The following is a 72,089-nucleotide window of genomic DNA, read 5'->3' on the forward strand; positions in this document are numbered from 1 at the left end:
TATTGAAGTCAATGGGAGCTTTGCCACTGACTTTAATGGGACCAGGATTTCACTCATGTTGTGCAGCATGTGAAGTTATGGACTTAGTGCTCCTCATTCTCCCAGTTGTTTCAGTCTCAAAGAGTCATTTTGTTCATTTAGGGCCAAAATCATAAAGGTAAAGGCTTGAGATCTTATCTGCAAAACTGTGTGTGCGTTTGTGTGTGCAATTACTGCAATTATGAACACAAATTGTATGTTTGAAATAGTTTTGAGTTTTTTTGTTGTTGTTTTGTGCGTTTCATTTTCACGCCTTTACACTTTCTGGTTTTAGCCATAAATGGCAACGCCAAAATACCACGTGAAATCTATCTATCCCTCCAGGTTCATCTGTGGCACCCATAGCTATCTGAGTACCTCAGAAACATTAATGTATTCATCCTCTCAACACTCTGTGAGATGGGAACGTATTATTATCCCCATTTTGGGGGGTGGGCGAGCAAGAGGGAACTGAGGCATGGAGAGACTAAATGCAGTCACCCAATAAGTCTGTGTGGAAGAGCTGAGACCTAAACCCAGGACTTCTGAATCTTAGTCCAGTACCTTAATCAGAAAAAATACTAAAAGTACTAAACTACTAAATCACATGGAAGTACTAAAAATGTCATAACAAAGCTTGATCTATCATTTCCAGCCAAACTTTTCTGACTAATTTCACATGGATACATTTTGCATTTGAACTTTTGGCTCGACCATGTGACCTGTGTTCACTGCAGAGTCCACTAATTTAAATGAGCATCCATGACTGTGCAAGGATTCGCGCATTTGTATGACCCCCATTATTAAGGTTGCCCAACATTTCCATAATGAGGCCCTGTTTTAAGTTGCTTCTCGCTTTGCCAAACTTTAACTATTTATGAGCTGAAATTTTCAATGCTGGCTGTATGCCTCACGCTGATTTTTTTTCTGGAAAATTTCACCAAAATGGTTCAGTCATTTCTGAGAATGGGAAAAATAAGTTGCTTCTAATGTTAAAAAATTCTGGTGGCTTTTTCTGTGAAAAGGTCTAGCACCTCCATACTTTGGAGCAGGGACTTAAAATTTGGGAGGGGTTGGCATTTGTGTCAGGGATGTGCCCTTTGCCATTTTCGTGAAACTCCACCAAAATCTGGCCAAAATAATAATCCTTTGAATAATTCCAGTTGGCACATCCTCAATAGAGACTTCTTAGAGTTCAACTCAGCATGCCCCAGTCCAGGGCTGAGCTGGACTTTCCCTGCAATTCCTTCTCTGGGCTGCTGTGTACAGCTAGCTGAAGGGGGGAAGAAGAAAACTGTGAGTTTGTGTGTGGGGAGACTAGGGCTGGCTGGGCAAGCAATATGGGTCTAGAAACCAGTTAGGAAAGGGGATGGAGATAGATGGGAGACAAGATAGATCTGATGAGAAGCTGGGTGCAGAAGGAGCACTTGGACTGGGTGGGCAAAGAGACTGGGACAAGGAACTGCGTGTGGGGGCTATGGATTGGACAAGCAGACTGGGGATGGAGACTGGGACTGGGCACCAGTGGAATTAGGGAATTTGAACAGAAAGCAACCCATCTGGAGTCCAGGAAGGGGAAGGAGAACGAAAGATTAGATGAGGAGCCATGAGGGATGGAACTGGGACTGGCTGAGCAAGAGTGGAAGGGAACTGGGAGTTGGAAGGAGACTGGGACTAGAACGATGAATATGGAAGGCTAGGACTGGCTGGACAAAGAGATTAGAACTTGGATGAGAAGCCAGCAGCGCATAGACTGGGACTGGATAGGTGAGGAGCATGGAACTGGGCCAGGGTGCCAGGGGTGGGAAAGAGACAGGTTTGAAAGGTCAGGACAGAAGGGATCAAGCTTGGGGGGGGGATCAGGCAGAAGTGTCTCTAACCAGTACAGAACACTCCCCTACAAAGCCTGGAATGTAACTCGAGATTCCCAGGTATGTGATCATGTAATTAAAGGCTATTATAATGCATATTTAGAAGCAGGCTGAATTAAAGTTGTGAGAGCAACCTTACTTCTGGCATTTCCTAACTTCTGACTGCTTGACTTTGCAACCTTAATACTGTTTTTTTTTTCAAAATGTGTCTAAGTGTGTGTGTCTAAGTTACACATACAGTAAACTGTTCCCTTGCTATAGCTGTGTGCACTGCACACAACTTTACAATGGATTTGCTTGGTTCTAGGCAATGTCTTTACCTCTGAAACAAACATCTGTTTAATACTGAACTACTGCTCTCCTTTTCAGCTATAGAAAATGTAATTCAGTGAGTCCAAGGCTAGTTCCACAAGTCCAATACTATGTGTTTATGACAAATTCCAATAATAGTCTAAATCAAAAATAATAAAATGTTAATTTGATTCAATGCCATAGTCCCTCCATGATCAGCTAAGCTGACTCAAAGGTATATCATCCATCAAGCAAGCTCTCGCTCTACATTTTTAACGTGCAGACCAACGTCTCTTTTTCTGCTGAATTCTTGCCTTTTCAAATTACTGGTTAATACTGTAGTAGCAAAGATAAACTTCATAAAATAGATTAAATACTAAAATGTAATTATGTTTTAAATTAAATGTAAATGTTTAAATACATAAAAACTTTGTAAATGTGTTTTTGCATTTTGTTCTGAAACCTCCTATATATATATGTACGGAGCAACTGACCACACATAAAACTGTCTTGCGAATTTCAAAGTAATAGTTTGTGTAATTATATTGAATCAGAAGGGTCCTGATACTTTGTTCGTCGCTGGGAAAAAAGCATATGTAATACTGAAATGAAATGCTATTACAGTCTCACTTACTCATTCTTGGAATTGACTTAGTGATTACTTCAACATCGACATCAGTGAAAAACATTTGACATCTGGCCTAGAAAATCAGACAGCAGACCACAGAGACTTTGATTAAAAAACTTCATGTAATTTTCTCCAATCAGTAAGTTGGCCTATTCTTTATCAGAATGAAGGTTTCTCTCATCACCTGCAAATTTCTAGGAAGGCCTTTAAAAAAAAAAAAAAGCTCTGCAGCTTTCAGATATGTATCTCCCTTCCCCTCCTATAAGAAATTCAACCAAATAACCGATTAGTTTTACTGATTATTTGATTTCTTTTGTTAGTAAAGAGCCTGCAGTTTTCTTTTCTCACTTATTTTAATTTAATCTTTTACCTGAGTTGGCTATTTTATCCTTCTCTATGTAATGATTTTGCAATGCTCCTGTACAAGACACACACTCACTTGCCGTGAACAGTGAGACTGCAAAATGTACACGTTTTTTCACACCCACTGCATGTCACTGATCTCAAGTTAAAAATAATGTAGGCCCCTTAAGTTCTGTATTTGTATATCCTCCTCTAGAGCTCAGCCACTCTACAATGGAAAAGAATAAACCTTCAACACAATATTACAACAAAGATTCTGAAATGAACTGCACTGTAGTACCATCATGAATTAAAATCTCAGGTTCAGAATACAGCTCATGGTACAATAGAGCAGGGCATCAATGAACTCATGCAAGAAACACTGCAGTAATGAGCCATCACACTGCCTTTCCTCTTTGAAGCAAATTCATATGATGAAACTTGATAATTAACTTATGTCCAACAAACTAATTTCAATATATCTGTTTTCAGGTCAGAGAAAGTTGCTGAAGCCATTGCAAATACTTCTTTCCCATCTTCGTCTTCTGTGACAAGGACAAAGTCCCTGCTAATATAATGTCACAGTAAATTTGCTTATCTCTTACAAACAATGAGGTATGCTGTAAAATATGTTAGTACTATTAAAACATTCATAATCAAATCCTAATAAAATTACAAAGTTGGAATGAAAGGAAACTACAGTGTAACCTTAAATCATGTCACAATGTTGCCCTCAGAAGGGCTAATGCATAAAAAAAGATATGCTTTATGTATACATTCTTTTTTGCTGGCTTACGTTTAGAAAGGAGAGGGAAGAATCTGGTACACCAGAAATAGAAAGGAAGTCTACATTTTCCATATAAACTGACAAACAGTGAGGGTTAGTCTCAAGTGTAAGGATATGGTACACTTCAAAGGTGCTTGGGTCACGGTCAGTCCAGAATGTTTCACTGGGGAAGGGGATGACTTGTCTTGCTTCTCTTGATACTGCTGCATTTTGATAGCGGCACCCATGATGGTTTCTTCTTTATGATGCAGCATTTGTGTTACACAACAAGCAAAGTAACATTGTTACTACTACACGAAGCACTTATAATATAAATAATAATGATAATAAAACATTGCCTTTCAAGTTACAGTTCTACTGTGTCACAACAAATTGACCACATAATCATGGTATACTTCTTGGGGCAGAGATTATGTCTTTCTGTAGACAGCACCTATCACATTGTGGGTACTGCCAGAATACAAACAGTACATACTAATTGCTTTATTCTTTATATCTCACCTTTGAAGATAACTCTAATAATTCTAAAATAAATAATCAATTGCAAAAAGGGCATTGCCACTTAACTATGAATTATCATAGTATAACTATAAGAAACATATTGTTATGATGAAGGTTGGGTAAAATTTTGTTGAAGCTGGTGGGCGTGACATATGCTCTTCATTCAGGATAAATGTAAAAAGCAGTTAAGCTCTTTTTTGGAGTCAGACAACTGAAACAATAGCAGCCACCACCCAAAATACAGGCCATATACAAGGATGGTCAGAAGCTGAGCTACGTAGGCAAACGCAGAGGGCTGTGTATTGTTTGGTGAAGCTGTATGAGTGTGTGTATGTCTTCTACCAGAAGCACCCAGAAGTAGTCAGAGACCAGGTAGGGAAAGGAGCAAAAAAGACAAGTAGACAAGAGAAGCACTTGCAGCATGACCCTGAGAGAAAGCCAAGAGAATGGGCAGAATGCTGGTCGGAAAGAGGCTTCGACCTGTGCATAAAGAAACTGTCTCCTGTTGTTTGATTACTACTGTGTTCAGGGAAATAGGACTTTGTGTACATTCTTTGTAAATAAATAGGACCTGATATCATCAATTTCTCCTACTGGAAAACAACCTGCAAGACCCCAAATATTGGCTAAATGTTTGGATCAAAAGGGGTAACAATATATCTTATATATAATATAGTCTTACATACATAACATTCTGGTTATCCTTTCCCCCCCCCCCCTTGATTATATTTTTAAGCAATATGAGCAATTCATTCTACTACCCCAATTTGACTTTGGCACTTAAACTCTATATACCTGCTCAAACTCCAAAAGCTCCCCAAAAGCTTTGAATTTTCTACTAGTATGTTGTGAACCACTACCTGAAAACACTTGATTCAAATATGTTTTGTGGAGATAGTGATTCTTTATAGTAACTATTTCATGTAATGTATCTTGTAGAAGCCTCAGCTCAAAATATCTTGAATAAAAGTCAATTAATACTAAATATTCTTTGTCTTCAAGAGACAAGGTGGGTGAGGTAATATCTTTTATTGGACCAACTTCTCTTGGTGAAAGAGACAAGCTTTCAAGCTACACAGAGCTGTTCTTCAGGTCTGTCTTCAAAGTAAGATGCATCTATTTGCCAAGTTCTACCTGGTAATGGCCCTTAATGCAATATTGATAAATATATTTGGCATGCTAAAATTTTTCTAACCATATCAACAAGTTGTGTATTAAAACGGGCCAGTAAGGAGCTCTTCCTATACATAATTCTACATGCAAATGCATGATATAAATAAATGACATAGCATTTCTTTCCTCATTATTTTTTTCTCCTTAAATAATTACATCATTAATACTAACTCATCACAAACAGACCAGCGATGTGACTTCACTATTTATCTCATTGACTTGAGCATCTGTTGTTCTGCATGGTCTTGAAAGAAAAAGCACCATACTGTAAAATTTTATGTAAAGCATAAACAGTTAACTGGCTTGTTTTAAACAAAATAGAAGCTTTGGTTAAATATTTCTTTAGCTTCTCCATCAAAACAAGATTAACTCCTCTCATGAAAAAGTCATCCTCCCACTTTCCCTTCTTTGTGTCTTCTATGCTTACTTTTTAAGATGGTTTGTTTTTGGATCGAGGTCTTTTTTATGACTTTAAAACATCCAGTCTTAAATTTGGTAAAGTCAGTGTCCTAATACAGTGACAGTACCCATGGCATTTCCCCATCTTCTCTTCATTTCTTTCCATAACACTTAGGAAGTCTGCAGTCTATGGCTGCAGCTCTATTTACTATGAAAATTCTGTACTTACAGTTTGAAAATGTGAATGTGCACAAAAGAACGTGGGTTTTACACTTATCTCCAATACTTCATCACCGTATTAATCTTTGCTACTTACATGTAACTGGCATAAAGGCATAAACTGGTATAAACTGAGCCTAGATGGATTGCATATATAGATACAATGGCTCATTATTTGCTGACCATAAGAGCAACATAAACATGGAGTTTGAGAGAAGAGTTCAGTCGAATCAGGAATTTACAAAATATATCTTTGTCTGTGGACTCTGTACAGTCACCAAGAAGCCTGGATTCAGGATTATAGCTGTACAGTTATTCTAGTTTTTGTGTTCACTAAAGATATTCAACTTCTTCCTGTTGATGGAAAAGTTTAACTCAGATCTTCTGGTTTTTTTCAGGGCATCATTACAGGAGCAGAGTGAAGGTTGTTCGGGTGCCTCAACTGTGCCTTGCCATACTTTCAAATGTTTGGGATTTTTTTAAATGCAGCCTTAACTCTAGTTTCTAATGACTGTTTTGCTTACAACTACAATGTTCTTGTAATTTTTTCCCTTTAATTTACTTCTATGTATTCTAAACCTTAACTCATGTACAACAAAAAATTGTAAATTTGGAAGTAGATTCCCTTTTTTGCATTTTTGAAATGTTTTGATGTGCACTGGGGGGGGGGCAGGGAGAGGGACTTCTAGAGGACATTAGGAATACTAAGAAACAGGAACAGCAACTCAGAAGCTTCTTATGGGTCTTGGTTCCCAGCTCCCAAGCCAGTGTAAATGCATGTAACTTATACTTTCTTCCTTCCCCATCAGTTACATCAATTACTCCAACTTCTCGGCAGGAAGAAAGGCCTTATCTATCACAAGCCAATAACTTTGGGCTCATAACTCATAATTTTCTCTCTCCATCACTTGGGCAAAATACATCTGTGTCATCTTTGAAGCTGAGGTTCAAGACAATTATGTATTTTTTTCAATTGTTGTTGGTGTTGCAAGCACTATTATAGTGGTGTTGCAAGCTGCATTATACTGGCTCCCATGCTGCAATGTGTTTGACATGATGCCTCATTTTGTAAAACTATGTTTTAGTTTTCATTTATTAAAACATGCAGAGCTTTTGGGAAGGCTATACATTAAAAGTTATTATTAGTAGTGCAACACTCCCTTTCCTCCCTGCGTTACTCGGGAGCAGGCAACACTCACCTGTGTGCCTGGGTGTGTGATGTTGTTGACATTCAAGGAGATCCTGAGTACCCCAGTGGTGATGTTGGATAAGTGGGAATCCTCTATCCACCCCTCTGCTGCAATCCCTTTACTCCTAAAGGAATTTAAAGTTGGCGGTGCCTCCACCTGGCTGGCCCCTGTACACACTCAATGGTGCCCTTGGGAACCTCTAGGAATAAACACCTTCAAATAGTACTAATACTAATAATAACCTGTGGCATGGGTCTAACTCAAATACCAATTATAAATAATATACATCCAATATACTTAAATTAGAGCGAACACTCCTTTACTTAACAACTTAAAGAAACAGGATATAGCAGACTAAGATTAAATGTCACTACTAATTTAAATCCACAGGGGCAGTCAAATAAAATCAATTAACAAATATAATATACAGTAATAAATGAAACATATGTAACTAGCATTTACATTGCCACCATTTACCCAACCCCAAAATGTACACTCCTCTGGATTTCAGAGTCCTAGACACTTGCTTGTGTGGGCGCGCTTGAAGATCTGCAGCTGGAGACAGCACGCTGTTGGTTCTGTGTATCAGTCCAGCCAAGGCAACAAGCTGCACAACCGCTCTGACAATTGGAGCTGGCCCCACCAAATGCCAGCAGCTCTGGGTCCTGGTTTGGTGGGAAGATCACTGTGCCTCTCCTCAGACTCAGTCTCTCTGCTGTGCCCCTTCCCTTGCAAGTACTTTCCGAAACAAGAGTGAGGGTTACTCACAGTTCCTTCACTGCAGGCCCACCTCAGTCAGCTCTAGGCACAGCAATAGTCTCTGCCCCGGCTCCAGTGAAGCCACCAACAGCCTCTGAGGCCCCCTGCTTGATCAAAGCCCTTGCAAGCTCTCAGCAGCAATCTCACTCCTTTTCCCAAAATGGAGTTCACCACTGCCTTCCCTGCACTGCCTGGCAGAGAAAGTCTCTCACTCTTTCCCCAAGGCATTTTGGGAGTTGTAGTCTCTAAGGCTAGATTGCAGCACACAAAATCCTCCCCTCGAACACTCCCAATGGAGTTCAGAGGCCCCTCTAATAAAGGGTGCGTACACTAGTATTACTATTTTTTTCTTTATCAAGATGATACCTGAGCAAACTTTCTCTGTAAAAACAATATTATATGATACTGTGACGGGTTGGATCACAGAAACCCCCTTGGGAACTGCCAACTGATGTGCCAAGACTACTTCTGCTCCTGCTTTCCTGCCCTCGCAGCTTACCACTCCAGCACCCTGTCCTGTTGAGCCAGACATGCCAGTCTGCTCCAACACAGACCCAGGGTCTGAACCACATGCCCCAAAGCTGCAGACTTAACTGAAAGCAACTTACAGACGTGTTCCTGTCTTTAACACTCAGATGCCCAACTCCCAATGGGGTCCAAACCCCAAATAAATCTGTTTTACCCTGTATAAAGCTTATACAGGGTAAACTCATAAATTGTTTGCCCTCTATACACTGATAGAGAGATATGCACAGATGTTTGCCCCCCCCCAGGTATTAATACATACTCTGGGTTAATTAATAAGTAAAAAGTGATTTTATTAAATACAGAAAGTAGGATTTAAGTGGTTCCAAGTAGTAACAGACAGAACAAAGTGAATTACCAAGTAAAATAAAATAAAACACGCAAGTCTATGTCTAAGAAAACTAAATACAGATAAAACCTCACCCTTAGAAGAATTCCAGTAAGCTTCCTTTTACAGACTAGTCTCCTTCTAGTCTGGGTCCAGCAATCACTCACACCCCCTGTAGTTACTGTCCTTTGTTCCAGTTTCTTGCAGGTATCCTTGGGGGTGGAGAGGCTATCTCTTTAGCCAGCTGAAGACAAAATGGAGGGGTCTTCCACAGGCTTAAATAGACTCTCTCTTGTGGGGGGAGACCCCCTCCTCTCTCCTATGCAAAGTCCAGCTCCAAGATGGAGTTTTGGAGTCACATGGGCAAGTCACATGTCCATGCATGACTGAGTTTCTTACCAGCCAAGCCACATTCCTGGGAAAGCTCCGATGTGGATTGGCGTCTTCGAGTTCATTGTTGGTTTAAGTGGTTCTTGATTGGGCATTTAATTCGCACATTCCTTTCTCAATAGAAATCAAGCAAGTATACAGCCAATATTCCTAACTTCAAGTACAAAAATGATACATGCATACAAATAGGAGGAATGTATTCAGTAGATCATAACCTTTACATAGATATGTTACAGGGCATATGTAGCATAAAATATATTCTAGTTACCGTATATCATATATATATTCATAAGCATATTCCCATGAAGACTTATGGGGTACAGCGTCACAACTTCACTGGAATATCTCACCCTTGATTTGTTTGCTTTGACCTACAGGTAGGGTGACCAGATCACAACACTAAAATATCGGGACACATTGGGGTGCCATCAGCCCCGCCCACAGTCCACTCCCACTTCTCCCAGGCTCTGCCCCCACTCTGCCCCAGGTCCCGCCCCCCCACGCCCTTCCTCATCCCCCCACCCACCCGTCGCTCGCTCGCCTCTTCACCCTCCCCGCCTGCCACTCGCCTCTTCACCCCCCCCGCCCGCCACTCACCCCTACGGCGCTGACTTCCCCTCTGCTGGGTGGGTGCTCACCCACTCCCTGCCTCCTCCCGCCCAAGCATCCACCCTTACTCCGCCCCCATTCCACGCCCTTCCCCCAAGTCCCCGCCACTGCCCTGCCTCTTCTCCACCTCCTTCCCTGAGCGCGCCGTGTCGCCGCTCCTCCCGCCTCCCTCCTGGAAAGCACTAAGTGCCACCAAACAGCTGTTACGTGGCAGGAAGTGCTGGGAGGGGGGAGGAGTGGGGACGCAGCATGCTGAGAAGGAGGTGAGGAGGGGGGGGCTTGGCAGCAATTTTTCCCCGTGGATGCTTCAATCCTGGAGCACCCACGGAGTCGGTGGCTCCCTCCTGCTCGTCTCCTTACCTGAATATCGGGACAAATGGCATCCCGATTGTACATTGATTGGGACATGGGACAAAGGGTTAAATATCGGGACAGTACATCTGGTCACCCTACCTACAGGTCACAGTTTGCAGAACTCCTCTTTTTGAACTCTTTTCATTATGAAGAAATACAATAGATTTCAATGAGGAATGAAGATTCTAGGGGTGAAATTTTGCTCTCAGTTACACCAGTATCGATCTGGAGTAACATTGTTGACTTCAGTGCAGATATTCTCAGTTTAAACTGGTGTGGCTAAAATTAGATGAACTGGTGCAAAGCAGTGTAAGTCCCCTGACGTTGATTTAAATCTCTTTTTAAGTTTATTTTTCTACTTAGTGCATCCAGATTCCATTTTCTTCATAAGTAATGGCATCTTTTAACTCACGCTATTCCATGTTCTCTGAAATGCCCTCACACTCATAGGATATACATCACTAATATGTAAAAAAAATAATTAAAATTAATATAAGCAACTGAGGTTTCTCGTTTGACTCCTGCTGTTCCAACATTTGCTTCAGTTGAACTGGTTGCAATGATAGCATCTTCTTTGTCTAGAATTGCTGCTCATTGCTTCTTACCTGATATCTGTTTATGCTCAAGATTTGTCAACTTTTTCTTAGCCAGATCGAATTTGTCTCGCTCTCTCATTCTCACATTGTTAATAATAATATGCAAAATATAACTTCCTCAGAATCTGTTTTAACACCACAAACATTGACCCAATACCTAACATTCTCTATCTCTAGATCAAATGATTTTCCCTTAGAAAGTCAGAAAGGCATCAACTACATAGTTTCTGGTAATACATTTTTTCTTGTTCACATAAAGAAGTAATTTTTGCACTGGATTACTCAACTTCCAACGAATATTCATTATAATAAATTTCCCTTGCATTAAACATCATAGTCCTGAGATCTTTTGCACTACAGACCCAGGCTTCTATTACTATATTGAGGTACTGATGGAAGCTGCAGCGACTCAGAGGAAAGAATGCCACCTACTGAATTACCAGTAGCATTTTAGGCAGTACCTTGTGTTTTTCTTGTAGGTCCGTAACCCAAATACTAACCAGGCCCAACTCTGTTTAGTATGATTACAGGCATCACATGAAGGGTAGTTAAAATAGGGAACAAATTGCCAAACTGACTTATAAAAACAAGCACAAGTACATTTTGGAGCAGAGCCATTTCTGGGGAAAGGATTTAGAAACTAGGATTATGTGTGGGATTTATGAGGTTAAAATGATGAGTGTTACAATAAAGCCAGTACAGATTTCTCAGGGTTAGAAAGGATAGTAGTCAGAACAGTGCCAGTAAAAAGGCCCTTTTTAGAGCTTGTATCTGTTCCCCTTGTCTCATAGACTTGAAGGCCAGAAGGGACTATCATGATCATCTAATCCAGGGGTTCGCAAACTTCATTGCACTGCAACCCCCTTCTGACAACAAAATTACTACATGACCCCAGGAGGGGGGGGGGACCCAAGCCTGAGCCCGCCCGAGCCCCATCGCCCTGGGGTGGGGTGGGCCAAAGCCTGAGCCCCACAGTCCTGGGCATGGGGAAGGGACCCAAAGCCCAAGGGGTTCAGCCCCGGGCAGGGGGCCTGTAACCTGAGCCCTGATGCCCCGGGCTGAAGCCCTTGGGCTTCAGCTTCATCCCTGGGCAGTGAGGCTCGGGCTTTGGCTCAGTCTAAGCCAGTCCTGATGACCCCATTAAAATGGGGTTGTGACTCACTTTGGGGTCCCAACCCACAGTTTGAGAACTTCTGGTCTAGTCTGACCTCCTGCACATTGCAGGTCACAGAACCTCACCTACCCACTCTGCAGAGGGAGGTGAAAACCCCCAGGATCTCTGCCATCTGACCTGGGGGAAAATTCCTTCCCGTCCCCAAATATGATGATCCGTTAGACCCAGGGCATGTGGGCAAGACCCACCAGTCAGACACCTGGAAAAGAATTCTATGTAGTAACTCAGAGCCCTCCCCCTTTAGTGTGCCATCTCCGGCCTTTGGATATATTTGTTAATAGCGGATGCTGATGAGCCATATGTCATCTTTCAGGTGACAAATGTTTAGTGACAACATTACTTTAAAGAGAGTCAGAATTGCAGTCAGTGTAGCTGTGGGAAGAGCTGTGTTCTACCCCATCTCATGCATCATCAACAAAATTGCCAGCTAAGTTCTGATTCCAGAATCTTTATTATTGTTGGTGATGTATGAACCAGAAAGAATACATCTCAGTTTATAAGTATCATTCTGAGCTTGCAGTGCTGACAGGCATAATTTATTTTAACGTTAACTTGCTCAGTTTACAGGTTTTTTATTGAAATAATTAACAGAGAATAAATATTAAACTATAAGGGCCAAATTCTGTCCTGATTTACGCCCCAATGCAATGCAACTTACATGAAAAGGATTTAAGTCTGGGCAAAATTTGGCCCTCAAGGGTATTTTCACAATGCTATTTTTCTGATAATAACCACACTTTTGTTGTTGTTATTCTGCACATTTCTTAACTGCATACTGGTGCTACAGCCAGCCACGTTCATATGGGCTTAAGGACAAGATTATTATTTCTAAGGTCAGGCCAGCATTTTGGCTGTAACTTGGAATGACCTATGCTACACTTCACAACATTTTTTATACAGCAATGACACTCAAAGGAAGAAACAGAGTGGAAATCACTGCAGCTTTCAAATTAAGTAGATAATGGCATTAACATCTGCTGCGTAAAACAAAAGGAGAGCACAACTCCCAGTTTCATTTTTTTAAAAATTAGGTCACAACAGCTCTAAATGGATACATCTGAGTAGAACAGTCCTTTTCCTTACACTACAGTCATTCAAGATAATTTAGAATGAGTAGAACTTTATTTGTCATTTCAATATGCACAACATTAGTGCAGTATGCCACAAAGAAAGCTGTATCCACATTCCACTCAAGAGCAGAAATATTGTCCTATAATTCATATGGAAATTTATAACTGAAAAACAACTGCAAATCAGACAGTCCAAAACCCTTTTTGTCCAGGCTTGTATTATATATGAAAATAAACTTTCCATTAGTTCATTTTTACTTTCCATAAACAACCCAGTAGCAGCTATCATTTAAAATGAATGTATAAAATGTTTAGATACTGTAAATAATATGAAATATGGTCAAGAATAGCAATGAGAGAGTGCCTTCATTTTGAACAACTATTAGGCATTTCCAGGCTACTTAGAGTAATCAGTCATCAGAATGAAAAAGTGTGTGTGTTAGGGTGTTAGTTTAGAGCAGGGATCGGCAACCTTTGGCACACGGCCCATCAGGGAAAGCCGCTGGGAGGCAGGGACGGTTTGGCAGGTCCGGCCGATCGCAGCTCGCCGCTCCAGGCCAATGGGGGCTGCGGGAAGCGGCAGCCAGCAGATCCCTCGGCCCATGCTGCTTCTTGCAGCCCCCACTGGCATGGAAAAGCAACTCATGGGAGCTGAGTGGGCCAATGGGAACTGAGATCGTCCAAACCTGCAGACGCTGCAGGTAAACAAACCGTCCCAGCTCGCCAGCAGCTTTCTCTGACGGGCCGCGTGCCAAAGGTTGCCGATCCCTGGTTTAGAGTGTCACAGAAGAAGGCACCAAGCTGTAAAGCCACATGTGGCGGTGTGTAAAATATAGTACAATCAGATGGTGACAGCTCATAGGTTGATAGCCAGTGAACATTTTTAATCAGCTGAGAATCATCTGCCTGAAATGAGTCCAGTGGCCTCAGTCCAGTTGCCAGTGAAAAAGTGTCCATGTAACCCACACACCTCCTGGATGTGGTGTTCTGTCCCATCTAGTGGCACTGAGACCACTTAAATAGAGAGAAAGACAGAGAAAAATTGAGTCTGCTCTACAGCCTTAGCTAACAGCCAGTTGGCTTTGAGCTCATGCAGTAGAGGCTCATGCACTAAGCTTCAAAGATCCACAGTTTGATCCCTCCTGCCGATGACCAGGGTCTCTGTCGGTGTTACAAGTGGGGACTCGTTCAGGATTTCAACTAGGAAGTCACTGAAGCTTGGGACGCGCTTCCTCAGCTAGGGGAAGTATGTAACCCACACACCTCCTGTGTGTGGTGTTCTGTCCCATCTAGTGGCACCAAGACCACTTAGAGAGAGAGATTAATGAGTCTGCTCTACAGCCTCAGCTAACAGCCAGTTGGCTTTTACCTCATGTGGTAGAGGCTCATGCTTTAAGCTCCAGAGACCCCAGGTTCAATCCTGCCCACTGCCGATGCGTTACATCCACAGCACCAAAAAAAAAAAATGTAGTCGGCTCAGCAGAGAAGCTAAATTTGAAGTGGACATGAAACCTGAACTAACTGGTCACCCCTAAAGTGAGGTCAGCATTGAGACACTTTGGTGGGACAGCATGGTGATGCTTACACTGCTGCTGATTTGTGGATAATAGGAACAGGCTCTATCTGTTCTATGGAGGGTCTAGGGTTGTCAATCCAGCACCCTTCATAAGCACATAATTCTCACCTGTATACACACAAAAATGGGAGGGCAAGAATAATATAATGTTTCAGTGACTTATTTTTAATTTTTAGAGGCTGCATGGCCTGAAAGAATGAGCATGCAGAAGGTTAAGAAGTAGTTGCCATTCAACATTTGTATTTTTTACCTGCAGTAGTTAAATGTATCATAGAATTTGCAGTATCTCCTATTAGGGAATTCTACAGACACTGCAATAAAGTCACAGTGCAATAATTGTTGTTTTTTTCTTTTAACCCACTATGAATTCAAATCAAGTTCTGCCATTGATACAAGAACTTAAGCTCTCCGTGCCTCAGTTCTCCATCTGTAAAATGGGGATAACAATATTTATACACCTAACGGAGTTGTTGTGACTATAGCTGGTTGAATTATTTGTTGTGTCTACATCATTTGACAAATGAAGCGCTTTTTTATCAATTGACAAATAATTTGCACAGAGACTGAATTTTACCAATTTATTCCTTGCTCATAATTGTTTAATGAACAATGTACACACACATTATCAGCCACTGGGTTGTTTGCAAATGATTTACTTTGATTATTCCTTGTTTGGAGTGAGTGATTGGTCACCTAAGTCATATAGCATTGTTTCTGCTCACTTAATCAAAGAATAAAAAGTTTTAAACAGATAAATAATAGATAATAAATAATGAAAGCTAATTGCAGATATGCTTTTTTTTTTTTTTTTTGCATTAAACCCCTTGTTCACATTCATATGGGTGTTCATGTAGTGTGAAATTCATCGATGCACAAAAGGCCAGCACAAGCCCTACACCATACCTTAATCCCACTCAAAATAGAGTTAAAATGGGATTTTGAAGTGAGGCATAGGCCTTGAGTTGTCCCCCCCTCCCCCAAACAGCAGTGAATTTCACCCCAAATAAACAAAAACCTGTTCTCATCAATTGAAGCAAAAAAAGGAGCATGCATCGAGTAAAAACAAACAGCCACTCGCAATTTTAGGTAACGTTTATGAACATTGTTTTTGCAATATTTGATCAACACTAGCTGTGTCTGTGAGGACTAATGAACATTTACAGAGTATGTTGAAGATGCACATTACTATAGATGTGCTAAATATTTTTTTTAAAATTGATATTTTATTCTGGAACATATTTCCCATAACTTAACAAAATAGAATAAAATACCTATTATGAACAAGACTAATGTGATCTTCCTGAGCAATAAAGTGTGAAACAATGAGCACCGTTGTTCGATAACAGGATACAGTAACTCTAAGTGTTATGGCCCTGTGTCTTCTACTATCAATATATGTAATTATGAGGTATTACAAAGCAAGAGAATGATTTTCCCCAGTCATAGCCTAGAAAAATCTAATGTTACCCGTTCAGAAAAGACACTGAAATCTTTATTGATAATTTATTTGCCAAACACAGTACTTTCCTGTGTAGGCCTTGCCCTAGCATGGCGTTACTCTTCACCCAAAAGGGACATGAATGGGAAAATATGAGACTGCAGCAGCACAGAACTTTCAATCTTCCATCAAGCAAAACACAACAACAAAAAAACCCTCATTCTTTTCTCGTTATGGTTTGTTGAATCTTCCTTTGTTTTGTTGTATAATAGGAATAATGTTCATGGCACTGGAGTATACACACAATAAATGGCTTCTGTGGTTATCAAACACCTCAGCTTCACTTCAGCATTTAATCACCCACAAAAGCTATTTCTTTGCCTTCTATACTTCTCTGCCACAAACATTATCCCTAAGCTAACATACACCCTGGAGTGCCAGAACTTCATTTTACACTATGAAAGCAAAACTTGAAGAATGAAAAACCCCACTCTGAATTCTTTTAAATAAAAAAGTTAAACATGGGCCTGACTTTCCACATAGTCCCTGTGTTTACAGACAACACTGTAATGTCATGAAAAGGATCTGGTGTAACCACATTTTAAAGATCCCAGAATCTTAAATGGTTTCTCAAAAAGTACCTGCTGGACTTGCTCCAGAAAAACAACAACCATGCAGCCATGATAGACACGCACAGCAAATTATAATAATAACTTTATTCTGGGAAAGGGTTATGGAGAGAATTAATTTTGCTCTCAGTTCCTATATAACCTCTGAATTTCAAACTGTGCTCTGGATAAGACAACTTTTAGAACTTTCTAACAATAAGTATAGAGGGTTCAGTCAAGCTGCTTTGACAGCCAAAACAATATTTACAGCATGAAAGGACAAAAAGAAGCGTACTATAGTACTGATACTATTCCCCTGCTCCTTCTCCCCCCTCCACCCACTCCTCCGATAGCCAGATTAGCCAGTAGGCAGCATTCAGGAGCAGTGTCTGCACTGTGTCTCCTTCCAGCAATCCATACCCACAGCTAGCAGGAATCTCTCTCTCTCTCTCTCTCCTTAATCCATACCCACAGCTAGCAGGAATCTCTCTCTCTCTCCTTCCTGTTCTATTTGGGTCAGTGACTGGCCAATGACCTCTAAATCCAAAAGGCAGGATCAGAGGGAGCTGACCCTGTGGAAGCCCTAGAGGGAGAAAATGAAACCTGGTTCTGGGACAATTAGAAGCTGGGGGAAGAGAGAACAAGGGTGAAAGATGTAGCGGGGAAAGAGAGAATACAGGGTGGAGAGGGGAGTGTGCTGGGCAAGGACAGAGGAGAGTACATACAGGAGAGGCAGAAATTAGAGGTGAACAAGAACAACTGGCCTCAGAGGGAGGAGAGAGAGAACTGGGGACTGAAGGAAGGCAAAGAGTTGAGGTGGGTCCAGTGAGATTGAGGAAATAATTTGGGGCAGATTGAGAAATAGGGATGGGAAAATAGGACTGGGAACCTGTAGGGGGACAGGAAAGACAGTTCAGACAGGGATCTGGGCGGGGGGGAGGCACTGGGAGTAGGGAGGAGGAGATACTGGACTGGGAGTAAGGTCGAGATTGCCTGTGCAACCTTAATTTGGCCCCCTTGTGCGCATGCATTACGATGCAGTCTTTAATTACATGATCGCGTACTATTTTTAATTTAGAACCTCTGACTCATTCAGTGCACAGGGTGGGCAGTTCTCACTTAATTTTACTTTTATTTCTTACTTGTTAAGTTCATTAATTAACATTTCTTATTTAAAATAAAAACACATTATCCTGATAACTCTGGTTACGTTATTTAAGCAACAAAACTTCCTCACAAATTGAGTCTTGTCATTCAGGGAGATGTATCCAGGATTATGGCACTCATGATACTAGAATTTATGGCATTGAGTAGTCCCTCATTGGCCCTCCTTGCGGGAGTACCAGAACACCAAAGATCACCTTGAAGCCCCAACCATAACAGCATCAAGCAAATATGAAAGTAGGGACAAAATTCATCACTGGTCACCTCCATCAAATCAGTGGTATTATATCAGGCTTAGCTTTGACCCCCAATCTCTAAATCTATGTAAAATTTATAACATTCATAGGGGTGCTCAGATACAGTGCTGGGCATCAGAACCTCACTAATATAATTAAGTATCATTGATCAAATCATCACCTAGTACTGTAATCTATTGTAACGCAAAGGACTTCAGGCTGTTGCAATGGATTCGTAGTAATCAGCCTAGCATAAGATTAGAAAACTAAACATTGTACAGTACAAGAACTGAAATTTTAGTGAAATTATAGTTCTTAATTCATATTTAGGACTAAACCCTGCTCAGGTTACTCACATGTTAGAGCAATCTTCTACTTGCATAAGGCCAGCAGGATTTGGCCCTTAATGTTTACTGGGACTGTGCTGATTAATGTGTCGGGTTTTTGGAAAAACCATGTAAGATATCACATTTAAACAGGAAACAGATGGCCTTTAACTGGGTATGCAGGTGAGGAAACAGTGTTTCCTACTTTCACTATGAGACAGCAAAACAAGAAGAAATGTAACGCCTTGTTTGTTCTTTTCAGCCTCAGTCCATTTGGTATTATTGGTAAATTTGTGCTAATTTAGTTTTATAGAATCAAATTTATAACAAGACTATAATATGACAAAGTACTGAGGGAGTTGTGGTTTATTATTTTTGATGACAATTATTGCTAGAGACTCAAACCATTCCCACTGAAATGCATACACAAAAGGTATTCGGGCAAACAATAGAAATCCTTGCAAACTTAACTATTTGCAAGTCATGGTAGGTGTTGAGAGAAACCGCAATAATTTATAGAATGTATTAAAGCAGGATTGCAAGGCAATTTATGAGAGGCAGTCACACAATATTAAAAGAAAACAAAGATTAATTAACATAAAAATTCTAGCTGTCATATATCTCTAAGTAGAAATAATTGCAAAGCAATTTTATTTCACTGACTGAGCCTCCAAACAGGTCCAGAGTAAAGTCAAGATGAAAATGAAAGTCACCTTTAGGCCAGTAAAAGAATAGGACACAAAGTATCTGGCTGAACTGGCAGAATAATATAATTATTTTGCAGAATGCAACAAAAATTATTGCCTTGCAGCAGGGAAAGGCTGGAAGAAAATGTGAAGATCAGGGTATTAGAAACTGTAAGGGACTTTTTTAAAAAGTCTTTCCTAACTCTAATGGAAAATTGTGATAAATGTAACATGCACCCGAAATGCAAATTTGAAATAAAGTAAAATGATGGAAAAAAATAAATGGCCTCTTAACAAACCAAGGAGAGAGAAAAATGGGAACAGAATATTTTCCAGTGATAACCAAAGAATATTTCTTGCTAACTTGTACAATTAAGGTTATAGCTCTGCTCAAGAAATTGTAATATGTATGTGAACACTATGGGCCAGGTCATCAATTAGTGCAATTCATATAATTCTTTTGATGTCAGAGCTATACCAATTTTCACCTGCTGAAGATCTGTCCCTATAAGTTTGATTCTCCTCTCACATGCACGGTTGTAAATCCGGATCTGCTCTGCTTAAGTCAATTTAGTTGCATCTCTGTAAGAATGGGTTAAGCAAGAGATGAATAAATCCCTGCACCTTGTTTAGAAAATAAAAGCTGGAGAACGAAATGCCTTTCAGTCTCCACACACCTGCAAACCATATGCTTAGTGTTACATGTGATACTGAGATTATATCAGTTATTGCTTATTCCACTGAAGAGGCACTGGAGTGTCCTGTCAAATTTCATAGAGAAACCTTGTGACTAGACATGTGCTAAGTTATCCCTGAATACTTTAGCAGGCTGCCACAGACTGTGGTTTTCATTGGTTTGCAAACACTGTGGGCGCTGACCAGTTTGCTCTGCTTTCATCCACTCTAATTAAAAGGAATCAGATACACTTTTCATCAAAATTGATAGCTGGTGGCAGATCCAAATGAATTTTCATATATTACTGATAAGTTATGATATAATTCCGTTGTTTGTGCAACATCATGCTATAATCCATCTTGATGCACAATACCATGTGAGGCACTGGCAAAGTTACAAAGGAGAACAGGAGCAATTTCAATAGCATTTATTTCAGATTGGATAATAGGTATCTGATCTAAATGTTCCTTGATTTCAATTGAAGTACATATCAGTGAAAGCTGATGATTTAAATATCTCAAAATATTTTTAATCTGCAGATATTTTAGATATTTTAGTATTACCAAATTTCTAGCTAATATAATGAATTTCAAAGTTGAGAACTGCTGATTTTTTTTAAATATACATGGATCAGTAAGTGTCCTTAAAGCCTTTTTTTTCCAGTTTAACCAATAGAATTGAGGATTTATTTATTTAGAGACTCATTCAAAGATATAGTTGTTTCTCCTGCATTGTATTAGAACCAATATTAGTTAGGAAATCCAAATGAATTTAGGTTTCAGAGTAGCAGCCATGTTAGTCTGTATCCGCAAAAAGAACAGGAGTACTTGTGGCACCTTAGAGACTAACAAATTTATTAGAGCATAAGCTTTCGTGGGCTACAACCCATCCTGATTCAATTCATTGTATTAACTTTACCATCAACTCTAAGTTATATCATTTAATGATAAGTATTGTGATTGGATTCCAGTTTCTCTCATTTACACATAAATCTTTGCTTTCTTAAAGAGTCTCCTTTCCCCTGAATATGTTTAAAATGGCAATACTGCAAATGCATGTTGACAGGGAGTGAGGGCCAGGAGACATGCGGCCAAACTGATATGTGAAGTTAAAGTAAGCATAGAGAGGGTCTATGTTGTTGTAATTTACAGCTTTCCCCATGTCTGTACTGTATTAACTTAGGGTTTCTCTAATCTAATCAACATTATCAAGGTATGTCCTTCTGAGCAAGGAATCTAAGGGTTAGACTGTATGGCCGCTATGGGGAGAAAGGGCCTTTCACCCCCTGTATTGCTGTGTAAATCCTACCTGCATCTTAGGTCTGGGTCTGGTGTGGGCCACATTCCCTGTACTCTGGATAATGCATGGGGAAGGGCTGGAGAGTGGGGAGAGCTAGGATTCTAGCCCCCAGTGCATAGGCCAGCAGTACAGATTCAGTACTGGGTGCAGGGAGAGAAAGTATTGTGCATCCTATAAATGAATGAGTTAAGCAGAGAAGGAATTGTGACTCCATCTAGCCCAGGGGTAGGCAACCTATGGCATGCGTGCCAAAGGTGGCACGCGAGCTGATTTTCAGTGGCACTCACACTGCCTGGGTCCTGGCCACTGGTCCGGGGGGCTCTGCATTTTAATTTAATTTTAAATGAAGCGTCTTAAAAATTTTATAAACCTTATTTACTTTACATACAACAAAAGTTTAGTTATATATTATAGACTTATAGAAAGAGACCTTCTAAAAATGTTAAAATGTATTACCGGCACGCGAAACCTTAAATTAGAGTGAATAAATGAAGATTCGGCACACCACTTCTGAAAGGTTGCCAACCCCTGATCTAGCCCTAAACTGATATGACATATATATCAAGAGACCAGGAAAGGGGAGTTAGGCAAGGAAAGCAACTAAAAGGCAGATGTGACAATATAAGTGTTAAAATTGCCATTCCTTACTTTAACATAAATCTCTTTACACCCTCTTCTTGCTCTTTACTCTGTAAGTAACACCACCTTAGACTCCCTTAAAGTCACTTAAATATTGGTAGGTATATGGGAGTCTAAGTTACACCAGCTTATGACTCGCTTGCATTTTACCCTGGAAATCAAAGTTCTAGGGTTCTAGTTTCAGCTCTATCACTGCCCTGCTGTATATGCCCATCTTTGACATGGGTATAATACCAGCTGCCTATTTGTGGTGTTGAGGCTTAATTAATTAATTCAAGTTTGTAAAGCACCTAGAGAGTCTCACATGAAAGATGCTATTGCAAGTCCCAAGTTTTAATTATTAATAATAATTGTTTGAGTTATCCATCTGTAGTGGACGTTACTGGTGCTAGATGGTAAAATGATAAATCTGGAGATAAGAAAAAAAGATTAAAGTTGTCATTGTTAGACATTCTAGTTTACCCACACAAGGAGCACACAGAGTGTAAGGAAAACCAGCCCCTGAAGGGATGTCCGTAGGGAGGGCACCCCACATAACCCTCTCATCAGGAAGACTCCCCTGGGGAAAGGAGCCACTGGCTACACATTACACAGCTGTAAAAATAACTGGGGTGGTACCCCATCTCACCAGTGCTACTCAGCCTGTAACTGAGCTATATGGACCAAATTTTTCAGAGGTCAACTCTCAACAGCTCCTATTACACCACCTACGTAAATGGCCAGATTTTCCCCAGGTGTGGGAGGTGGGCTCTTTTCAAAATCTGACCTGAGAGTGCATGTCATTCAAATATACAGAATGTGGCATACTGACAAAATTTCAAATAATTAAAAAAATACTTAACAGGCCTGATTCTCTGTTATCCTGCTCCATGTATAGTCATTTCCACCAGTGAGTGCAAAATAAGTGTGAATGCCACCAGATCAGAATTATAGATTTTACACCCGCTTTGCACTGATGTAAATAATTACAGAAGATACAGGGAAACAGAGAATCAGATGCAATACAATATATTTACTCATATAGGAGGAAATCCTGCCCATGCTTCTATGAGTACAAATGCTCCCTTAGCAGTGGAACCAGAATATATCTATTGTGCAAGAGGCTTCACAAGGGCTATGCAACTCCTGTGCATCAGAGCTCAATGCTGCAGAGGCCCCTTGAAATGGAGCAACACCAGGGTGTCCTGAAACGGAGAGGGTGTGACTAGTCAAAAGACAAACAGCAGCATTCCATTAAATGGTTACTAGGAAGTGCAAAGGGTTAAGTAGCACAGCCTTTTAAGCTAGTAAATCAAGGAGACGGGGGAGAGTCCTTTGTGAGTCCTAGAAATGCGATGCCATCAATACCTTCAACAATTAACAAAATATTCTCCTACATCTGCAATGCCTAAAGTCATTGTGAATATGCATAAATTATTTTTGGTCACTGGTTGTAAGGCCCCGAGTGCTTGGTTGCAATAACAATGTATAGAGTGCTGGATGCAGCTGAAGCTTTGCTTCTCCATCTTTGCTCAGCAATCTTTTTAGACCTTGTAGAAAGTGGAATTTCTGGAAATGGTGTTCCTTATCCTACTAACAGTATATTAATATGCACAACAAACTGATATGAAATACATTATTTTTATGAAGCTAGATATAGCACTAAATACTTGTACGCCTCAAAGCAGTAATACTCCTTGATCATATCTGCTACATGGTTTGCCTTGTTTGATTTTTATATTTGTGACTTTGTGAAATAAATAAATTAAGACAACAACTTAGCAGATGTGCCGAAGAAGATGCAGATAAGGCCAAATTCAAATGCAATGATTAATACTTACATGTGATTTAAAAATGACAAAACTATGCTTTTGATATTTGTTAAAGAATCAGTGAATTAACTCCAATCTTTAGCATCGTGATTTTGGAAATAAATAAGTAAATATCATGAATATAGCAAAATAAAAATATCTAAGTATATTACTTAGGAAAATTTTCCTAACAAAGAAGCAAATGAAACTTTAGTAATAAATTATAAATTGCAATGAGTAATTCAGGAAAATTATGGATTATTAAAATAGGTACAGCAGCAGCACATGCTGTATTTGACCATGCTATCTTTTATGACTATGTCATCAAAGTCCAATACAAACACAATATGCTCTACCTAGAGAATCACTTGGTGAAAAACACTACATATTTTACAACCTAGATGTTCAGTTATGATGAATGTCAGCAAAAGCAGACACAAGAATGACCCTCATGACTACACTTCAAAATCTTGCCAAGAAATGTATTCCCCATACTGTCATAAACAATCTATTTGGCTTCATTGTCTACTGATAAACATTTCCTATCCATTCTTTTGAAGCACATATTATTGACATACTTTGAGATAACAATAGGTAGTCTAAAATAAAACCCATTTGGGTTAACCCTTGTGTTCAAGGTCTTCCTTCTTAATAAATAAAGCAATTTTTAACTGTCATGTGTAATCATAAAATCTTGTGAAAATCATTAGGCCGCATGACTTTTGATGCATCACTCTGTTAAAGTAGCACTATCCTTTCCAAATTTGGACATAGTTTTCTGATGTAGAACTGGCGCTTGTAAATTGGCAGTGCAGTCTAAAAACCCAAGAAACACTGTTTCATCAAACCTGTCATAGGATTATTTTTTAATTTACCTGTTAGCAATCAAGTCAGAGCCGTCTGCCAGTTATCAGGAAGCTACTGATCTCTAGGCTCCCAGAGCCCTGTATCGCTAAACATATTTGTCAATCAGTTTGCCTACTTTGTATTAATAGCAGCTACACTGGGCAATGTTTACAATGTCAAAAATATTGACTGAATTAAGCAAAGTTGTCAAGCTGATAATACTATTGTACCATTGGTATTAATATTGACTTATCATAGTTTCAAAACATGCTTTTAATAAATTACATCTCACCTTAGGAAAACAGAACAAACTGCAAAGTTGCTTCAAATACAGAATAATCCTGTTGTGCTACATCATACAGAAGCTTATGTATAGTAGCTGCTTTGGAAAAAAGGGGAGACTTACACCACACACACTGGACTTTTACTTCAGTACAAAATTGAACTGTGGGATGCTGACTACTGGCATGACCTCACATGACTGCAGTATTCAGCTAGAGTAGAAGGCACAACACTGGCCACAGAAAAGTTTTACATTCCTATGCCACATGCTGTGCCTAGTCTGTGATTTTTTTCTTTTCTTTAAATAGCTACATTGGATGGCTTAGGGCTGCACAACAATCAAGCAACCTATTACAATGTGGTCCATTTTCTTAGGGACAGAGGGGAAATGGATGGAAGCTTCTCTCTTGTCTAGACATAAGTATACATGGCCTCATTTGCAGAGATACTGAGTAACTGCACTCCCAACGACTTCAGCTGGGATTTGTGGGGTTCAGCACTACTAGAAATCAGGCTAATAATTGGTTTAATGCTTTTTGAGCTTTCCAAACATTAATCAAGTCTCACCCAACATCTATGAGGTAGCTATTGTTATACCCATTTTATAGCTAGAAACTGAGTCACAGAAAGAGGTCAAATTGGCACAAGGCCACACAGCAAATCACAGTTGTAAAGTGGGGAATATAACCAAGGAGTCTCGGCTCCCAGTCCACATCCACAGGTGCTCTAACTGCTAGACCACGCTCACAAAAATCTCTGAATAATCTTATTGAAATAAAGATTTATATATACAACCAGTTGCAATGAGAAAGGAATGATGGAGAGGTTGATAATGTGTTTTCAGCCTCACAGGGAAAGGGGGGGGGGGGGAAGTGAGGAAAGAAAGAAAAAGAAGAAACAAAGAAACAATGATCAATATTTCCAAAAACATCCATTTTGTCTGATACTATGTATGATATTCATTCTAAAACAAAGTCTAAGACATACATCTGAATCATTGATAACTAAATTATACACTATATTTCCAAATAAATACTCAAAGCTCTAGCACCTGCTGCTCAAAGTCTGTAAGGAAATAAATTTTCTGGGTAAGAAAGGTAAAAATCTCTTTGAAAAACTGGCAGTATCTCCCAAGAATCTGCAAGATGTCGGGAAGAGTATGTCATTTTCTCACCAATAATCTGTACTTTTATCTTACATGAAACAATTTTTCACAAAAAGTCTGTGCTCCCTTGTATTTGATAAAGAAAAAGAATTAGAAATAGGTCCAATTTCCTTCTGAAAAGCAGGCTTCTTCAGCATTTGGTTGGCCTTTCTCATGACCCTCCATACAAGAAGACAGATAATAAATATAATGATTTGTGCTGAAAAGAGAACTGTAGGGATAATGGCCCAAACAGTGTAGTCTTTTATAATGTTACCATAGTAAATAATAGCAGCACCCTTCACATGCTTATAGTTAAGGTTGTATCAGTGTTTCCATTATAAATCCTGTTTTTTATAAGTTTATAATTTCATTTTAATAAATTTTCTCCTGGCTGGAACTCGACAGGCAAGGTTTCAGCAATGAAGAGTTTTCCTTTAATTTTTTAAAATAATTGTTTTGGCTATTGTTCAATGACTCAGTAATTAATGAAAAATAGTGATTTACCTGTTTATGAGAATGTTTTGGACCATGTAGCAGAAAAACAACTTTAATGAAACTGGGCAACTGATTGGCCTATAACAAAGTGTAATCTATCTTAAAGTTTGGGTTATTTAAAAAAAAAAAGAGTAAAAAAGTTATTTTGCCCATCTATTAACTTTCTGACTACACATATCATATAATAATATCTGCTCTGAGTCCCAGTTCTGAAGTTAAACACGTTCATAAGTGCTCTCCTGAACAGGGATGCTCTCCAGAACTGGGTCCCTAAAAGTTTATAATACTTAATTACATGGTAGCAGCCTGAAGATAAGTCAGTGCTATCCAAGCAATGTGTGATTTTACATACATATTGCATGTGCTACAATAGCTAGAGTAGGTACAGGTTTGTGTATTAACGGTCATATATTGCTCTCAGTCCATCCACACATTTCCGTTATCTCAATGTGCATTTTCTGGGAATCAAAGGGAAAAGATGGCTTTAAAAATCTAGCTTGATTCTGCAGTGCTTCTGCACACAAAACTCATTGACTTCAATGAGAGTTACAGACATACGTAACACCAAGTTGCACTGAAGGATCAAGACAGTATGGTTTTCATAGTGCATTTCCTTGCTTGGTCTGTGTCATGTTTTGGTATTACTGAAATGCTCAGACATGTATTAATGGGGAATATTACTCTCATTAAAGGAGAAGGCAGCAAGTACATTTTACTACATAGCAGCTAGATTACTGACATATTAGTGACATACTTTACAAACCTATATTTCTTAAACACTTGATGCTGCAATTACTAAATATCAGAGTTGGATGCAAGCTGTAAAAGGTACATCTAGATGCCAACACCCCAGACTGAAGGGATGTTCAGATCCAGGGTTTTTGTTTGGGCACATTTCTACTGCATAAAATCTGTGCCAACCCTAAAGGGAGTGCAGTATGTTCTCTCTGCACCCGGCCAGCTGCATGGACTGGTGCAAAGGGGAGGGAGGACTATCCTCCACCTTTCAGTGTGGCTAGCAGTATTAACAGCAGTACCTGGGACCTATCTATGCACTCAGGACCCCAACTCTGATCATTCCCACCATCACGGTACCAGCAATATTCTAGATCTAAATTAAGATTGAATTTTTAGTACATATACGGTGCATCACAATTTAAAGGAAAATGTTATTAAAACACAGCATCCCAAATACTGTCACTTGCTTAAAGGAAAAACAGTATGCATGATAAGCAGCTCTACAAATAATTTTTTTCTTGTTCATTTCTCCTCTGTTACTAGTAGTGCAAACAGTGCATATTGCTTGAATATTGCTGCTCATGGCTTGAACATTTAGAGGGAATGCATTAAGTTTTTATATTTATTTACTAGGGACACAAATTTTAACAATATGAAATATTTTGCTTGTACGGTATGAGCACCAATAGTTTAACATAAACCATGGAAGGAATCCAGGCTGTGTTGACATATTTTATGAATGTTATGGGATGCCAGATTGGAGGTGTACATCTGTGTGGGTTGGCCAGTCATCCCACTGCCGTCTGTGTATCTGTATGCTTAAATGAATTAGCTATTATAAAAACACTGCATAAAAAAGTTTAATGTTGTACACATTCCTTTCCCTGGTATTAAAGTATCTGAATTGGTGTAAAGCAAGCAACGAATAAGAATGATGCTCAGTTGCTCTTTGTTTCATAACTAGTGATGTAAAAAGGTTGAAAAGATGTATAATTAGAAACATTTTATATTCATAGCTAAGCACCATTTTCTCTCTCTTTTTTTGATTCAGTTCATTGGCAACAATCTTCTTGCAACCCCTAATGGCAGGAAGCACCACTTTACGTTCCTATAGTCCAAGCCGTTTTCCAGTGATATGGAGTAACAATTTCATAATGCAAGGTCATTCAAGGTCACCCAAATGCCATTTTTTGGAAAAATGACTATCTACTTCTTCCCAACCTAAGCCTGGTGCACTGATTGCTGGAAAACAGCCTCTACATTTCTCAACTCAACCATCAGTGCCAGGATTGCACTACAGAAGTCATAAGCTGAAGATATCACAGTGGTTCCTCTTAGCATATGGTACTACCATACTGGCTACCAGGGCAGACGAGAGAGAGATAAACAGACCCTTTCATTTGTGTGTATATGAAAATGCTCCATAATCAGAGATGTTCAATAAACCCTCATAGCTTGCTGCTGCTTTTTTTTTAATAGATACAAAGACATGACAACAAAAGCTTAAGGTTAAAATATTTCTATATGTTTCTAGCATTTGATTTGTTAAAGGTGCTGAGAGTCGCTAATTGTCACTCAAGTCAGTAGGAGTGTAGCTCTCAGCACTGTAGGGGGGAAAAAATCAGGCATTTTTATTTCAGTGCCTAAAAACAGATTTAGGATCCTAACTTTAGGCTACCAGGGTTGAAATTTTTGACCACCAGTAACAAAAAATTGATTAGGAGAAAAGTGTCTGGGTTAATTCACATATTTTGACTATTTGGTTAGATTACAAACAATACAACAATTTGAATTTTTTTTTTAAGCTAACAGTTTGTGGGCTAATTTAGACTTTGAATTCAGGCCAAGCATGATAGCTTAAATTTGCCCCAGATGGATTTTCAGTTCTGTTCAAATTGCAGCACCATAACAGCCATTTGTAACTCAGTCTGCAGAAATGGGCTGGCACTTGCAGTCTACTAGCATGCTGATCTTTTTGTATGGGAACAGCACCCATAAATCACAGTGCATTAAAAAGGCACACACATCGCATCCAAATATCATGGAGAATCCACTGTCCTGTAGATAAGTGTACAAATAAGTGCAAAGCATTATTTAAGTTTTATATAAGGCACATATTTTTTGGAAGGCAACCAATGCAGTTTCACATGCTGTACTTTTTCTAATCTGACTGACTCACAGTCTTGTGATAGTGCGATAAGCTAGGTAGGCAAATTTTTACAGAGTTGCAATTACTGAAATTGTCATTACGCTGCTCACTGTAAAATAAATATAGATAGAAGTGAAATTATGCACAGGCTAGAAGTAGAAAGTGTTTTGCTTCTGTTTGCTAAATTAATCTCTTCCTAAATGGCTGCAGGCCAGGTAGGTTAGCATTTGTGGTTTCAAAGGTTTTCAGCGCTTGCAATGAGCCATGAAATTACTGCATGCTGCTGAAAATGGCAGCTGATGAAAGGAAAAGAGCGAATCCCAAAGGCAGAAAGACAGGAGGAAGCAAAATTACAGGCAGAAAGTCTGATTTTTGATGTTGCTCATTGTGAAATGTACACCCAAACTTTTAATAAAACATAAAACATTAATAAACCTGCTAACAATTCCTTACAATTTCTTTTGAAGTCTCAGTATAATTTCTGAATACTTATTAAAACAGGCAATGATTCAGTGGTTGCTGAGCATTTCTGTCTGTCGGATATGGTATATTGGTATACTCATGACTTTTGAAATTAGATGTTTATTGATGTTTTTTAATTGAATTATACAAAGGATTGATGTTTTCTGTTAATAAAGTGACCCTAAACTCTTGAATTGTTGTTCACGTTTACCTAATATTAATTTGGATATTGAACAGTAAAATACACTGTGTGATCAATGCTGCTTTGCCATTCCAGATCATTTAAACTTTGGTTGGAAAAGAAACCTGGCTTCAGATCAATAGCTGATAGCTATTTGGCAATGTGTATGCCACAGCAATTTTGACATTACTCCTGGGGAGGGATGAAACAACGCTTTTACCCCCTATAGAAATGGATTATAGTAACAGAACAGAAGAACCAGACACAGCACCAGCAGGGATACACTAAGTTGGTACCATTTACCATTTTAGGACACATCTACCCATACCATTCCCTTGGGCTCATATTATGCCATCAATATTTAGGCCCAAATTTCCCCTGGATTTCAAAGATCAATTTGTTGTACAAAAATGCTGACAAAAATAGTGTTATGTGCTTGAAGATTATTATATAACCATGTAAACATATACTACTTAGATTCATGGTTCACAGGTCTTCTGATCTAGTTCCAGCTTAGAAGACATCTTACTAATCAAGTATTTCACCTTAGAAATCAGGATGGGTCAACTTTTTTGGGGATCTAGGGAGAATGACTCAGATATCTGCGAATAAAGTAATGCAACATGGCAGTAGTTGAATTTGATACCCCCAGAAGGAAAGCAAACATTGGAAAGCACAGTTACACATTTGAGGTCATTATGGCAGAGGTGAAATGGCTTTAAAAAGGCAGTAATGATAACACTTTAAATTTATATGGTACTTTTCATCCTGAAGCTTCATAAACTGTATATCCACACATACAGCAACACTGGAATGCTCTGGAGTTAAGGATGGCAGTCAGGTAGCAGGCCAGTACAGAGCACATAGTGGGGGAAGAAACCATTTCATCTGAGGAACCTAGGCAAAACAACTTGCATTACAAAAAAGGATCATAGGATCTTAATGTCTATGCAGAATACTATTTACCTGGGTAAAGATGAGGGTGATTGTTCTGTGATTTGAATTTGGACACGTAGAAGGGTGTGAACTCCCTAAACAGCCTACCAAATTCTGATTTCATCCTAAGCAGCAGAAGTGCTGTGGAGGAAGGAAGGGAGGAGTTGCTGCAAAGTGAAGAATACAATATCCAAGTGAAACTACAGACATACCCCACATGTAGGATAAAAGTAAATGCTCAATTGGAATCATGGTCATGTACATACCTGGATATTTGTGTGTATAAGTTACATGGTGCTAATGCACGTGCAAAATTGCATATCCCTATCCTTCATACCAAACTAATCACTGCCTGAGCACCTAATTTTGAAGACTTTGCCACTATAAATATTTCATTATCCATACAAAAATCAGAGGTGGTAACTGAGCTCAAACTGTGCCCTGAGGAAAATAAAGCAAATTGTGCAACTTAATAAAAGACAGCTATAGAAAACCATTGCCTGGACATAATTCATATTCATACTGAGAAGTCACATATTATAGCTAGTGCAATCGCATTATTCATGATACAGTGTATTGTAAAGAAATAGGCAATATGTACTATATACAGTGTGGGCTAAGAGGCAAGTTTTTTAATTACATTTTATTGAAACTTTTTAAAATAAGGAGCATACATAAAATATTCATATATCTGTGTTTGACAGGAAGAATTTACTTCTGCTTTATGGTCAAAGATAACACAGCACATGTCCTATCTTTATAAACAAAAAACATGTATTCTATTCCCAATCTGTAGTCTTACTCATTGGACTGAAAGGAACATATAAGGATGTGATACAAGACAAACAATGCAAACATATACTACCTCATATATGCATAAAAATTAGCATAAGGCTTAATGCAAAAATACAATGAACTGATAGCTGTATTCAAGTACTGGAAAGATAGTTCATTTTGAAGTTGACTTCAGAAACCACAGATACACTTTCTATATTTGTAATCATTATAGCCAAGCATTTAAAATGTGTGAAAAAAAATCATAGGAATAAAGGATGATTTAAGAGTTGCGTGAACAAAACATGTAGTGGGGAACAGCAGAAATACCTCCTGATGTAAAAACACTTAAATTATTGGTCTGTGTAGCGGGGTGGTCACCTGCTCCAGCCCTGGGAGAGGGCTGAGGCTGTGAAACAAAGCCTGGGCTGATTGGGGAAGGCAGTAACAGCTGGGTCCACGCCCCAATCAGGCCCAGCTGGTCCCTATAAGAGGCTGCGAGCCAGAAGCCTAAACAGTCTCTCTCTGCTTGTAGAGCGAGAAGGGACTGGCTGCTAGGGAGCTGAGCAGTGTACTGGGAGTGGAGCAGGGCTGGGGGAAGGCTAGAGGAGCTGGGGAGCTCCAGCCTGGAAAACCCCCAGGCTGTGGGCCTAGCTGAGGGCCTAAGACAAGTACTGGGGTTGCAAAGGGGCAGCCCAGCAATAGGTAGAGGCAGCAGGTCCAGACCCAACCTTGCCTATGATGAATGGCTTACACTGTAGTCTGCCCCAGGGCGCGGGGTGAGTTGGTGACTGGCAGTAGCCTACGACTGAGACGAGGTGGGGGTAGTGGATGGGGGTTCCCCTGAGTGGGGAGACCCGGAGAAACAGTGGGGGTACTGCCAGGGGGCAGCACCCACTGAAAGGGTCACCAGGGGTCCGGAAGGGACACGGGGGGCTAGCGGCAAAGCAAGACACCGGCCGACAGAGGGCACTCCGGAAGCTGGAAGCTAATTCCCCGAGACAACCAGCAGGAGTCGCCGCCAGGTGAGTCTGCGCCCGTTTACAGTCTGAATTCTGAAATCTCCATTTAAAATAATAAGACGAATGACAGAAAGAATGAACACCTATGAATAAAACAAACCACATACCAGCAACACAGTCCATTTCCTTCCATCCATGTAATAAAGGTGGGAAGAAGAACATTTTGTGTAATCTTACTGAGGAAACAGTTCTGTAAAAGGTAAACATTACTGTCTGTAATACAGTACGCAGCAGTAAAACACCTGTGCATTTACTGTGCAACAAATGGATTTCTGTATGTAATATGTTCAGTTTATTGTACAATGTCAATGTCTCACTATGAAGTGTCCTTTCGGTTTCGGCATATAATTTTGTGAACAAATTCACCTAGACATTATACAACATATGGACCCACTCAACTCAACAGAAGATGTACATGTGAATTTGAGGGTAGAATTTGTCTCTATATGTCTGCTATTAAGGGTTTAATACTTATTTCATACCTACACAACATGAAAATGTAGAACAATATACTGTGGGTCAAATTTTGGACTGTTTACACCTTGTGCAAGTCCAGTAGCATTAATGGACTTGCACAGGGTGTAAATCAGTACAGAATTTGACCCTGAATACCTATTCTCCACTCACAATTGCAACAGCTCTACTATACATCTGTCTTCCACTGTACTAGGGCAGACACACTGCAAAACATGCTTCTTCTTAAAGATCCCCAGAATGAAGTGGCTTGAACAAGAGTGAAAGGTTTTAACATTACACACTAGTCATTTGGAGGCACGTGTTCCGATCTTTGTAACATAGTGCAAGACACGGCAGGTTCAGTTCACATAGTTTCACAGAAAAGTTTGTTTTGGTTCATGTGATGGGGCATCCCCCCACACTGGTATGCAAGGGAAATGCTAAGGGAAATTAGAGAGGCTATCAAAATTAAGAACTCAGTAATAGTGGGGGATTTCAATTATCCCCATATTGACTGGGAACATTTCACTTCAGGACGAAATGCAGAGATAAAATTTCTCGATACTTTAAATGACTGCTTCATGGAGCAGCTGGTACGGGAACCCACAAGGGAAGAGGCAACTCTAGATTTAGTCCTGAGTGGAGCGCAGGAGCTGGTCCAAGAGGTAACTATAGCAGGACCGCTTGGAAATAGTGACCATAATATAATAGCATTCAACATCCCTGTGGTGGGAAGAACATCTCAACAGCCCAACACTGTGGCATTTAATTTTAAAAGGGGGAACTATGCAAAAATGAGGGGTTAGTTAAACAGAAGTTAAAAGGTACAGTGACTAAAGTGAAATCGCTGCAAGCTGCATGGGCGCTTTTTAAAGACACCATAATAGAGGCCCAACTTCAATGTATACCCCAAATTAAGAAACACAGTAAAAGAACTAAAAAAGAGCCACCGTGGCTTAACAACCATGTAAAAGAAGCAGTGAGAGATAAAAAGACTTCCTTTAAAAAGTGGAAGTCAAATCCTAGTGAGGCAAATAGAAAGGAGCATAAACACTGCCAAATTAAGGGCAAGAATGTAATAAGAAAAGCCAAAGAGGAGTCTGAAGAACGGCTAGCCAAAAACTCCAAAGGTAATAACAAAATGTTTTTTAAGTACATCAGAAGCAGGAAGCCTGCTAAACAACCAGTGGGGCCCCTTGATGATCGAGATACAAAAGGAGCGCTTAAAGACGATAAAGTCATTGCGGAGAAACTAAATGGATGCTTTGCTTCAGTCTTCACGGCTGAGGATGTTAGGGAGATTCCCAAACCTGAGCTGGCTTTTGTAAGTGACAAATCTGAGGAACTGTCACGGATTGAAGTGTCATGAGAGGAGGTTTTGGAATTAATTGATAAACTTAACATTAACAAGTCACCGGGACCAGATGGCATTCACCCAAGAGTTCTGAAAGAACTCAAATGTGAAGTTGCGGAACTGTTAACTAAGGTTTGTAACCTGTCCTTTAAATCAGCTTCTGTACCCAATGACTGGAAGTTAGCTAATGTAACGCCAATATTTAAAAAGGGCTCTAGAGGTGATCCCGGCAATTACAGACCGGTAAGTCTAACGTCTGTACCAGGCAAATTAGTCGAAACAATAGTTAAGAATAAAATTGTCCGACACATAGAAAAACATAAACTGTTGAGCAATAGTCAACATGGTTTCTGTAAAGGGAAATCGTGTCTTACTAATCTATTAGAATTCTTTGAAGGGGTCAACAAACATGTGGACAAGGGGGATCCAGTGGACATAGTGTACTTAGATTTCCAGAAAGCCTTTGACAAGGTCCCTCACCAAAGGCTCTTATGTAAATTAAGCTGCCATGGGATAAAAGGGAAGGTCCTTTCATGGATTGAGAACTGGTTAAAAGACAGGGAACAAAGGGTAGGAATTAATGGTAAATTCTCAGAATGGAGAGGGGTAACTAGTGGTGTTCCCCAAGGGTCAGTCCTTGGACTGATCCTATTCAACTTATTCATAAATGATCTGGAGAAAGGGGTAAACAGTGAGGTGGCAAAGTTTGCAGATGATACTAAACTGCTCAAGATAGTTAAGACCAAAGCAGACTGTGAAGAACTTCAAAAAGGTCTCACAAAACTAAGTGATTGGGCAACAAAATGGCAAATGAAATTTAATGTGGATAAATGTAAAGTAATGCACATTGGAAAAAATAACCCCAACTATACATACAATATGATGGGGGCTAATTTAGCTACAACAAGTCAGGAAAAAGATCTTGGAGTCATCGTGGATAGTTCTCTGAAAATGTCCACGCAGTGTGCAGAGGCGGTCAAAAAAGCAAACAGGATGTTAGGAATCATTAAAAAGGGGATAGAGAATAAGACTGAGAGTATATTATTGCCCTTATATAATCGATGGTACGCCCTCATCTCGAATACTGCGTACAGATGTGGTCTCCTCATCTCAAAAAAGATATACTGGCACTAGAAAAGGTTCAGAAAAGGGCAACTAAAATGATTAAGGGTTTGGAACGGGTCCCATATGAGGAGAGATTAAAGAGGCTAGGCCTCTTCAGCTTGGAAAAGAGGAGACTAAGGGGGGATATGATAGAGGTATAAAAAATTATGAGTGATGTGGAGAAAGTGGATAAGGAAAAGTTATTTACTTATTCCCATAATACAAGAACTAGGGGTCATCAAATGAAATTAATAGGCAGCAGGTTTAAAACAAATAAAAGGAAGTTCTTCTTCACACAGCGCACAGTCAACTTGTGGAACTCCTTACCTGAGGAGGTTGTGAAGGCTAGGACTATAACAGAGTTTAAAAGAGAACTGGATAAAATCATGGTGGTTAAGTCCATTAATGGCTATTAGCCAGGACGGGTAAGGAATGGTGTCCCTAGCCTTTGTCTGTCAGAGGGTGGAGATGGATGGCAGGAGAGAGATCACTTGATCACTGCCTGTTAGGTTCACTCCCTCTGGGGCACCTGACATTGGCCACTGTCGGTAGACAGGATACTGGACTAGATGGACCTTTGGTCTGACCCGGTACGGCCTTTCTTATGTTCTTATGTTCTTATAAGGGGTTAACAGAGCCATAGGGAGGCTGTGTGGGAAGCGGCCAGTAGGAGATAGGCTGTGAGGAGCAGCCCATCCAGGCCCAGCATATAAGAAGAGCTGCAGGGTGGAGCAGGGTCAGTGGCTACCAGGAGCTTGAGGAGAAAATGGTGTGTCCCTAGTATGCTGCAACCCTGTAGCACCTTGGACAGAGCAGTACAGGCAGGTACCTGGAAAATAGAGAAGGAGCTCCAGATGGGCTGCTGGGACTGAGTAGGGTGCTATGGCCCTGGGAAAGTGACCCAGGGAAATGCAGCGGTAGTTGAAGTATAGGAACGCAGTAAGTAACTGTGGTTCAGAGGGTCCCTGGGTTGGGATCTGGAGTAGTGGGCGGGCCCAGGTTCCCCCATGCACCCCTGGGGAAGTAACTGGACAGTTGGATGGCTGTACTAAACCCCCGGAAGGGGGGAGCACACATGGTGACACGACCGTAGGGCCATATCATGAAGAGGATGTCATGGTCCCTGGAGTGATGCAGGTCAGAGAGCAGATGTAATGGCAGGCGAGATGCCATCGGGAGAGGCAGTACTGACTGGTGGAGCTAATCCCCAACACGGCCAGCAGGAGGCACCAGCGTGATGAGTGGAGTCCCATCATAGTTCATTTGAATTTTCACCTCTTTATACCTTGAATTATGGGTCAGAATTCAACGCAAAATAAATCTCTAAAAAAATACCAAGTTTTGTATAATTTTCACCTGCAGTATAACCCAGGACTCTCCTTTGCTGAATCCCCTCCCATCACTAGGTGCCCTGCCTTGCTTCCAGCTATTACCCCTGCAAAATGTTGCCTTTTTCTGAGGAATACATTCTAGTTATTTCCATTATGGGCCACCTTTGCTTCAGGCACTGTTAGTGCCCCTCATCCTTTTTTGGGAAGGTATTCTGCAACAGAAATTAGAAACAAAGTGAAGAGAAATATTTTGAGATGAGCTGATCTGATGTGACTTTTGTCAACCAAAGTCTCAAAAGATTTTGAACCCTGAATACCAATCTGAAAGTGAACATTACCCCTCATTTTGCCTCAAAAATATCAAACCCTTGCCTAAAGTTAAAATGGATATCATTCAAAACACCACCTCTTCACCAGTCTTTACACATGAATATCAAGAGAGGTAGGGAAGTACCACTGCACACAGCAGTATGGAGACTAATGTGTATTCTAGTGTCCATGCTTCAATGATAAATTGAGAAACCTTCAGGAATAAGCTACAAGAATGATTCAATGTCTGGAAACCTGCCTTATAGTGAGACACTTAAAAAGCTCAGTTTATTTGGTTTATCCAAAAAAGAGCTAAGCAGTAATTCAGTCATGTTGTCTTTTCAAAATCTGCCAAATTACTTAAACTAAGAAAGCAGTCTATCATACATAGCCCTAGTCTACACTGCCCGGGAGGGGAGAATCGATCTAAGTTACGCAACTTCAGCTACATGAATAATGAAGCTGAAGTCGACATACTTAGATCGACTTACCGTGGTGTCTTCACTGCAGTGAGTTGACTGCTGCCGCTCCCCCGTCGACTCTGCTTGCGCCTCTCGCGGCACTGGAGTACAGGAGTCGACGGATGAGGGCTCGGGGGTCGATTTATCGCGTCTAGACTAGATGTGTCCCTAGTATGCTGCAACCCTGTAGCACCTTGGACAGAGCAGTACAGGCAGGTACCTGGGAAGTAGAGAAGGAGCTCCAGATGGGCTGCTGGGACTGAGTAGGGTGCTATGGCCCTACTCAGTCCCTAGACTAGACGCGATAAATCGATCCCCACTGGATCGATCGCTGCCCGCCGATCCGGCGGGTAGTGTAGACATACCCTCGGATAGCTTGAATTTTTCCATCCTTACGTATTGGCCTTTTGGCTTATACATTGACCTCAGTAAAGAAAAAACAATCCTGAGAATTTCTTAGACTGTAAACTCTTCAGGGCAGTTTGTACACTACCTAGCACAATGAAGTCCTGGTCTACAATTAGGGCTCATAGGATAATAATGATACTAATAATTAATAATACTGCTTGATACTAAATTGACAAAGTCACATCACTTGGAAATTTTAGACTCAACAGGAAAATTATTGTCTTAAATCACTTTGAGTCTATGTATCATCTTCTACATAAATGCAAACACGAGGACACTCTTACAACACATGAAGCAAAAGATGATATTCAGAATTCAATGGACTCCATCAAGCATGCCAAAAAAGGAATAGTGGCAATAGTATATAAAATGACACATATCTATGTACTTCTATACACACACACACACACACACACACACACACACACACACACACACACACTTGATAATACTGCTTATTTGTGACAAGGTGCAGAATCACAACATAGTCCCTGGCACACATTTTACTGTTGCACAACTGTTCAAGGGAAGGGCTATGAAGAGGACTTTTGGAAAGACAGAACAAAGGAGAATGCTTGGGGCTTTGCTGATCCCCGGCCTAGGGAAGATTTTGTTACTTTGCTTGATTTGTGTTTGTAAAAATTCCCTCCTGCTAAATAAACCTTACTGCCTATTGCTGTGTTTATTTCTCCTCAGTCACCTTACCAGCTTACATTACTATACTAGTCTATGGTATGTCCAGCAAATAAATGAATAGACAGTGCCTTCTAGAAAAGACAACCAGAGTGAGGCACATACTAAATAAAAAAAAACATATAAGTAGAAAGTCAGACAGGTATATTCATAAGTTTAACATTTACTACTACATTTGTATATGTACAGTTATGAAAACTCCATCCACAGCTCAGCTCTGTCAAAATGAACAGTGCCGTAAACAGTGTAAATTGTAGTCTACTTTTATGGCCTGATACTGATCTCACACTAGTTTAAAGAACAATTAACTCCATTGGCGGTACACTGCTTTGAGATGACTCAGGCTTTCACAGACATACCTAAGTATCTAGGTAAATAAATGATTTTTTGGTTTATTGGCAATTCTGAAAAAAGATCAGAAAAAAAATCTGAGTAGCTTAAACTGAATTCAAAAATGTCAAAACATTTCAGCAAATCAAAAAAGTCCATTTTTGGTCAAACAAAATGTGTTGTTTGACCTAAAACTTTTTGTTTCCAGGCATCGTTAAAGGGCTAGATTCACAAAACAGACAACAGAAGAAGGTGTCCACCTTGTAGCTTTTAGCCATATAGTTAGTAGACTCACCTAGGATGTGAGAGACCCATGTTCAAATCATGTACCACCCCCACTCCTCCATTTTGTGAATCTAGCCCTATAATTTTTTTCCTGGCGGTAACTATTAGGTGAATTTGTGTCAAATTCATGACTAGTTTTGGTCAACTGAAATTGCATTTTTCGGGGAATAAACTCTACTAGTCCAAAAAAATTCACCCAGCTCTGCACCTCTGCACCTAAGTCTTCCAACTATTCATCTCTTTACATGCAGAGATGAGGCCTGAGCTCAAGTGGGTTGATCTTATGTCCACTAAAACTAATGGCAAACCTCCCATTAATTGTAGTGGTCCAGGATCAGGTTCATAGTACACAAGATGTCACTGTATGTGATGTGTGTCTCTCAACAGATTAAATTAATACCACTAAGTGGCAGAGTTTCATTTAACACTTCCTCTGATGTTTTCAGTTTTCAGATTTAAAAAATGTAAACAAGTTATTCAGAAACAGAAGCTCACAACTCAAAACTGCAGAACACAGAAAACTCTTCTTATCAACAGGCTCAACAGAGATCAATTTGCTAAAACCTGGAAACACATTCAAGGTATTTTGAAAGACTATAAAGATATTTTATGAAGATGGGGGAGAGAACCTCTCATGAGCAGACAGGGAGTTCAATTTAGAATTTCAAATTAACTTATTGTATGATGCATTATTTAATAAATGTTAGCATTAATTTTTAAAGAGTTCAATTTGCATACTATTACTGAGCCAAATGGTTGATGAGGATCACAATTAAAAAAAGATGCACCATTCATTTTGCTGAAAAAGAAAAATCAAACAAAGTCAAATCTTCATCATTACACAGAATAAAGGTGGCCTATAACTGCCAGAAATATAGATCTCCCTGACAGATGCATTGAAACTTCTGTTATTATTTAAATCAAACCCCTTTTAGTCTGACCCTAAGTAAAAGTTCAAGATCCTCTGCTAGACTCAGTTAAAGTATTTTTAAAAAAACCAAAGCTCATGGCCTGGAAAAAAAACCTTTTTAAATAAAGGAAAGGCAATTTAGAGAGTTTTTCTAAGTGTAAAGCTGAATTAAGATTTCATCATTTTACCTATGATCTATTTTCTGATTTTCAAAAGATATAATAGAAATTATACATCAGACAAAAGACGTTAATGTTACATTAAAATAGCTACTGTGTATGATATACCAAGAAAGGTGACAGTTACAAAAAACCCCAAAGCATTTAAAAGTATATAAATGAACAGGAAATGGATGGTAGATTTTATATATTCATACATTATAAGGCCAGAAGGAACCATTGTGATCCTCTAGTCTGAACTCCTGCATAACACAGGCCAGAGGATTTTCTTGAAAAAGTAGAGCATATCGAATACAATCAAAGTTCACATGGTACAATCTCTTACCCTACCCACCCCTCTCTCACCCCAGGAGCCCGACTCATTGTATCTGAGTCTGTCCTGCAGACCTCATAACAAAAATGCCTTATTTTTGAAGAAAAACATTGCTATTGTTTTTTCACACCAAAAAAAAATCATGCCAAAAATTATGCTTTTCAATTAATTTTCAAAAAAATGTTTTTGATAAAAAATAAATTGTTACTGGGGCTTTTAGTGCACGGATGAGGTACACCACATGCTGTGATAGGCCTGTGTAGGACCCACAGATCTTGAAAGATTATCAGTACCGCCCCCACACACAAACATTACACCTTCCAAGATCCCTGGGTCCAATACAGGCCTATCACAATATGTGGCATTCCTCATCCAGTGCATCAAATGCCCTAATGATATTCAAACAAGATAATCACTACATTCTCGAATGAACTCACACAGAAACATTATAAAAGACAAAAATACTGTATCATCCAGGGGTTGAACACTTTTTACAGAATGATCACTCCATATCTGACCTCTCAGTCCTCATTCTCCAAGGTAACTTGCACAAAACCGTCAAAAGACGAGCCTGGGAGCATAAATTCATAACTCTGCTAGACACCAAAAATCATGGACTAAATAGAGACACTGGTTTTATGTCTCATTACAACAATCTGTAACTGCTAACTCTCCTTTGTCATATGCCTGTAGAAGTGTTAATTGCCTGCTTAATTTTGAATGGTTTCTTGCAATGTGTTAACTCCTTATGCTTAACAATTTGTTCCACCTTGTATTTAGCCTTGACACTGAGTACCTTTCCCAAACCTGAAGAAGAGTTCTCTGTAAGCTCAAAAGCTTGTCTTTTTCACCAACAGAAATTGGTTAAATAAAAGATGTTATGTTGCCCACCTTATCTTTGGCTTTGGCTTCCTAGACCACGGGATGCTATTCGAGGAAGGACTGCTAGGCAGAGATGGGGTTCACCTTTCGAGGAGGGGAAAGACCCTATTTGGACACAGACTGGCTAACCTAGTGAGGAGGGCTTTAAACTAGGTTCGACGGGGACAGGTGAGCAAAGCCCACAGGTAAGTGGGGAACATGGAGACCTGGGAGATGGGTCGGAAATGAGAGGGAGTGTGGGCTATATTGGCAGAGAGAAAGGAGGGTCAGGACAAAACTGGGAGGAAAGATCAAACCAGTATCTTAGATGCCTATATACAAATGCGAGAAGTATGGGTAATAAGCAGGAAGAACTGGAAGTGCTAATAAATAAATACAACTATGACATTGTTGGCATCACTGAAACTTGGTGGGATAATACACATGATTGGAATGTTGGTGTGGATGGGTACAGCTTGCTCAGGAAGGATAGACAGGGGGAAAAGGGAGGAGGTGTTGCCTTATATATTAAAAATGTACACACTTGGACTGAGGTAGAGATGGACATAGGAGACGGAAGTGTTGAGAGTCTCTGGGTTAGGCTAAAAGGGGTGAAAAACAAGGGTGATGTCATGCTAGGAGTCTACTACAGGCCACCTAACCAGGTGGAAGAGGTGGATGAGGCTTTTTTTAAACAACTAACAAAATCATCCAAAGCCCAAGATTTGGTGGTGATGGGGGACTTCAACTATCCGGATATATGTTGGGAAAATAACACAGCGGGGCACAGACTATCCAACAAATTCTTGGACTGCATTGCAGACAACTTTTTATTTCAGAAGGTTGAAAAAGCTACCACGGGGGAAGCTGTTCTAGACTTGATTTTAACAAATAGGGAGGAACTCGTTGAGAATTTGAAAGTACAAGGCAGCTTGGGTGAAAGTGATCATGAAATCATAGAGTTTGCAATTCTAAGGAAGGGTAGAAGGGAGAACAGCAAAACAGAGACAATGGATTTCAGGAAGGCAGATTTTGGTAAGCTCAGAGAGCTGATAGGTAAGGTCCCATGGGAATCAAGACTGAGGGGAAAAACAACTGAGGAGAGTTGGCAGTTTTTCAAAGGGACACTATTAAGGGCCCAAAAGCAAGCTATTCCGCTGGTTAGGAAAGATAGAAAATGTGGCAAAAGACCACCTTGGCTTAACCACGAGATCTTGCATGATCTAAAAAATAAAAAGGAGTCATATAAAAAATGGAAACTAGGACAGATTACAAAGGATGAATATAGGCAAACAACACAGGAATGCAGGGGCAAGATTAGAAAGGCAAACGCACAAAATGAGCTCAAACTAGCTACAGGAATAAAGGGAAACAAGAAGACTTTTTATCAATACATTAGAAGCAAGAGGAAGACCAAAGACAGGGTAGGCCCACTGCTTAGTGAAGAGGGAGAAACTGTAACAGGAAACTTGGAAATGGCAGAGATGCTTAATGACTTCTTTGTTTCGGTCTTCACCGAGAAGTCTGAAGGAATGCCTAACATAGTGAATGCTAATGGGAAGGGGGTAGGTTTAGCAGATAAAATAAAAAAAGAACAAGTTAAAAATCACTTAGAAAAGTTAGATGCCTGCAAGTCACCAGGGCCTGATGAAATGCATCCTAGAATACTCAAGGAGCTAATATTGGAGGTATCTGAGCCTCTAGCTATTATCTTTGGAAAATCATGGGAGACGGGAGAGATTCCAGAAGACTGGAAAAGGGCAAATATAGTGCCCATCTATAAAAAGGGAAATAAAAACAACCCAGGAAACTACAGACCAGTTAGTTTAACTTCTGTGCCAGGGAAGATAATGGAGCAAGTAATTAAGGAAATCATCTGCAAACACTTGGAAGGTGGTAAGGTGATAGGGAACAGCCAGCATGGATTTGTAAAGAACAAATCGTGTCAAACCAATCTGATAGCTTTCTTTGATAGGATAATGAGTCTTGTGGATAAGGGAGAAGCTGTGGATGTGGTATACCTAGACTTTAGTAAGGCATTTGATCCGGTCTCACATGATATTCTTATCGAAAATCTAGGCAAATACAATTTAGATGGGGCTACTATAAGGTGGGTGCATAACTGGCTGGATAACCGTACTCAGAGAGCTGTTATTAATGGTTCCCAATCCTGCTGGAAAGGCATAACGAGTGGGGTTCCGCAGGGGTCTGTTTTGGGACCAGCTCTGTTCAATATCTTCATTAACGACTTAGATATTGGCATAGAAAGTACGCTTATTAAGTTTGCGGATGATACCAAACTGGGAGGGATTGCAACTGCTTTGGAGGACAGGGTCATAATTCAAAATGATCTGGACAAATTGGAGAAATGGTCTGAGTTAAACAGGATGAAGTTTAAAAAGACAAATGCAAAGTGCTCCACTTAGGAAGAAAAAATCAGTTTCACACATACAGAATGGGAAGAGACTGTCTAGGAAGGAGTACGGCAGAAAGGGATCTAGGGGTTATAGTGGACCACAAGCTAAATATGAGTCAACAGTGTGATGCTGTTGCAAAGAAAGCAAACATGATTCTGGGATGTATTAACAGGTGTGTTGTGAGCAAGACACGAGAAGTCATTCTTCCGCTCTACTCTGCTCTGGTTAGGCCTCAGCTGGAGTATTGTGTCCAGTTCTGGGCACCGCATTTCAAGAAAGATGTGGAGAAATTGGAAAGGGTCCAGAGAAGAGCAACAAGAATGATTAAAGGTCTTGAGAACATGACCTATGAAGGAAGGCTGAAAGAATTGGGTTTGTTTAGTTTGGAAAAGAGAAGACTGAGAGGGGACATGATAGCAGTTTTCAGGTATCTAAAAGGGTGTCATAAGGAGGAGGGAGAAAACTTGTTCACCTTAGCCTCTGAGGATAGAACAAGAAGCAATGGGCTTAAACTGCAGCAAGGGAGGTCTAGGTTGGACATTAGGAAAAAGTTCCTAACTGTCAGGGTGGTTAAACACTGGAATAAATTGCCTAGGGAGGTTGTGGAATCTCCATCTCTGGAGATATTTAAGAGTAGGTTAGATAAATGTCTATCAGGGATGGTCTAGACAGTATTTGGTCCTGCCATGCGGGCAGGGGACTGGACTCGATGACCTCTCGAGGTCCCTTCCAGTCCTAGAATCTATGAATCTCTCTAATATGCTATAGAGTAAGTCCTCTAGGAAGTGTAGAGATGCCACACTCCCTGTGCTCTTATATAGTATTTGAGTTTCCTGTGACACACTTGCTGCTGGAGCCAGAAACAAAGAAGCCCAGGACAGGGCAGTCGCAGGCTGAAGCTATACAGAGTAGTACAAAGTTTGTTACCTTATTCTGTCCATAGTTTTGTCCATAAAAAAAGGGTTATCTTTATACCAGTCTGCTCTTCCTAAAGATAATACCTAGTACCAGAGCTGGAAGACCCAGTAAGAGTGGCAACACTGAAATGGCTGCTATAGAGCCCGTGTAACTGCTAGTAACTCCCACATCAGCCCTGAGAATCAGGGGAATTGTTGATTCTGAAAAAAGTTTAAACTGAAATCTGTACTATATATGAAAGCCACAGGGGCAAATAAACTGGATAAGGAGCAATGATTGCTCTGCTCCTCATAGTGGCAGGCACAGAATCCCTAGATATTTACAGTGTATTACATAAAGAGGAAAACTGCAGAAATAATGAAAATGTTTGATCATCATTGTGTTCCTAGGAGAAAATGTTACTTTTGAAAGACAGATGTTCAGGATGAGAACACAGAATGAAGGGGAAAATAGTAGAGGAGTTTGTCACAAAGTGAATACTAAAAAAAGTCAATCCTGTGAATATGGAATATTAAAAGACTGTCTCATTAAACACCAGATTGTCCTGGGATGTAACTATAAAAAAGTCCATGACTGGTTACTAAGGGTGATGGATCTGCCAATAGAAAGTGCAATATGTATATGTCAAGCAGCAGGACAAACAGAAACACAAATTAAAAAGCCTAGAGAAAAGCACAAAGCATATGACTGAGTACTGTAGCTAAACCAGCAAGGGAAAAAGTTCACAGACATTAAATTGGTCAGGGACAGAAAAATGGAAAGCAGGAAACAATGCCAGTGATGTGGCAACCAGCCTGAGTATAGGACATACCCAGCATTCAGGAAAATATGTAAAAATGGTAATATACCCAACCATTATGCTAAAATGTGCAAAAAAGCAGGAGAGTGCATATATTAAGAATGGATTCCTCAAGTAAAGAGGAAGTGCTGTTTTAAGCACAATAATGGTGGAGGCTGAAAACTGAAAAGGTCTGGCTAATTTGAATGTGCACAATGGCACTTATGTGACATACAAGCTCGACACTAGGGCACAAGTAAATGTAATAACAGACACTGAAATAGAGAGATGTAAGGAAGGAGCACATAAAAGTAAAAGTCAAAAATGTTAGTGAAACTTTAAAATAGAGGCTCAGTTCCAGTGCTGGGAGAATGCACAATGGAAATACAAAAGGGAAATGATAAAACAGCAGTTTGTGCTACTATAGAGAGGCAAGCAACCAGTCTTGGACCTACGCACGTGTGAGGTGGTAGGTATTGTTAAGAGGATGTATGCCATAGAGAGACAGAAAGACAACATAAAACCAGATATGAAAGTATTAATAGCATAAAATGAAGATGTAAGCACAGGAAATGGGCTTTTCCCAGTAACATACAAGACATGGTTAAGAAAAGATGCAGAAACTGTGGTACATGCCACATAAAAAGTTCCACAACCATTTAAGAAAAAGGCTAGAAGAAGAGCTGCAAAACATGACAGCAAATGGTATCATTTGGAGAACAGAACAACCAACAGATTGAGTTCACTCCTTAGTAATTGCAGAGACAAAAAAAGGGAATTACAGTTGTGTAAGGACCCTTAGGAACTCAATAAATATATAAAAAGAGAACACTTCTACTTCTCCACTGTTGGGGACAAGACGTAGGGGGATGGATCTAGTGGTTGGAGCTGGAGTCAGCATCAGGAGTTGAGCCAAGCGTCAGAAACAGGGTCTGAGCCAGAAATCGGGGCAAGAACCAGGAACAGGTCAGGAAAGAAGGAACCAGGAACAGGTCAGGAAAGAAGGAACCAGGAACAGCATAAAGGCTAGCTTTAATTGTTCAAAAGCAGTTTGGGCCTCAGCAGGCCAATGGAAATTTGGGATGAACGGATAATAAAAGTTGGAAAAGCTAAGAAAGCATTTCAGGTCACAGGTATTTTGGGACGTGGCCCAATTGTGAACAGCCTGGACCTTGTACAGATCCATCTTAATTCCCTCGGGAGACAGGATAAAACCCAGGAACTCCATAGTGGTTTAATCAAAGGCACATTTTTTCTAATTTAGCATAAAGGCCATGTTATCATAGTTTCTCTAGGTCTGTCCTGACGTGGCAACTGTTTGCTCTTCCGGGTTGTTGGAAAAAATGAGTTTATCATCAAGACAGACTACAACATATTGGTCTAATATATCCCGAACATACCATTGAGGAAATGTTGGAAAGTGGCTGGGGCATTCGTTAGGCTCAACGGCATGACTAAATTCTCTATATGGCCGTAACAGGTGTTAAACACTGTTTTCCATTCATCATCCACTCTAATATGCATGAGATTGTAAACTCTCTGAAGGTCTACCTTTAGTAAATATTCAGGTAGTCCCCACATGATCCAACATCTGAAGAGTTAGGGGTGTAGATTATTGATTCCTGATTGTGATTTGATTCAAGCCTTGGTAATTTACACAGAATTGGAAGCTGCCATCTTTCTTCTTATAGAAGAGGACCAGTTCTCCAGCTGATGATGTTGATTTACAAAGTAACTCTTTAGCTAGATTTTCTTGGGAGATAATCTCATAATGCTGACAATTTGGGCTTTGACATAGTGTCGATCCACTCAAATGGAACCTTCGGTCCTGGTTGCAAATGTATTGGGCAATGATATACTCCCTGTGGGGGGGAGAGGATATTTGCATTTTTATTTTCAAACACATCAGCGAACTCTTGGTATTTACAGGGAAATTCTGCCATGTACTCTGAGAGTGTACCCATCTGGGTGGACACTCTTACCTGAGATTTTCGTGGGTTGGAGGTTGGATCAATGTTGGCTTGTCCCTAGCAATGCTGCAAAATTCTGAAAGGAAACACATTTCCTGTCATTGCCAGTGAATGAGGGGACCATGGAGGGCCAGCTAGATCTCAGCAGGAAGTGTAACACCCCAAATTGCAATATTTCCCTGTGTTCCCAGACAAAGTCTTCCACAGGGACTGTCTCCTTAATTATGGGTCCTGAGGATAGGGGTGAGCCATCAATAGCCTCAATCAGATCAGGGTGACCTTAGGTTGTAATAGGATTTACAGGGTGCAGGCTGCCACAATATCTATACATTTGTCAATCAAGGCCTGCTGTTGGGATCCATCATGCCTCTCTAGGGATACACAGCTGGTTTGATACTTGCAGGTGAAAGGTCTTCCTAGGAAGTTGGATGCATGTGTCAGTCAGAGTTGAGGTTCAAAGCTCAGGTGCTTCTTTTGACTTGCTGCCCAGGTTGGTCCCCCTTACTGCACCTGGGCCAGCTTGTTTCCTGAGTTCTTCTGGGTTTGTATGGTACAAGTGGTGTGACAAAGGCAGACCTTACAGCTATGAGAGAGTGGTGGAAGGCAGGTATGTCAGCCTATGACTGGATTTGTCCTAATAAAAACATAAGTGTCATTTTATACACCATTCCTTCTCTTTGGGGGCAAGCTGTCTAAAGGCTAGGTCTACTTGCATTGGTTCAGTAAGCAGGGCGTGCTTTGATGGACTGCATGGGAAAAGATGGCTGGAAGGATCCCCTTTTTGCCTCTTCACTCTCACAATTGGTCATTAATTCAGATATCAAAGTTGATGAGAGCGTCCAGGACTTGCAGTATTCTCTACCCAGGCCAGCTCATTCTTAATTTCCTCCTGCAGGCTACATCAGAATTGGTATAATTGTGCTGCCTCATTCCATTCAGCATCTGTGATAAGCCAGTGGAAGTGTGCTGCATAAAAGGTGATGGTGCCCTGCCTCTGCTGAAGCTTCCTTAAAGTGACTTCTGCTAAGTGGGCACAATGAGAGTCATAATATAAATTAACAATATTGACTGAAGAAAAGTGTTACAGTTTGACAATACCAGGCTATTGCCTTCCAGCAAAGTGAGAGCCCAATCCAAAGCTTCCCCAGACAATAGACCAATTACCAGGCCTACATTGGCCTGGTCAGAAGCATAGGCCTGGGGACAGAGTAAGAACTGGAGGCGGCACTGATTCATAAACCCCTAGAACTGCTGACAATTGTTCCGACAGGGGTATTGAGGGACCCTGCTCCAGGGCAGACACCATGAGTCGTGCCTGAAGTGTTATGTTCTCGGTGCACATCTGGCTCACTTGCTCCCATTACAGCTAGTTCTCAGCAGCCAATTGCGCAATTTGTGCTTGTTGTCTGCCTGGAGGCAGGTGGCATAGGCGCCAACTTTTCCCAGAGCCGGTGGGTGCTCGAGCCCCCCCCCCCCCGCCCCCGGCCTTGCCCCGAGTCCACCCCTGCCCCACCCCCATTTCAACCCCTTCCCCAAAGTCCCTGCCCCAACTCCACCCCCCCCTTTCCCCTATTGGACCCCTTCCCCAAATCTCTGCCCCAGCCCCACCTCTTCCCCAGCTCCTCCCTTGAGCGCGCCGCGTTCCCGCTCCTCCCCCCTTCCTCCCAGCGCTTGCCATGAAACAACTTAAAGTAGCTATATTTGAAAATGTGCCCCATCATATTAGCTTTACCTGTAGCTTCCCTTTCTTGTAACACTCTGAGGGGCATGTCTTCAACTGGTGTAAACTGTCATAACTCCCCCAAATTCAATGGAACTACGACAATTTATGCTAGCTGAGGATCTTCCCCAGTCACAATCAGAAACAAAACAAAGACGGGTATTGTAGGAGTTAATTTCTATTTACCATTCTTTATCACCTTTCTACCATTTAATTTTAATAGTAGTTTTAAAAGCCTCAGAGACACATATAACCGTTGACATAATGGCTCATCTACATTACAAAACTGTATTGTGTTAAACGCTATTCTGAGAAGTAGAGTCAGCTAATATGATGCTGACCACAACTGCCTGGTCAGCACAGACCAAGGCAAATCACGTTCAGTATCATGTTAGCTAGTCATGCTTAAATCCTTGTTTGAATACAGTAATATTTTGTACTGTAGATGTGCTCAGTCAGGGCAAGACTTCACAAAGTGGAATGTGAACAAGGAGCCTGCAGCAACAACCACCCTCAAACTAGCTGGACATACAGGGAGAGCAAGTTGTACTGTCCTAAAAGATGAAGCAGAAATGTGTGCGCTCACATTGTGCCTCCAGCATGAACCTGTGCCTTCAAGACACAATCTGCCCTAAACCTTAATAATTCTTTCTGAGCAATTAGATGTAATAAACAAAATTCATCCCTGGTGTAACTCCACTGACTTCAATGGAGTGATTTTTCAAAGGCCTTGTTAGACTGGGGATATGCCCCAATTACAGCCATCAGTATAGATGCACTGTTGCAAATCTTAGCGTAGACAGGCAAAGCCACTATTTGCACTGATGGAGCTTAGCAACAGTATTGTGCTCCATCATTGCAAATACCAGATTTGTTTATCTAGACTGGGGGTGGGGGTTATGCCAATGCAGCTGTATCAGTAGCTGACCACTAATGGCAAATCCCCAGTATAGACTAGACTTAACTTTGTATTGGAGAGTTTTAATATCTGGATGAGAGATGTCAGAGCTCTGACAATCAACTGTGAAAATAATGAACATATTTGGGGAGGTATAAGCACATTTGAGCAATCTGTCTTTAAAAGCACATTGTTTATTAACAACAACAGTTTTATACCAGATTATGGTAAGAAAGAATCCACTTGAAAAGTATTTACTATACCTGTGTTAAGTACCCTTTTTTCAAATTTAAATATCTTGGCTATTGAAAATATTTTTATATATATATAAAAAAATGCCAAAAGTAGTTAAACTGTATTAAGAACTAATTGCTTGCCAAATTTCCTTGCTCACTCTGAAGCAGTTTTTAAGTTGTGCAAGTACAAAAAATATCTTCAACTAAAAAATAGCAACTGAACCACTATCTTTGAAAATTTGTTTAAAAAAACCCCCCAACATCACTCCCAAGCTAAACCCTTGAAGCTCTGAATGCCAAGTTTCAAACTATAACACATTTTACAGCTGAGCTTTAAAACTCAGAAATAAAGGTTCATAATGGAAGTGATTATACAACCTAATTATTGTGGTGCCACTGGGTGCCGCTATAATTTACAATGAATTTTCAGCCTGTAGATACAAAAAGAACTGTAAGAGACATAAAGGCAAATACTGAACAGTATCATAGCAGCAGCACATCCTTACTCACTGTATACATTTACATGGAGTATTCCGGTGCAATAATAGATCCTGATTCTCATTTCAGAGATGTATCGAGCCATTACTTTGTGTATCCTTCATAGATCAGTTCTTTCAATAACCAGTTATTTATTGTACATTAATTCATTTAGTCATACTTTATTCATTTGGAGAAATCCTTAAGACATAACACTTCAGTATGACATGGTCTAAAGCAATCTAGTTAAAAAAGATACTTTGTTAAGGCTAACTTAAGAAGCCTTTTTTCTCCATTAAAGTTCTCTGTCAGTAATGGAATAGAGTATGTCCACGGGGCAATCTGAATGCTGTTGCTAAACTGTTAAATAGATTACTCTTCATACCTTCTCTACAGAAGATCAGTGTTTGTTTGGGATTTTTTAAATGAAAATATGCTTTCGTTTCTATTTCAATACAGCAATGTTGAGTGGTGGCCAACTTAATAAAAGATGCAAAAGATGTATTCGACGAAGTGGGTATTCACCCACAAAAGCTCATGCTCCAATACGTCTGTTAGTCTATAAGGTGCCACAGGACTCTTTGCTAAATTTTCTGTAAATATTCCAGATGTGCTGCTGTCCGCTGAAAAATGTTTCCTCTCTGCAGAATGGACTGTGTGATCCTGTGGTGCCTCAGAAGATTATTTGTGGGGTTCTGCAGACTTTTACACAAAGGGGAACTGAATGCCTCAGAGAACTGATATTAGGGTATAGAGCCTTCTCATTTGTAAGTCAAACATTCAAGTCTTATAAAGTGGCTTTGTCCAGAATCTTTGTTTACTCAGGTGTGTTCAGAAGCCTATGTGATCTATACATAGCATTGATAATCTAAATTTTGTCAGGTGCTCATCTCATAAAATCCAGCATCTTCATTTGACTAATTTGGGATAATTATTTAGGCTGTAAGGCCAGATTTTTAAAGGTACTTAAGCGCTTGAAGATGAAGATAGTGGGATTTTCAAAAGCAGCTAAGTAGGTTCGTCAATTTTGAAAATCCCAGGAGGCACCTACCTTCATCTTTAGGTGCTATGACATACTGGGGTGCAATCCAGACCATTGAGGGACAGTGTCACCCCTGCTCTTCAACCTGATAATGCCTTACTGTTGTAGATACTAGCCTGGACCATTTACAAAGAGCTTGCTAGCATGCAGCTCACTCCCAGATGTGTGTGTAACTGCAGACTGCCAGTCACACCCTGGCTCTCACCAGCCTTGGTTATTTTGCAGGGTCACACCAACACACTCCCAATCCCGAATTTCCCCCCAGAAATATATGTCATGTACTGCCCAGCCCTCTCCTGGACAGTACACATAGATTAAGTCTCTTATTCCTTTAAAGGAATAATACACCAATGTATTACCTTACATTGAGTTACCCAGACACTAATTTAAACACACTGGATTAGATAAAACAATAAAAACTTAATTACAAAGAGAGAAATTTTAAGTGAGAATAAGCATAGGTCAGAAATGGTTACAAGAAAAATAAAGATAAGTTTAGCATTAGAAAATATTTTAACAAACTATATTAGATTCAAGCAACGTTTCTCACCACATGCTTCCAACAGCATTATTGACCAAAATCTTCGGGTCAGGACTCCTCTCCCAGAGTCCAACAGCTGTTTCTTTTGTTCACTCAGGTGCAAAGAGTGAGATGGACAGGGAGAGAGAGGACAGTGGCATTGGCCACTGTTGGAAGACTGGATACTGGGCTAGATGGACCTTTGGTCTAATCCAGTATGGACATTCTTATGTTGCGTGTCTTGGGGTGTTTGCCCCTCCTTTTTATAGTTTCAGTCCTTCTTTTAAAAGCATTTCCAGCTGAGAACCAAGAGTCAGGGTGTCTGGTGGATGAAGGAGACTTCATGCTGTTTCTTTTTTAAGATGCAGATCTCTTTGTCCCTGCCCCCCTTTCTTGCCAAAGGATGGCAACTTGATAGGTGATGGCCCATCAGCTTTGTTGACACCTGGCTGGGGCATCAGTTTCCCCTTTGTCTTTAAGAAACTGTTTTAGCCACTCCCCCAGCCACACCTCAGTCATGATTTCACCTTATGTTCATAACTTTACACATAATGTTGCTACATGCATTTTATCATGATATTACTGATCAGCAAGTTATGAATTTTCAAATGATACCTCACAAGGCATACCTTGGACAAAGATTATTACAATAGTGTGTAGGGTGTGAATACAGGGGTGCATTCCATAACAGATGCCTAAATGCATTTGAAAATTTATCCCTATGCTCCTTGGGCAAGGACCAGGGGTGAAATCCAAGCTCCACTGAAGCCAGTTGCTTAATACTTTTCAGCTACATGTATTAAAGCTTAATAATATCTCCCAAGATCCTATAGAAATTAAAAGCAAGGGTTATAAGTGTAGTATCAATTAACATAAGAATCAATTTAATGGTAATTTAAATAGCTAACTTATAATTTTTGCATAATGAAGTGGCCTGTGGGCTTGAAGTCCTAATCATGTCTAATTAATTTAAAGGATGTTACTTTTTATTATCATTTAAATGTCTGACAGGTGATAAAACATTTAGGGTTGCAGTCACAAACTTTTTACATTAGCTATAATGTAAGTCGACAGGTTATATAAACCCTTTCTTTGCAAAATGAATATTTAAGGAGAATAGTGATAAGCTCTTTGGGCCAAATTCAGCCATGGAATAAATGGATGAGATTCCCATTGGGGGATTATGCCTATTACGTTGGGATTGAATTTTATCCTATGCTTCCCAAGGTTTTTAAAGTAAGCGCCGCCCGGAGCCTGCACTCCTGACCCCTTCCTGTGCCCCAACCCCCTGCCCCAGCCCTGATCCCCCTCCCACCCTCCGAACCCCTCTGTCCCAGCCCGGAGCACTCTCCTACACTCCAAACCCCTCATCCCCAGCCCCACACCACAGCCTGTACTCCCAGATGGAGCCCTCACCCCCACTGCACTCCAACCCCCTGCTCCAGCCCAGAGCCCCCTCCCTTTATTAAGAGAACTATTTACAGAGATGCAGCAACTGCCGCTAGTATTCTAGGCAGCTGAACACACACTGACTTCCTGGGGTCTCCAGCAAACTCTTCCCTCCTGCAACCTGTGCTACTTCCTCCAAGTTCAATGCAGGCTGCTACAAGGAAGAAGCCTGTTGGGCTTTTTTTCCCCTGCCAGAGCTGAGGAGGCTCCCGTCAAGCATTTCAGGAGAAAAAAAGTCATGATTAAGTGGGCTCTCTCACCTTTTGCGCTCCCTTTGAAATGGAATGACAAATTGAGCACCTACCAGAAATCTGACCTTTCTCAAGGCAAAAAAAGCACCTAGAATGCCCATCATTCCATGGAATAGCTGCATCACAAAAGGGGGAAGGTTTGAAGTCTGGGGACTTTGCTTCACCCACAGAAGATAAAGCCTGGCTATGTCTGTTCAACCATAGAGGTGAAATCGTGGTAACAAGGTTTTATTTGTTTGTTTGATTTTAAACAGACAATGGGAATAAAAAAATCAGAAAAAATCCAGTAATTAACAACTGTATTATCTACATGAATATATTAATTAAGTATATATACAAAAGAGATTTAAGTTGCACAGTAAATCTGTGTAGAGTAATTGGACATTGCAAGGGCTTCATCTCGCAGCCTTGGGCAGTAAGAAGGAAGTGAGGGATGGCTGAGTCCGCTCTTTTATGCACCAGGGCATCTAGGATGCAGCCCCAGTGGTCACTGCTGGACAAAATAATCTGATCTTGCACATGAGGCACATGCTCACCAGAAGTGTAATCCACATGGAGAATCACTCAAAGAGGACTATAGAATTCTTAACTTTTGTAGGTGGATTTACAAAATAAATTCTGCTACAAATTAGATTTTACATTGGAGGAACTCACTTCCAAAAAAAACAAAACCCACAAACCTCAAGATAAAATATTAAACTCACTTCTTCACCTTTGCTTTTCACAAAATACAAACAGCCGTTCCCTCCTCAACATAACCTTTAGGAGCAGGGGGAACAAACCGACACGGTTAAGACTATGTGTTAGACTTCTGTATTTTTATGGCCCTCATCCTTCAATAAGCTCTGTGTAGGCTGACCACTCTTTTATAGAGCCCCATAGACTCCAGTGAGCTCTCCACTGGTGTAAGGGTCTGCCTTTACAGGCCTCATTTCAGAATCAGGACTATGTGAGCAGCTCAGATATCACAGCAATGAGCATGGCATAAGCACCTAGACAGACCTAGTAGGTCAGCACTTTCAGACCTGCCAGTGAGCATCCTACATGAAATCCAAAGACTTTGCCATCTGCAGCATTCAAATGCTATCTAATAAACAACCATTTGCACTTCTATAACCCTCCCATTTGAAGATTTCAAAGCATTTGACAAATGTTTACCTCAGAATGCTGTGCAGCATAAGACGTGAAATATTATCCCCATTCCACAGGTGGAGAAGCTGAAGCACAGAGGTGAAATGATTTTCCCAAGGTTACATGATAGATCTCTAACAGAGCCAAGAGCCTGCGCCTTAACCCCAGAACTATCCTTCCCCTTTCCGATGCAACTTTTAGCAAATTAAAGGTCTGATTCTGCAAATCCTTACTCACACAAATAGCCCAATGAAAGTGATAATGTATGAATAAAATAGGGTCACCAGGTCCCTAAATTGAAATAAATGGGACTGTTATATCAGAACTACCCAAATGAATAAAGATTTGCAGGACTGTGCTTTTGATCTGGAGGATGTTTAGAACATTGGGCATATTAAGGAGGAGGTTGTTCAGGGTAAGCATGAGAAGAGATGGTAAGTTCTGAGATAAAAAAAAACGTGAGAGAAGCTTGTAAAGGCCATGGCAGGGGAGAAAATAAAAACAATGGTATAGCATGAAGGATCAAGACTGAAGTGTACTATGAAGTTATGAGGAGATGCCAAAACTGTAGGCCGAAATGGGGAAACTAGTGCAGAGATTTGACAAGTGGGGAAAGTCATTATTTAAGTAGTGGCAAAGAAAGATGAGCTTTGGCAGCAGCATTCTGAGCAGATCATACAGGAAAGAAGAAAAACTGAGGTTATAGTAGTTAAGGGAGAGTGTGTGAGGGAAGTGATTTGTGTGTGTGTATGTGTAAATCATGATATCATACAAAAAGTCACCTTGCCAATAACCAATTTTAAAATAAAAAAATCCATACAATAAAATGCCACAGATTCTTCTAGACTAGAAAAAAGGAAGCACACCAGAATGCTATGCATTGGACCAAATGCAGCTAAGACAAGGGGAGAATGCAAATGAAAAGCACATTTTGTTTATAGAAAGATATGCTGCTAATCGTGTTATTATCACAGAAATTACATGTTTTCTGGTTTGGTTACATTCTGCCACAGTTAATAATTAAAACACAAACACATGAAACACTAATTTAATGGCAGACTTTGTAATTACAGAAGTACTGTGTTTGTTTTGTAAACATATGTGAAATTCTTTTGTACATACTGTAATTAGGATGATCATAAAAATCAGAGAATATCTCAAAAGAAGAAACTAAACCACATTTTTCCTGAAGCAAGAGTAAACATACAAAATGTTCATCAAAACAGGTTTTCACAAAGGCTTAGCGCACCTTAAAACATTAATCACTCAATGTTTAAGTGCCAGTTCTATTTTTATTTTCTACAAAAATTGTAAGTGCATGTGTTTTCCTATTATTACAATGAAATTAGTTTCACTGCTATTACAGGGTGGGGCTCGGTCCTTCTATTAGTTCACTCTGTGAGCAGGTGTTGAAACCCTATAAGGAATTAATAGATTTCTGCTGACTCATTACCACAGTTGAGGCTAATTAACTTCACCTTGGGTATAGAGGGTGGCTCTGGGAGCTGCAGGATTTAGGCTGAACAGTATGTAGAAAGGAAGTTTGGTACAGCCAAGCCTGGGACTGGATTTATGTTATATTTATGTTATACTGGGGGTTACCTTCCACCAACACCCTTTTTTGTTGGTATTTAAAAAAAAAATCTTTCTGAAATCTGCTATCTGGTTCCTCTTCTTTCTCAGTCCAACTCCAAGTAATTGTTGACCGAAGTAAGTCAAGGCCAGGCCAAAGACAATATGGAAAAAACACTAAATTTTAGCTAACTGTTGTTGGGACAGTTATCGGATAAAGTATGGACTTTATCAAGGTTTGTGAAGCTGATGCTTATAAACAGAATATAACGGAAAAGCAGCTCTCACAAACAGAATTACTAACCAGGAAGATAAATTTTTTAATTGATAACTACCAGAAAATAGATTGCATTCAGCTCACAAGCAAAATGTATTAATCAAATCATGGGATTTGTATGTTGTAGCTATAAGTGTGATTAAAAACAAGATGTTATGCAACCAGAATAAAAAAGTAGTTAATAGGAAATAAGTATAGCACATTATATTTAGAATGCTTTAAATTCATGCTGATTTGTATATCTCTAAAACTGTACTATAGATAGGTACTAGAACCTTTGCATGACTCTTTATCTGTCTATCACAGGACAATATAACAAGGCTTGAGAAATACAATTGTAGTTTAGGGTTGGCAACTTTCTAATCTCACAAAACCGAACACCCCTGTCGCGCCCCTCCCTGAGGCCCTGCCCAGGCCCCACCCCTTCTCTAAGGCCCCATCCCTGCTCGCTCCATCCCCCCTCCCTCACTCTCCCCCACCCTCACTTTCACCAGGCTGGGGCAGGGGGTTGGGGTGCTGGAGGGATATGGGCTCTGGGTTGGGGGTGCAGGCTCTGGGGTGGGGCTGGGATGAAGGGTTTGGGGTGCAGGAGGAGGCTCCAGGCTGGAGCCGAGGGGTTCGGAGTGTGGAAGGGAATGTGGGCTCTGGCTGCGGATGTGGGCTCTGGGGTGGGGCTGGTGATGAGGGATTTGGCATGAAGGAGGGGTCTACGGGCTGGGACAGGGTGTTGGGGGAGGTGCAGGCTCCAAGAGGGGACTCCAGGCTGGGGCTGGGGGCTCGGGGTGCAGGGTTCCAGTGGTGCTTACCATGGCTCCCAGGAAGCAGCCACCACATCCCTGCAGACCCTAGATGCATGGGCAGCCAGGGAGGCTCCACACACTGCCCTCATGCCCACAGGCGCCACCCCCACAGCTCCCATTGGTTGCAGTTCCTGGCCAATGGGAGCTGCGGAGCCGGCCCTGGGTGCAGGGGCAGTGTGAGGCGCCTCCTTGGCCGCCATGCATCTAGGGGCTGCAGGGACCTGGCGGCTGCTTCTGGGAGCCGCGTGGAGCTAGGGCAGGCAGGGAGCCTGCCTTAGCCCTGGCCCCTGGTGCGCCACCAACCAGACTTGTAACCGCCCGATCGGAAGAAAAAATTAGTGGGTGCTCTGCACCCACTGGCAGCCAAGCTTCCCCCACCCCATCCCTCCTCCCCCCTCTGAGCATGCCGCGTCCCCACTCCTCCGCCTACCTCCCAGCGCTTTCTGCCCAGCCGCTGCCAAACAGCTGTTTGGCGGTGTGCTGGGAAGGAGGGGGAGGAACGGGAACGTGGTGTGCTCAGGGGAGAAGGCAGGGAGGAGGTGGGCTGGGGTGGGGATTTGGGGAAGGAGTTAGAATAGGGGCAGGGAGGGGGCGGGGCCTTGGGACAGGGGTGGAGTGGGGGCAGGGCTGGGGGGAGAGGGGGTTGAGCACCCACCGGCAGGAGCAGAAGTCGGTGCCTATGCTCTTGGGTGCTTTTAACCCCTTCCTAACCAGAGAGGGGTGACTGCCCCACTACAGTGGGAGAGGCATCGAGCAATGCCTCAGCGGTTGCTGCACCATTCACTCTGTGTTACTGCCTGTTGCCACCACCATCCTGTCATCCACTCTGCCACTGCACCATCAGCTGCTGTGTCGTTCTACTACAACCATGGTGATGTCTTGAAGTCCCACCACTCAACACAGCTCTCAGTGAATTCAGTAGTTAGTGGGAGAGCCTCACTACCAGGGCAAGCTAGTCAGTCTCTTTCACTGGGGACATTACACCCACAGGAGGCCTAATGTTTAGTACTTAGACCTGGTTATCAGTAATTTCAGCTTTTGTGATCAGTAACAAAATGAAGACTCCCCATTAAGTCTAATCAGCTCTGCCATTAGGGATGGGAAGGGTCAAAGGGTGTCTAGTACTCTTTGGACAGAGACCACATCCTCTCTCATCTCCACTAGCCTTTGGCACCCCTACCCCATGCTTAGCGAGTGCAGTTCAGTTGACGATGAGTGCAATCAATCAAGGCATGCCAAACACAGTTCTGCTGCCCTTTACTCATACGACAAGGGTAACAACACTATTACCCATGGACCCAATACCAAGCTGATTTGCAATCCAACACCAGCCAAAAGTGATCATTTGGGCAAGGCAGCACCATCACACTGTGCACCTAGGCAGAGTAGGCAAGTCTATGCAAACAAGGTCAGTTCCTGAAGTCTTCTTCCCTGGCTGATCACTAGATGTCACGGAAGAGCTCATTCAGACCCTGCTTAGACAATCAGTACACCAGGTTTTAGGTATTCTGCTATGCTTGGCTACTGCAGATCTTCTGTCTTCCAAATATGTATAGAGCCAGATAAGACACTCTGTAAGGTTTATAGTGTTAGCCAATATCATATATGATTTTATACAATTATGAATTTTATTCATGTTAACCTCTTCTAAATTGTTTTTTACTTATGTTAAACTGTTTAACCAAGGGCAGATGTGAAATATTGTATTCTCAGTGTTAGGTGTAGAGACATTCTAGAGAAAAAGGATAAGACACACTAGTTTGTTGATGAGACAAGGTGGGTGAGGTAATATCTTTTATTAGACCAACTTCTGCTGGTGTGAGAGAGACAAGCTTTTGAGCTTACACAGAGCTCTTCTTCAGGTCTGGGAAATGTACTCAGGGTGTCACAGCTAAATACAAAGTGGAACAGATCATTTTGCATAAGTAGTTAACACAGGCCTGGTCTACACTACGACTTTAATTCGGATTCAGCTGCCTTAATTCGAATTAACGCTTGACCCGTCCACACAACGAAGCCATTTAATTCGAATTAAAGAGCCCTTTAATTCAATTTCTGTACTCCTCCTCGACGAGAGGAGTAGCGTCAAAATCGGTATTGTTAATCCGAATTAAGGTTAGTGTGGCCGCAATTCGATGTTATTGGCCTCCAGGAGCTATCCCACAGTGCACCATTGTGACCGCTCTGGACAGCAATCTGAACTCGCATGCACTGGCCAGGTGGACAGGAAAAGCCCCGGGAACATTTGAATTTCATTTCCTGTTTGCACAGCGTGGAGAGCACAGGTGACCACAGAGAGCTCATCAGCACAGGTAACCATGCAGGCTGATAATCGAAAAAGAGCACCAGCATGGACCGTACAGGAGGTACTGGATTTGATCTCTATATGGGGAGAGGATTCAGTGCTAGCAGAACTGCGTTCGAAAAGACGAAATGCCAAAACTTTTGAAAAAATTTCCAAGGGCATGATGGAGAGAGGCCACAATAGGGACTCAGATCAGTGCCGCGTGAAAGTCAAGGAGCTCAGACAAGCCTATCAAAAAGCAAAGGAGGCAAACGGTCGCTCCGGGTCAGAGCCGCGGACATGCCGCTTCTACGCCGAGCTAAATGCATTTCTAGGGGGGGCCGCCACCACTACCCCACCTCTGACTGTGGATTCCGAGATGGGGATAATCTCATCAGGTACACCTGACGATTCCGTGGAAGGGGAAGAGGAGAAGGAGGAGGACGAGCTGGCAGAGAGCACCCAGCTCTCCGTTCTCCCCAACAGCCAGGATCTGTTTCTCACCCTGACTGAAGTACCCTCCCAAGCCTCCGAAGCCAGTACCCAAGACCATGACCCCATGGAAGGGACCTCAGGTGAGTTTACCTTTTAAAATATAAAACATGGTTTAAAAGCAAGCATTTTTAATGATTAATTTGCCCTGAGCACTTGGGATGCATTCGCAGCCAGTACAGCTACTGGAAAAGTCTGTTAACATGTCTGGGGATGGAGCGGAAATCCTCCAGGGACATCTCCATGAAGCTCTCCTGGAGGTACTCCAAAAGCCTTGCCACAAGGTTTCTGGGCAGTGCAGCCTTATTCCGTCCTCCATGGTAGGACACTTGACCACGCCATGCTAGTAGCAAGTAATCTGGTATCATTGCCTGACAGAGCCTGGAAGCGTATGGTCCCGGTGTTTGCTGGCATTCAAGCAACATCCGTTCTTTATCTTGCTGTGTAATCCTCAGGAGAGTGATATCGCTTAGGGTAACCTGGTTGAAATAAGGGAATTTAATTAAGGGGACAGAGGTGGCCGTTCCTACTGGGCTGTTTGCCTGTGGCTGAAAAGAAATCCTTCCCTGCATTTAGCCAAGTGCAAAGGGGGGGGGGGAGGATTGGCCCAGAGCTTTTCGCGTTTTGCTAGCAGGGATCTTCCATGATACCAGCCACTTGGTGGGGGGAGGGAGAAAGCACTCATCCCAGAGAATTCATGGCGGGTTGGGGGGGGGGTGTTAGTTTGGTTCCTGCAGGGATCTTCCCTGATACCAGCCACACGGTGGGGGGAGGGAGAAAGCACTCATCCCAGAGAATTCATGGCGGGGGGGGGGGTTAGTTTGGTTCCTGCAGGGATCTTCCCTGATACCAGCCACGCGGTGGGGGGAGGGAGAAAGCACTCATCCCAGAGAATTCATGGCGGGGGGGGGGGTGTTAGTTTGGTTCCTTCAGGGATCTTCCCTGATACCAGCCACGCGGTGGGGGGAGGGAGAAAGCACTCATCCCAGACAATTGGATGGTGGGGGGGGGTGTTAACCTTCAGCAGCAGAAAACAAGCTAACAGGAAAACTGCAGCACAACGGGCTTTACTTGGTATGTGGGAAAGCAGGGCGCAGAAGCCTAAAGACAGTGGCTTACCATGGCAGCATGCAAGCTGAATTCTGTTGCCCGGACCTGCGTCTGTGATCTCTAGCAGCAAAGCCACAGGCACTCAATATTAAGAGGCAAAATGCGACCTTGCACAGAAATCACATGTGCTATGTAATGTGAATAGTATTTGTCACCGTGTAAGAGTATAAGCATTGTTCTGAAAAATGTATCTTTTAAAAAAATTCTCTCCTTTTTTCACTCCCTCCAGCAGCTGCAAATGTTTCAAGCCTCCCTCCTCCTTCCCGAAGGCTATCCCAGATAAGGCGTCGTAAAAAAAAGACGAGAGAAGAGATGTTTGCCGAAATCATGCAATCCACCAGGAGTGAAAGAGCTCATCTGAATGAGTGGAAGGAGACGGTTTGCAAGTATAGGAAAGAAGCCAGTGACCGTGAGGACAGGAGGGACCAACGTGAGGACATGAGGGACCAACGTGAGGACAGAAGGGACCAACGTGAGGAGAGGAGAGACGCTCGAGATGAGAGGTGGTGGCAGGAAGATCAGAGGAGTCGGGATGCAACGCTGGGGCTGCTGCGTGAGCAAACAGACATGCTCCGGCGTCTGGTGGAGCTTCAGGAACGGCTGCTGGAGAACAGAGTGCCGCTACAGCCCCTGTATAACCCCCCTACCTCCTCACCATGTTCCATAGCCTCCTCACCCAGACGTGTAAGAACACGGGGGGGGGGAGGCTCCGTACACCCTCCCATTCCACCCCAGTGGACAGCCCAAGCAAAAGGCTGCCATTTTTTTAACCTTTTTTTAGTGGGCTTTTCCTTCCCGCTGATCCTCCTCCCAAACACCACTCAGGTTCTCTCCCTCCTTTTATAATCAATTAATAAAGAATAAATGATTTTTAAACAATGGTGACTTTATTTCCTTTGAAAGCAAGCTGGGGGAAGGGGAGGGTGGGTTCCTTACAGAGAATGAGTCAATAAAGGGGGCGGGTTTTCAGGAAGGATAAACAAACAGAAATTTCACACTGTAGCCTGGCCAGTCATGAAACTGGTTTTCAAAGCTTCCCTAATGCGCAGCGCTTCCTGGTGTGCTCTTCTAATCGCCCTGGTGTCTGGCTGCGAGTAATCAGCAGCCAGGCGATTTGCCTCAGCCTCCCACCCTGCCATAAAGGTCTCCCCCTTGCTCTCACAGAGACTGTGAAGCACACAGCAAGCAGTAATAACAATGGGGATATTGGTTTGGCTGAGGTCTGAGCGAGTCAGTAAGGATCGCCAGCGACCTTTTAAACGGCCAAATGCACATTCTACCACCATTCTGCACTTGCTCAGCCTGTAGTTGAACAACTCCTGACTCCTGTCCAGGCTGCCTGTGTATGGCTTCATGAGCCATGGCATTAAGGGGTAGGCTGGGTCCCCAAGAATAACAATTGGCATTTCAACATCCCCAACGGTTATTTTCTGGTCCGGAAAGTAAGTCCCTTGCTGCAGCCGTTTAAACAGATTGGTGTTCCTGAAGACACGAGCGTCATGAACCCTTCCCGGCCAGCCCATATGGATTTTGGTGAAACGTCCCTTGTGATCCACAAGTGCTTGCAGCACCATTGAAAAGTACCCCTTGCGGTTTATGTACTGGGTACCCTAGTGCTCCGGTGCCAAGATAGGAATATGGGTTCCATCTATCGCCCCACCACAGTTAGGGAATCCCATTGCAGCAAAGCCATCCACTATGACCTGCACATTTCCCAGAGTCACTACCTTTCGTAGCAGCACCTCCGTGATTGCTTTGGCTACTTGCATCACAGCAGCCCCCACAGTAGATTTGCCCACTCCAAATTGATTACCGACTGACCGGTAGCTGTCTGGCGTTGCAAGCTTCCACAGGGCTATCGCCACTCGCTTCTCAACTGTGAGGGCTGCTCTCATCTTGGTATTCTGGCGCTTCAGGGCAGGGGAAAGCAAGTCACAAAGTTCCATGAAAGTGCCCTTACGCATGCGAAAGTTTCTCAGCCACTGGGAATCGTCCCACACCTGCAGCACTATGCGGTCCCACCAGTCTGTGCTTGTTTCCCGGGCCCAGAATCGGCGTTCCAAGCCTATAACCTGGCCCATTAACATCATAATCTCCAAAGCACCGGGGCCCACGGTCTGAGAGAATTCTGTGTCCGTGTCCATGTCCTCATCACGCTTGTCGCTGCGCTGCAGTCGCCGCCTCCTCCTCCTCGCCTCTTTTTTCTGGTCCTGGGTAAGCATAAACTCCACGAGAACGCGCGAGGTGTTTACAATGTTCATGACTGCGTTCTGGAGCACAACGGGATCCATGCTTGCTGCGGAATGTAGTCTGCAGAGTTCACTCAGGAAAAAAGGCGCGAAATGGTTGTCTGCCGTTGCTTTCAGGGAGGGAGGGGGAGGCTGTACCCAGAACCACCTGCGACAATGTTTTTTGCCCCATCATGCACTGGGGTCTCAACCCAGAATTCCAAGGGGGGTGGAGACTGCGGGAACTATGGGATAGCTATGGGAAAGCTACCCACAATGCAACGCTCTGGAAATCGATGCTACTACGGTAGCTTGGACGCACACCACCGAATTAATGGTGCCTAGTGTGGCCGAATACATTCGAATTTATAAAATCGGTTTCCTAAATTCGAATTATATAAATTCGGATTAATCCCGTAGTGTAGACATACCCACATACTTCAAGGGACTATTCAAGGTGAAGTGGCCCATTAATACCTCTTCAGTCATGGAGGGGGAGGAATCTTGCCCGGGGTGGGAGGGTAGTGAGTTATAGATTGTTGTAGTAATCCATAAATCCAGTGTGTCTATTCAGTCCATGACTTTTAGTATCTAGAAAAATTATGAATTTAAGCTCCCATGCTTGTCTTTTGAAGGTGTTGTGCTGGTTTCCTTTGCGGATGAGGACTGAGAGGTCAGATATAGTGTGATCACTTTATAAAAAGTGTACACCCACAGGTCATGTGATGTTTTTGTCTTTTATCATTTTTCCGTGTGTTGAAGTATGTTTTATTTTGTATTGAAGCAGGTTTCCTTGGGATATTTGGGATATTTGGGTGGCCCATTCCATGATGTGATCTACTTCTCTGGTGGAGTGTCCTTGTTTGGTGAAGGTGGTTTTAAGAGTGGGGTGTACATCCCAGACTTTCTCTTTGGAGCATATTCTGTGGTCTCTGAGTGCCTGGCTGTAGATAATAGATTTCTTGGGGTGTTTGGGGTGGTTATAGGATCTATGTAGTTAGGTGTGGTGATCTGTGGTATATAGTTTTCTTGTTGAGGATGATCGTAATGTCCAGGAAGTGGATGCTAGTGTGGGAGTGTAGCGGGGGCGACGACTCACCCGACGGCGCCTCCTGATCGTCATCCTGGGAATTAGCTCTGTCCACTCAGGAGCGCCCTCTTCAGGCCGGTGTCTCGCCTTGCCGCTGGCCCCGGTGTCCCTCCCGGACCCCGGTGCCCCTTCTGCTGGGGTTCTGCCTCTGCAGTACCCCGCAATCTCGCTGGGTCTCCCCTCCCCAGGGAACCCCCAACCCCCTATCCCCACCTCGCCTCAGTCTTTGGCTACTGCTTGTCACCATCTAGCCCCCGCTCACTGGGGCGGACTGCAATATAATTGCCACTCATCATTGGCAAGGAGGGTTTGGACCTGCTGCCTCTGCCTACCCTTGGGCTGCCCTCTGCAACCTCAGTACCTTCTCCGGCCTTTAGCAAGGCCCGCAGCCTGGGGGTTTTCCAGGCCGAAGCTTGCCCAGCTCCTCTGGCCTTCCCCAGCCCTGCTCCAGTCTAGGTACCCTGCTCAGCTCCCAGCAGCCAGGCCCATCCCTCTCAACATCTAGAGAGAGACTCTCTTAGCTCCAGCCTAGCAGCCCCTTTATAGGGCCAGCTGCGGCCTGATTGGGGCATGGCCCCAGCTGAGGCTGCTTCCCCAATCAGCCTTTCCCCAGACACAGCCCTTCCAGGGCTCTTTTTAACCCTCCCGGCAGGAGCGGGGTGACCACCCCGCTACAGGGAGTTTCCTAGGGAGAGGTACGGATGGGTGATGGTTGTTGAAGTTGTGGTGGAAATCTTTGAGGGAGGTTAGGTCAACTGTCCAGAGGATAAAAATATCATATATGTATCTCAGGTATTTCATTCATTTCATGGTGCACTTGTCCAGAAATTGAAGATGAAGATGGTGGCATATTGGGGAGCCATCGTGGTGTGCATGGCTGTTCCCAGGGTTTGGACAAAGTTTTTGTTGTTGAATGTAAAATTGTTATGGGTGAGGATGAAATAGATGAGTTTGGCGATGGGTTGGAGTGGATAGCTGAGGATTGTCCTTTATGTTGTAAATATTTGAGGCAAGCGGCGATGCCATCATTGTGAGGCATATTTTTTTGATGCTTAGCTAACATGCTCTCTCTACCAAGCTATAGCTGATGCAGGATGTCTTTGAAGTTTTGCTGACTTTTGGAATGCTATGGTCAAAACAAGATAATAAACTAATTACAATCTCTGTCCTGTTTACTGCACCGTCTGTGCCAATCTAGCAAAAAGTTTTCTAAAACATGTGAAAGAAGATACATATAAATGATATGTTAGGTTTAAAGTAATGAAAACAAATGGTGAAATCCTCTTCTATTGTAAATAACTCTAGTATAGATAGAGGTAAAGTGAAGCTCAGATTTTGAGACAGCTCAACAGGTGCACTGCTGCCTCCCAGAATGACTGGTAATGTATTGGCCTTCCTTTTTGTATTATGCTGTATTAATCTTTGACAAATAACCTTAGGCTTAATCAACTTTATTAATCAATCGGTTTGACATCTCTTTTTGTTGAATTAAATTGATCCCCTAACATAATGGTGGATAGAACCTTGGGCTAAAAAAAAGCAGGACTGGGGAAGGATCCAGAAGGGATTAAACTGCCTGGGGAAGAAGAAACATTCTGCTGGAGTCAGGGATAAGTCAGCTGCAGTGGAGAGCAGGTTACAGGGCTACGTGGAGAAATCTCAAATAGCAGGAGGGGAGTGGACTCCATGGGAGGACAAGATGGATTGGACAAAGACAAGAGGAAAGGATTTAGGGTGGGCTAAGGTGGGGGTGGAGAAAGTAGGAAGGAAAAACAGACCAAGGGAGATAGATGGAGACAAGGGCCAACAGAAGGAAGAAAGGAGCGGGGGGGAGGGAGGGTGTGGCGACATAAAGAAGGCAAGAAATAACGAGGCACAAGGGTTGCTAATCCTTTCTCCGACCCTACTTTGCTTGGACACTGTAATCCTCCTCCTCTTTTTCATTCTGAAAAATTGGAAAAGGTTCCAAGGAAAAACAAACCCTCCCTTTCCTTATAGGGAATTGCTTTCACTTTCCCCAAGTTAGTTTGGCTTTGTTTGTTTCTAAAAAGAAACTTTTGTAGTTTTCCAGCTTGAATTTTTATTATAAAAAAGAGGGATATTGTTTGGCAACAACATTTTTTAAAAGAAAATTGAAAATGGGTTTGTGTCTGTAAGCAGCTGGAGTTTCATCCCACTGAACTAAGTATAAATGCTGGTTATTGTCCAGACCTCTCTCATTTCTTCTCATTCTCAGTGTTTTCCTTTCATCTGAAAACAAAATCACAACAAACAAACCACAGCCTGAGCTAGCATTCCTCTCTCAGCTATTCGAGTTAGCAGTAGGATCCTTCAGGGAGAACCCTACTGCTAACTCTACTGTCTGGACAAATTCTTCGTCCTTTTTATGCTCTAAGAATGGTCCCTCTGGCTGAGAAGATGAATGAACGAATAGCTTTCCATATCCACACAGGATCCTAGAGTCCAGCCATCTCTGTAGTTATTTTAAAAAAGGAGACCTGTTTTCCAGCAGTTTTCGTTCTAGAAGGGACATTGTTTGGAAACATTTTTAATAGAAAATTAGATAAGTTTAATAGCTTTTAAAATTATATTTCTTCAGTTCACATTGCCTGCAGCAAAACCATCGCCTCCCTAACAAATGATTATGGAGTTCAGTATTGCTTGTCTTAAACAGATTGTCTGACAAGCCTGCCCTGTCAACAAACACTACAGAATCAGCATCCAAAGGACCAGGCAAGCTGTCCTTATTGACTTCTGCTCCTGCTTCAGCACGTGAATTATCTTCTTGTGTTATGTCCCATTTTCATTTACTCCTGCACTGATGCTGCCTCATCATTTATCTACAATACTCCATTGTTTACTCCATCTGCAGAAACTGAAATCTTAGCTTCTTCAATCCCATCCATGCCTGGTCTGCGTAGTCTGATGAGCCTGCCCATCAACACGTATCTCACACTATTTTCAAGGGACATTGGATTGTTTTCCAACATCAGCACAGCTGACCAAGAATCATGAGATGTTTAGCTGCATACATGGATAGCTGTGTTCTGGATCACACCTATATTATCCCTATCTCCTCAAAGATGTTAGAGATTACACAGAAATTATAATCTTCATAATAAACTGTCACAAACTCCAGTTGGGTGCCACTTGTAGGCTGCCCAGCAGACTGCTGTAAAGAGAATCCAAGCCTCTGGGTCCCTGAGTGTTTTAAGCCTCTGGGGCCTAGAGTGTCCAGCCACTGTCCCAATCTTGGGATCCCTATGCACAATCTCAGGGCACAGACCTGCTGTCTAGCCCCTTATTCTTAGAGCTGGAACCCGCTCTCTAGCTACCTTGCCCGTCTGGGCTACGTGCTGACCTTTCAGACTTCCCTGTTGCTTAAGCACACCCTCTCCCAGAACTTCAGCCCAAGCAGTGAGCCTCCTGGCTTACAGTTCAACTCTCTCAGGAAGCATATCGCAGCTGTGAAGCATTTAACACATGGAGATTCTTTGTTCAGAGTCTAACACAAATTTATTTTATACTTAATCATATAATGCACAAGAGAGCACAGATCATTTAGGACATAACAATTACAATACCCCTTACTATTTCACCCCTCCCTTGGGAGTCCTTGGGGGCCCGTCTAGGCTCAGGAAGGCAGGTAGGGTCCCTTGCCTCATGCAGGCCCCTACATATTGAGTTTGCTAGTCCCTCATGGAGTCGCCTTTCCCAGCTTGCCTTCTCTCCTGTCCAACCCCTCCTGTCCCTGTGTGTTTTCTTATTTAACCCCTGGTTGGTCACCTGGCTTTCTTTGTTCAGTCTTTTGGTAACTTTCCACTCTTCAACTTCGCCCTCCCTCCAGAGCAGAGGAGGAAGTATCTTTTCCCAGCTTGAGCAAACTCCTTCAGCATCTCAATTGTCTATTCAAAGCATTGTTTTTAATGTTAAGTATTCCTCATTGTCTTTGGTCTGTTGGACCAACTGCTTTCCAGCTGGTAGGATATGTCAGATACATGTACAGAGAGGCACTCATGATTCAGCAGTTCTCATAATAATTTTGTAACATCAACCAGAATTGAAAAGATTGTACAGACAGATTCCCCACTCATCATGAAAGCACCTTTAGAGATATGACTGGACTGCTCACTCTGAGGTACAGAAGGGAATCTCCTACAAATGCTTTCTGGGCAACAGGAAGGTGGTTGTTGTTCACACAGGTGGAGTTAGTCAAAAAGTCTTTACTAAAATAATCTCAATGCTGGATAAACTTTCAGATCCCATTAAAATAGCACAAAGAAACACAAATCTGGCAAACCACATATTGATTATTAATGGAGGATCTAATGTTTGCAGTCAGCTCAGCCAAATCATTTCAACAGTAATTAGATTGAAACAAACAGAAAGATTCTGACTAAAATCATGTAGGTGATACTTGCTCATGGAGTCTGCAGAGCAGCATTTTGGGGGCAAAGAGGTAACAGTCTTGCATGAAATGTTTCATGGATTTGTGGACACTGGTAACAAGGGGAATTAGAGTATCATCAAAATATGGCCAAAATGAACAGTACACAAGAAAAATTATTCAAAATTAGTTGTCTGAGGCTATGTCTACACTGCACAGCCTGGAGCCCTGAACCTGCATTATTAAAAACTGGAGGATCAGATAATTAAAAAAAGCTTATGCTGGAAGTTCCTTTCTCTCTTCACTTCCTATCTCTCTCCTCAACAAACAGGCCATCTCTTCAGGAATCAGAGATGGAAATAATAGAAATTAACAATACATACCAGTAGGAAGAGAATGAGGTACAGCAAGCAATAGCCATTTTGAAAATGGCTGTAGAGCTCTGACAGCTTCTCTTTGCCAAATTTAGAGGAACTTTCCTTACAAGGCATATTGGATAAAAGTTCTGGCAAGAATTCAATTAGAGACAGTAGGGACTCAAGCAGTCCCAAATTAAGTGCACCTATATAAGGGGCTGCTTCTGCCATTTCTTTATCACCACTTTATCACACTCTCTTCTGACTTTCTTCAGTCATCTTCCTGGCTTTTCTAGATTTTCTCTTACCTTCTTCTCTACAGTTTTCACCTGCCTTCTCTTTCTTTTACCACTCATTTATTGTCTTTTCTCTGTCTCCTCTTTCTTTCACCTTGTCTCCAGTAGCCATCACATTCCCAGATTTGAGGAGCAAGACATGAGGTTCTCTCCCACTAATTCATTCAGTGGCCCCCAAACTGTGGGGCACACCCCCCTACTGGGGCATGGAGGAACATTCGGCGGAGAGCAGCAGCACCCACATGGGGGTGGAGAGAAAGTGCCCCATTCTGCTCCCAGCTCTGCTCTGGCCCTGCCTCTGGCTCCCAGCCCGCAGCAGCAGCCACACCCCCAGCTGCAGCCCCCCCGGCCTGGCTGTGGCCCCTGGCTCCTGGGCCCAGCCACTGTTCTGGCTCTGGCCTGGGCTCCTGACCGCAGCCTGGCTCCTGGCCCCACCACCGACTCTGCTCCTGGCTCCAGCTCCGGCCCTGACTGCAGACCCGCTCCTGGCCCCAGCTCCCAAATGCGGCTCCCAGGGGGACTAGGGCAGGTGTCCAGTTTTCGACTGGAACATCCAGTCCCTGCCTGATCTAGCTCTTTGCAGGTCCTGGAAGCGGTCACCGGGTCCCTGTGGCCCCTAGGTGCATAGGCGGCCAGGCAGGCTCTGCGCTCTGCCTGTGCCCAAGTGCTGGCTCCGCAGCTCCCATTGGCCGGGAACCACAACCAATGGGAGCTGTGGCGGTGGTGCCTGCAGGTGCAAGGGTGCGTGCGGAGCCTCCCTGGCTGCCCATGCGCCTAGGGGCTGCAGGGACCTGGCGGCTGCTTCCTGAGAGCTGCGGTAAGCACCACTGGGACCCTGCACCCCGAACCCCCGGCCCGGAGTCCTCTCCCACACCCAAACTCCTTCCCCAAGCCTGCACCACTCCACACCCCAACCCCCTGCCCCAGCCCTTTGCCCCCTCCCACACCCAAATTCCCTCCCCGAGCCCGCACCCCGCACTCCCCTCCCACACTCCAATCCCCTGCCCAGCCCGGTGAAAGTGAGTGAGGGTGGGGGAGAGCGAGCAATGGAGGGAGGGGGGATGGAGTGAGTGGGAGCAGGGCCTCAGAAAAGGGATGGGGCAGGACAGAGGTGTTCGGTTTTGTGCGATTAGAAAGTTGAGAACCCTAAGGGGGAGCATAGGCAAATTACATTAGGGGTAAGTGGGGGTGCAAGTTAAAAAGTTTGAGGACCACTGTACTAATTATTGCTACATGACCTTGTGGTCCTTGTGGATTAACACAGGCCTGCAGAGTCCCTGGTATGATGACACAGGCACGAGGTGCACAACAACAGAACATATGTTTATTATTGGAAGAGGATACAGAGGCAGCTCCTCTCCTCCTGCTGGTACTGCTGACTCTGCACCTTTTCCTAGGTGAAGGAAACACCCCTTCACTCAACATTCTTCTTGGGTTACTTCCTGTGTCAGTGGTCTTTCCTGTCTGGGGTTGTATGTGGATGTGCCAGTGCCACACTCAGACTCAGTCAGGACAGTAACTCTGTTACACTGTTTTTGCCTCATAAGGTATTGGCATCTCATGTCTTAACTCCATCTTTATTCAAAATGAAGATGGTCTCAATATTCTATTACAAAAAGCAATAGACCCATGCAATTAAAATATTTATTCTACTGACATCTGATTTTACTGTCAATTTGTGATTTAATCATTAGAAACAATT

This window comes from Emys orbicularis, chromosome 2 (genome assembly GCF_028017835.1).
Source record: "Emys orbicularis isolate rEmyOrb1 chromosome 2, rEmyOrb1.hap1, whole genome shotgun sequence".
Lineage (NCBI taxonomy): Eukaryota > Metazoa > Chordata > Testudines > Emydidae > Emys > Emys orbicularis.